The 60,948-nt window shown below is 38.5% G+C and overlaps 1 protein-coding gene and 1 long non-coding RNA gene across 2 annotated transcripts; one reads left to right on the forward strand and one right to left on the reverse strand.

Moving 5' to 3' along the window:
• Positions 1-27,296: 27,296 nt before the first annotated feature.
• On the reverse strand, positions 27,297-51,911 carry LOC111143381. The gene is made up of 3 exons (XR_002640324.1): positions 51,807-51,911; positions 45,848-45,938; positions 27,297-27,317 (listed from the first exon to the last, which is right to left on the reverse strand). It is a non-coding gene; the product is annotated as an uncharacterized LOC111143381 (long non-coding RNA).
• On the forward strand, positions 44,345-59,290 carry LOC111143373 (chromosome unknown C2orf69 homolog). Its single transcript, XM_022497076.1, has 2 exons — positions 44,345-44,725; positions 57,173-59,290. Exons 1-2 carry the CDS (start codon positions 44,384-44,386, stop codon positions 57,998-58,000), a joined length of 1,170 nt encoding a protein of 389 aa, XP_022352784.1. The 5' UTR covers positions 44,345-44,383; the 3' UTR covers positions 58,001-59,290.
• Positions 59,291-60,948: the final 1,658 nt, after the last annotated feature.

A 60,948-nucleotide genomic window follows, 5' to 3' on the forward strand; every position in this document is an offset into this window, starting at 1 on the left:
TAATGCTGGGCTCCATCCCAGGACCCTGGGATCACAACCTGAGCTGAAAGCAGACACTTAACGGACTGAACCACCCAGGCGCCCCAAAACACTCGAATTTTTTAAGTAATTACTCAAATAATAAAACATATGTTAAATTACTAATATATAATTTGACTGTCTAAAACTTATTGATAAAAGCAGAGAAGGTTAAGGAAAAAATATTTTAATAATCTATCCCAGGTGCAACCAAAAGTGGCAATTGACATAGGAATTAACCAATTAGAAGACTATATTCTGCAGAATAATTTGATCTTCCTAAGTATGTCCACCCTTAAACACCAAATAATATAATAGGAATATATCATACTTTGTTCATTATAGTGAAAGCACATATCTGCAACAATACAACTTTTGTGTATAAAGATATTTTTTACAGATATTGTGATTTTCATAAATAGTCCTATCAATCTAAAAATATACAGCATTTAGTATATCTAATGGATTGATTTTATAATTAACAAAAGGTAATTTTATAACTGAGGACACCCTGAAACATATTCCAGCAAATGCTTTAAAGGTGGGAGACCCAGACCCAAAGAGGTGAAGTGATTACCACACGTTTCATATCACTCTTTTATTTTAAGTTTTGATGTCTGGAGGGTGAAGTCCAAGGCCCTCTTGGACCCCATTCTACTGTTTTAAGAGTTTCGGCTTTCCTTTTCCAACCCCTAATCGCACCCACAGAGGCATACCTCTCACCAAGCACACTCTGGGCTACTGTATATCTCTGGCTTAGCCTGTGTTTTACTCAGAATTTCATTTTAACCACCGTGCATCCACGCAGTGAACAACCCCCATCCCCGGGGAAGGCTTCCTGAGCTCCGCCCTCTTCGCCAGCATTTATCCTTCTCTTCTGTGTTCTCAGAACATCCTACATTTAACGCTGAAACACTGATCACGTATTGTGAGAGTATTTCATAAGTGTCTCTCTCCCCTGTAAGACTGAACAGGTATAGGATAACTTTTGTCTTTTTAATCCCTACATCTTAGTCTGGTCTTGAATCGTAGTACACGTAGTAGATATTTTGTAAAAATTTGTTGAAGGGATGGATATGTACATGCGGAAGTCAATGAGCGTGTGAATGATTTAATTAATGAACAGACAAACCAACGAAGGAGTGAACGAATAGGTCAAGTTCCTCAACCCGGGCACTATTAATCTTGGGCAGGATAATTCTTTGTTGTGGATAAGTCTTTCCTGCGTATTGTAGGATACTCGGTGGTATCGCTGACCTCTACCCGCAGGTGCCAGTGGCAGCCTCCTCACCCAAGTTGTTATGAATAAATGATTAATGTCTCCAAGGCATCATTAAATATTCCCCAGGGTAAGATCGCCCCTAGTGGAGAACCGCTGAAATACACGCAAGGCTGGCCGCATGCAAGGACTCCTGTGGAGGGTGGAGATTAGAACTCTGGTCTCCACTTCAGTCCAGAACTTTTCCCGTTACGACTTAGCCCTGCTAAGACCCAAGTTCAGTTCTTAGACTTCTCATAAGACATTTTTATTCTTTTATTTTTTTAAAAAGATTGTATCTATTTATTCAACAGAGAGACAAAGCAAGAGAAGGAACACAAGCAGGGGGTGTGGGAGAGGGAGAAGCAGACTTCCCGCTGAGCAGGGAGCCCTATGTGGGGCTCGATCCCAGGACCCTGGGATCATGACCTGAGCCGAAGGCAGCTGCTTAATGACTGAGCCACCCAGGTGCCCCTCATAAGACATTTTTTTTTTAAAGATTTTATTTATTTATTTGACAGACAGAGATCACAGGCAGAGAGGCAGAAAGAGAGCGAGAGGGGGAAGCAGGCTTCCTGCCGAGGAGAGAACCCAGTGCGGGACTCGATCCCAGGACCCTGAGATCATGACCTGAGCCGAAGGCAGAGGTTTAACCACTGAGCCACCCAGGCACCCCTCATAAGACATTTTTAAAACCTGACACCAATAATAGAATTTCAGAAGTATAATTTTTGGGACAAAGTATTAAAAAAGCAACATTAGGAATAAAGATATGGCTTCCTTATATCAACTAATCTGGTTGATGTTATCTTTTTTTTAAACAGCATTTACCTGTAGTCGATATTAGTAAATGGTACTTACTTGGTTCTGCCTAAAAGTTGCCCCTACAAGGCATAAGGTTTTCAAAAGTTTTCTAAATGCCACATCATAGCACCATCTTGTGGATTTTAGAGGAATTCACGGATTTCAATTTAAAATGTCTAGTTACTTCTCCAGAAAAGGAGAGAAAAAGAATAGAAAAACTAAAAACAATTAGGACATTCTTTGCTTATTGAAATGTTCTACCAAACTCTGAGTTAGAGACTTCCTAAAGTTTGGTTTTGACTTTGGTATTCGGCCAAGATTTCTATTTGGCTTCAGCTACAGCCTCCCTTTAGCCTTTGGAAAATCAAATAGCCACATACCTATGTCATCATCACGTCTCCATCATGTACAGTCAGTAAAGCAAGGGGATAATGACAACAAGGAAGGCCATTCTAATGTATTGGTTAACATCTGAATATTCACTTTGAATGTACAGATATAACTTGGAATTAAAATTTCCTTATATGTCAGAAGTACTGGAAGAGAAAAGTGAAGTAGAATTAGGAAGACTATGAAAGTTAATAATGTTATGTAGAAAACAAAAGAGGGGTGCCTGAGTGGCTCAGTGGGTTAAGCCTCTGCCTTCGGCTCAGGTCATGATCTCAGGGTTGTGGGATGGAGCCCCACATCCGGCTCCCTGCTTAACGGGGGAGTCTGCTTCCCCCTCTCTTCCTGCCTGCTTCTCTGCCTACTTGTGATCTCTCGCTCTCTCTCTCAAATAAGTAAGTAAGTAAATAAATAAATAAATACATCTTTTTTAAAAAAGAAAATAAATAAGAATTTTTAAGTCATTAAATTGAGAAATAAGGAAATAGATTGACAGAAATATGAAATTTGTGCCTGTACCATATCAAATTTCAAAATTCCATTACTGGCACTTGTTTTAAATTGTAAAAGTGTGATTACATTTCACATTTCTTCTTGTATCCAAGTTCATTCTATGATGATATCTAGCTTCAGCCTCTGACAAGTGTTAATACTAAGCTGTTTGGTATTCAGCCTAAATATGTATTTATATAAATCTATTCTAAACCTAAAAGGAGAGTAGAATGAAAAGAAGGTAATGTAAAACATAATAGTTTTGAAGATTTTTCTCTTTTTCAAATATGTAAGTTCTCCTTTCTGACTTGAAAGAAAATATTTAGCAAAAACTACCAGGAGCACCCAATGCAAAGAACAGTGTGGGAAAGCCTACGTGGGATTACTGAGATGGAAAAAGAATTTCCACTAATTACATCTGCAATTATATTCTAATGTTACAGACAAAATGTTCAATTGATTATAATTGTTTTTCCCATCCCAATACACAATTGCCTTCTCTCTTCTCCCTGAGGAAAAAGTGAGCATAGCTATACTCTGAAAGGTTTTGTTACCTGATCTTCTGCTTTGCTCCTCTCTTTAAACAGAAATACCAAGAATTGCTAGCCAGGTTCAGCTGGGGGCAATTCCATATCCAAAGTCCATTCTTCTCTAAGTTACCTTTATCTTGAAAAATGGGAGAAGGCAAGAGTATTAAAAAGAGAACTTTTCCTGCAGAACTTTCATGTTAATTGTTTTGAACCCAAAGTAACTATTTTATGTTACAGGAGACTACTTTGCTTGCTTGTGTGCCTTAAAATGGAGCCCCAGCAGGTGGATAATGGCCACAAAATCTAACCACCACGATGACAATAATTGTTATGGCATTTAGGTCTTTAGGTCCCACATTACCTCCGTAAGAAGATAATCAATGTTATGAATAACACATTTTGGCTTTGAACTGATATAGAGATGTCCCTGATTAGTAACACTTCATAATGGACAGAACTCTGGACAGGAGATCAAGAAGCTGGTCATCGAGTGTGTAACATCGGACAAATGACTCAGGCTCTCTGCTCCTCAGTTTCCCTATCTGTACAATGAGGGAGTTGGACGAGGGATTCTATCCTGTCCTTTCAAGCCTAATACGTTAAGTTTCTATAATGTGCCCTACTGGGTAGAAGGATAGCCCCATCCGCCTGTTCCTTCTGAGCCTGGGTAACAAGGGATGAGTTGAATAGTATCGTCCTGCACAGTTTAGGAATCTAACAAGACCATCTCTAACTTCTCCTTCTCGTGATGAGAAGTAACTTTTTTTAACTTTTCCCCATACCATTTATTTTCCATATATACATCTCTGCAGACAAATTTCATTTTACTTATAAATATTTCCTTCACATTTCAGAGGCGAACTCCTGATTCTACCGCTCAAAAAAATCTAGTTGCCAGTTCTGTGAACTTTCTGTATTTTACAGACCGCGATCACATAACGTGTAGATAGTCTATTCCGGAAGAGGGACTACAGAGCCCTTACTCCCTGAGGTGTCAGTTGGCCACAATAAAAACAAGATTGGGTCTCACCACAGGGATACTGTTGTCTTGGATATGTACAATAGCCATTATAATTTTAATGATTAGGAAATCCATTTTTTTCTTTATTTTCTTATTCTTGTCTTGGTGTAGTTTACTCTGGTTTTGTTAATCTGGTAGGATTTGGGGGGGCGGTGAGGGGGTGAGGGTGGAAGGCAGCTATCACTTTAGGAAATGGCTTGACCTTTCTAAACCTATCATCTTATCCTGACCTGACACAAAAACCATTCCTGTGAAGATGCGATGCTTCTCTGGAAGTTTCCCAGCTCTTTTGCTGTTGTTGTATTTAATGATGTCATCCTAGAAACAAGTAAGAACCTCTGAGCTTTCTCTTTAAAATGGTAACTTCACAGTAAATTTCAATATAACAGATGAATGAACTACCTTAATCCAACATTTATGTATTCCCAGTGATTCAGGTATCTCCTGTTTTCATTGCTGCAATTATCATTTCAGTATTTTATACATTTAATTCAAAGGTAAAATAAACACATTCGAGAGGAATTCGGTGGGTTCCTCTGTGCTACCTTGGTCAAACATGGTTTTGGTAGTGAAAATCCGTGAGCAGTATTCACTGGAATCAAAAGTACTTGAGTCTGAGAATTAAATACACACACACACACACACACACACACACACACACACAAAAGTTACCCATTTGAGACCTGAGATTAGTCTAATAACCTGGAATCTGCTGCAATAGGAAATAAGAAGGGATAACATTTTTTTAATTAAAAAATTATTTTAAGATTTATTCATTTATTTGAGAGAGAGAGAGAGAGAACATGAGCAGGAGGAGCAGAGGGAGAGAGAATGTCAAGCAGGTTCTGTGCTGAGCGTAGAGCCCAGTGTGGGGCTCGATCTCATGACCGTGAGATCACGACCTGAGATCACAACCTGAGCTGAAACCAACAGTCAGATGCTTAACTGAGTGCACCACCCAGGGGCCCCAAAAGGATAACATTTTTTCCTAATGCTGACTTCTTACCTGCACTAATCTCTCTCCTACTGAAATAATACACTAACTTCGTAGAACCAGTATCCTGAGGTGTCTGATCTTGAACATTAGGCAATAGTTGCGGCAAAGGTAATGACCCAGTTAATCTCAAAGTTAGGCATGGTTTTAAATTTGAGCTATAGACACACCATAATGAACAGTGTTGCGGCAACCAACATAACTCTTATTATTATCTTTTTTTTATATTGAACATGGAATTATATTCTCAAGTATTCTGGCAAAAATAATCAGTCAAAATATTTTTGGTAAATGAACTTCTGACCATTTCTATCTCTTTATTAATACCATAACATGGACCCAGCTATTTTAGTATTTTATAGCATTTACTAATGACAGATTTATTTCTATTTAATATTTAAAGAGAAGATTTTCACAACTTTTTTCTCTTCAAGTTATCTTATACACATGTTATTTTTATCTTATTTACAAATTAAGCACATTTAAATTACTAATCTACTTTTAAATTTTAAATGAGAAATGCTTTTAAAAAAAGCAACAGGAATTAGACATCGAATGCCCAAAATATTGAAAACATAATCCCTTTAAAAATATCCACCATCTCTCTCCTCCCTCTCCTTCTAATTCAAACTAGTTAGTTTCCTTTGAAGATGTCTTTTGCCAATGTTTCTGCAAACTATTTTTGTTTGAAAATTTCAGGGTGGAATAGTTTTTTAGATGAAGGAAACTGTATTTGCAATTACAGCTTATAAAGTAAAGAAAACCATAAAGTTCCTTTGGCATCAGGTTGACTCAAGGTCAAAATTAGATTTCCTCTTCCTATAATATTTGAATTATAAACCTCTCTTCTTGTAAGTAGATTTGAGCGGTCAGCTGGAAACTGCACTATGCTGTGTGAATACTAGAGTTACGGTACAATTTGAAGTGAACAACTCACTTAACTTTGACCTTCCTCTGTTACAGGGGTGATTTTTCAGTCTTAGTACCAAACATATAGTGGGTGGACTTCTATTGTACAATGATGCCATTGTATATTTTCTTAATTCAGTAACAAGATAGGGTTAAAAATTTTCAGATTAACACTATTAAAGATTGGAATCATATATTTTCCCATCAGGCTATGTGGTGATAATGACGGTTAATAGTGCCAAGGAAGGTATTGGGGTCTACTCTGCAACAGAATTATTTATTAAGTGTTATGAGAAAATAAAAAAGTTACTGTGGAGAGAGAATTCCTGCCCTCAAGGACGCTGTGATACAGAGTGGGTTTTTTTAAAGCTTTCAAACCAAACATTTGCAAATCAATCTCAATGAAAAAGCTCTTTACCTAGGAAAGCATGGGGATTGGGCTAGAAAAACTACCTCATTTCTTCTCATCAACTCCTATCTGAGTACATCACATTACTTATGATGGTGCCTAAAGATACACTGAGAATTCAAACTCATTTTACCTTAATTACTTAATATATATTAGACTATTTATGAAGTCACAAATCACGGAGCGGAAAAAAACCTGAAAAAATCCTCTGAAGAGGCAGGGGAAAAAAAAACAAAAAAATGTGTCCCTTTTTAAAGAATTAGACTTTAAGAGAAACATAAAATCATTAAAAGGTTTGCTGTCGTCTGACTATTTGTATCCCCCCAAAACTCACGTGTTGAAAACCTAATGCCCGGGCGCCTGGGTGGCTCAGTGGGTTAAGCCTCTGCCTTCGGCTCAGGTCATGATCTCAGGGTCCTGGGATCGAGCCCCGAATTGGGCTCTCTGCTCAGCGGGGGGCCTGCTTCCCCCTCTCTTTCTGCCTGCTTCTCTGACCACTTGTAATCTCTCTCTCTCTCTCTGTCAAATAAATAAATAAATAAAAATCTTTAAAAAAAAAAAAGAAGAAGAAGAAGAAGAAAGAAGAAAGAAGAAAGAAAAAAAATCTAATGCCCAAGGTGATGATATTGGGAGGTGGAGACTTTAGGGTGATTAGGTCAAGAGGGTGGAACCCTCCTGAAAGGGATTAGTGCCCTACTAAAAGGAGACAGAGAAGTCTGCAGTCCATCACCTGGAAGGGAGCTTCCCAGAACCCAACCATGCTGCACTCTTGATTTCAGACTTCCAGCCTCCAAAACTGTGAAACAAATTTCTGTTGTTTATAAGCTCCCAGTCAATGGTATTTTTTTAAGATTTATTTATTTATTTATTTTAGAAGGTGGGAGCAGAGGGAGGGAGACTTTCTTTAAGCAGGCTGTGCTGAGCACAGAGCTGGACCCAGGGCTTGATCTCATGACCCCAGAGACCACAAGCTGAGCTGAGACCAAGAGTTGGCCACTTAACGGACAGCGCCACCCAGGAGCGCCTGGCATTCTTTCACGGCAGTCTGAGTGGACTAAGAGGAACTTATAAGGCCAGAATCTAAGATTAAGTTTATTTGATAAATAAATCTGGCTCACGCTCAAGCAATGAGAATAACATACAAGCACTATAAAGTAATGAGTTCCAGCGCCTGAAGAGAGGGCCACACTTAGGTCTTCTGCAAATGGGCAGCAACAGGTGGGTTTGCAAGGCTATCTTGGTACTTGGTTACCTTCCCACTAATCTCCTTGACTTCCTCAGCCCTCATCCAACTGAGTGTGAAGATGTCCTGAGGACAACGTAGGCTTTGGGTAAACATAAGTCTATGCTCCCTCGCTTCCCCCTCAAGATAATTAAAAACCTGGTATCAGAGATATGGTAATGATTTCAATCATAATTTATGGCATCTAGAACTAAAAGTAATTTTTTTGTCCTGAAGACAAATCTTTTAAAAAATTTTCTTAATCTGGGGCACCTGGGTGGCTCAGTGGGTTAAGCCTCTGCCTTTGGCTTAGATCATGATCTCAGGGTCCTGGGATGGAGCCCCACATCAGGCTCTGTGCTCAGCGGGGAGCCTGCTTCTCCCTCTCTCTTTGCCTGCCTCTCTGCCTACTTGTGATCTCTCGGTCAAACAAATAAATAAAATCTTTAAAAAAATTTTTTTTTCTTAATCTACATAGTATAAGCAGGCCTTTCTAAGATTAGACTACATATTGGGCAATATAAATGTTTATTATATCATGTTTAAGTGGAGGGTTGTGTGTTTGTTGACTTTTAACATTTCCAGCACAAAAGTAGAGAAGAGTTATTATAAGGGAGCCCATATACCTAGTTTCAACCACTATCATCAATGTAGTAAATTTGATTTTATCTATACCTCGTCTGTTTTTCTTTCCCATCCCCGCCTTAGCCCTAAAAGTGTGATTTTATTTGATTTTAATTTTTTAAAATGATTTCATGTATTTGAGAGAGAGAGAGCACCAAGCAGGGGGAGGGGCAGAGGGATGAGCAGCCTCCCTACTGAGTGTGGAGTCTGATGCGGGGCTCAATCCCAGGACCCTGAGACCATGACCTGATCCAAAGTCAGACTTTTAACGGACTGAGCCAACCAGATGCCTCATCAAAGTATGATTTTAAAGGAAAGCCCAGCTATCATATTTCATCCATAAAGTTAAGAAGGGATTTTGATGTCAATAGATCACTGGTCTCTCCATGACTTACAACTGCTTTGGAAAAGTTCAGTTTGCCCGAGTGACCATTTGCTCTCAAGGATCCTTGATCCTAGCCACAGTTCTGTTTTCTCAAACATCTTCAGTGTGTGTACTTCCTATACCACTCACCGTCAGTGGTATTACCTTCTGCTTACCCATGATTCTTAATGTTAATATGGCAACTTGACTTCAGAGGTATCTAAACAGATCACTACTCATCCATTTAACTAGTCACTCGTCTATTCATTATTTGTTGTTCTAGACACCAGAGGCACAGTGTTGAGCAAATTAGACAAAGAACTTGTTCTCCAAACTTATTTTCTAGAGTTTTAATAAAAAGGCAACCATTACGTGGAAGGGTACCTCTTTACATGAGACTTGATGTTCCTGATTCCACTTTCTTTTCCCTCTGGGATGCTCTTTACAGCCTTGCAACAAGCCCATACTTTTTATATAAGGGTTCACGAATTTTACATATATCTATTGCCACTACCTGCCCTACAGATTGCTCCAGGAAGGTCTGCAAAAAATGTGAATGACCACATCTTCATCTCAAAATAAAGTATTAATAGGGAAAAAAAGTAACCTGTGTCTAAAATGCATGGCTTTGAGAATGAAATTTCTAAATAATTACATGACAGCATTCAGAAAATATGTATGTCCCTACATAAAACTGTATAATTTAGGAACTATGATGTGTTATTTTAAAATGAATGACTATGCAAAGTCCGTTCCCTTATATATCAATCTCTAATTTAAAAAACTGATGTTTAAAGTTACGAAAGTTATCACTGTTTTTTGCAACATTGAATACTATCTCATTCAAATTCCTTGAGAAAACCATCTGGAGTACTTTGAGTTTTTGTTGTTCCAAAATTGAATTTCTCTCTGGACAGGTACTTGATAGAGAAAAACTCAATTGTTTAAACACACAATATATACCTGTCATTTAAAAAAAAAAAAAAAAGAAAAAGAAGCAAAATAATAAGGAATCATAAAGGTTTTCTCCCTTTTTAAATTTAAATTAATCTGATTTTAGGTGTTTCTTTTATTGCCTCAGTCAACAAAAATTAAATTGTAATATGCTATAGGGCATATTTTCCCATTGCTTCCTTGCAGATTGAGAATAGAAATGGTTTCTAATTTTAAGGATCGAAAAGATTTAATAACTGGATGAATTATGTTTTAAAATTCCCATTAATTTATTTTCAAATGAGGAAAACCCACAACTCTGAGAACTGATTATTATGAGGGAAGAAAAAGGCCTTAATTTGTAATTGTACCCAAATATGAAAGCCTACATTTTGTAAGCATAAAGATTACATTCTCTTCAAAAGATTTGCAAATTCTCATAGGCACATAACTTAGAGAATGAAAAGATTGTAATTTGAAAAATTACAGATTTCATTGTTTTTTTGATGTGTGAAACCTATAAAGGAATATCAAGAGATTGTATTGCAAGACTGAAAATCCCTTGTTTAGTTTTGTTGGGGACATTGCCCTCTGTGGGTTATAACCCTGACTTAAAAGAAAAATGCAGAGTAATGCAAAAGACACTCTAATCACTGCATCTAATTACAAAGAAGAATAACACAGTAAAAAAATGTAAGTATCCTTGGGCAGGCGTGTGGTCTAGTGGTCAGAGCATGAGATTTCAAGTCGGTAGTCTAAATTTCTATTTTAAACACCACTTCTAAATTTCTCCATGACTTTGGGCATGACATGAACTTTATTTTTAAATACGAATTTGAGATTCATGCTTGATAATTATAGAGTAGTCTTTTAATCCTCTATTAGAGGTATAAATCTAACATTATAAAAAATTAACAGAGGGACAGGTGCTTTCTTGACTTCTTGGTGACAAAAAAAACTTTCTTGAGAGAAAGTTCAGATAAGTATTAATGAATTCAGAAATGTTTTCTTTGCCATTTGCCAGTAGCGTGGCTATACCCATGTGTTATTTCAAAGTTGGTTCAGGGCATTACTTAACAATGAACTCACTGATATGGTGACTAATTCTAATAGCTTTCCTCTAAATTGCTCCTTTGCTTTTGAGGAAAGAGTAGTCCTCAACAGAGCCAAGGAGCCAATGCTGCTCTTTTTATACTAATGGTTATTGTCACTCTAAGGAACTTGTACTCCACCGCGATGTGCCTGCTTTGTATTTTGTTTATGTGTAGTGTTTTTTAAGTGTTCCTCCAAGTGTAATAAGTATAGACAAATTACCATATAAGTTTTCTTTAAACTACTGCTAGATTTCTAGGGATGAATGTAGGTAAGTGATTCGAATTCTAACATACCTCTATAAATCAATTAGCACAGTAACTTTCATGGGGAATAATTAACATTTGAATTCAAGGAATGTGACCTGACTTATAACACTGTTCCCTCCTTCCTTTCCTCCCTTCCTCTCTTTCTTTCTTTCTTTTTTCTTTCCTTTTTTCTTTCTTTCTTGCACTGAGTTTCAGTACTCTATGAATTTTTCTGAGTACGATAATATTCTTGTCTGCTTTTTAGTCCTTGATTTAGCTAAAAAGTATGCTTTATCATCAGGAGAATCTACCCAGTGTAATTTGCTAAAATAGCCAGTGTACAAATTGGAAACAATGAGCAAAATCAGGAATATCACAGGGTATTAGTACAGCATGCAGTAAGGTTATACAACATGTGGCCAAAATCTCAACCCCAACAAGAGCCTTCAGTGTCTGATCTATTGCACATTTTCCAGGCAAAAAGTGGTTTTTAAAAGACAGCAATTTATCAAGATAATGCCTTGTGAAAGGAAATGGAGACCATTATAAGGCAAAGTAAAACAGCTTAAGGACAAATCTTGTTTTATGTTTCCCTGATTAGAAATGCAGTGTCAGAATGCCTTGCTCAAGTACTTAAAGCACGATTATGTGGTCCAAACCTCAGGTGAGAAATCACTGGGTTAAAGGATCAAATCCTGACAGGGTCAGTTTGGTCTTCTGGCACTATATAGGAGGAAAATTGGAATTGAGCTTTCATTAAATGTTTTCCTGGGTGGGGGGGTCTTCAAATGGAATCCTTGTGTGAGGACTTGCGGTAGCTCTAATAGCTTCAGAGAATGTCTCTGGATTTTAACATTTATTTATGGTACGTAAAAAAAGGAAGAAATCCAACTTATAAAGATCATGAAATTAAAGTTATCTATTTTTAAAAACCTGAACATTTAGTAAAATGTTAGTAATTTCTATTTTAAATGCAGAAATTTAGTCCTGCTTTAAGTCTGCGAAAGTCCCAATTTCCTGCTTGGGCCTGTTCAATGCATCTTGCAATCAAAAACAATAACAGGAAAGAGAGTAATTTCTTAAAAGTGGCTGCTTTGGTTATAAAACACTACATTTCCCCTTTTTAAATCAAACTATTTGATTCTTCACCTTCCCTGTGGGTTTCCAAATCCAACCCTACTTGATTTACCCACCCCCTACATATACAATGGATATAGATTAAAAACAACAACACTTCCTACATGTGTAATGCTGTCCCCCTGAGAAGGGCAAGGTGGGAAAAAGAATCTGTAAACCGCAGGAATAAATTCTGGTATAACAGAATTAGGGACAACAGGTCAACTTCTAGAATAGGGAATGCAGGGTTTTCACTTCATTCTCCAGAAGATGTTGTTCTAAGTATCAATTATAATGATAAACTGTAATGCTTTGACTAGCTTAGCTGATACTTGAACTTTCTCCAAGAGTTCCTATTTCCTCTCATTAGTCCCAGTTTTATCCAGCATTACAACTTAATTCTTGCATTCCAATCCTAAGTCTGGTAGAGCACTTTATAGGGATACAGGACATTTGGCTTGGTGCAATAGAGCCAGAAACCTGGTTGGAAACTTCGGGAAAACAGAGAGTTCCTCTGTTGTCTCAATGTATGACTCATCCTATAAAATTCAAAGTTTGTTTTTGACATAGCAACGTTATCTCTAAGAGGTTACCATGGAATCAGAAATAATTATTTTAATGGTGGATTTATGTCATTTTCAGTGTGAGTTTATTTTAAATTTCAAGTGTGTTACAAACAATTCCTGTTTGATTGCTAACCACAAAAAGAATTTTAATAGTTGTAACTGAGAACCTATAAAAATGGCAACATATGCATTATTAAAATATTATATTCTCAGTGTTGATTTATGCTTTTGAAATAATACCAAGTATAGTTTTGTTAATCTTTCCAATCATTAATATTTTCATGATAGAATTTTATAAAATCTAGAAAGCAGCTCAGGGGGTTATGGATAGACATCCAGAGTCAGGCTTTCCAACCATCCTCAATATTCACTTTCCAGTTGGTGATTTAAGGTGGTGGCCCTGGCTCTGGCTGTTGCATTCATAGTTCAGATAGCAGGAAGAAAAAAGGGGTTATTTCCCCCCAGAACAGCTCATTGCAACTTGTATGACTAACATGTGACCATGATTCTTTGACATAGTATATTTGAAATGTTTGACTCTTTCATCATCACATTTGATTATACATTTTCTATGTTAAAAGATAATTTTCAGGAAAATGTAAAATCATGACTCTCACACCAAAGCAATCTTGAGAAAGAACAAAGCTGAAGGCCTCACACTTCCTGATTTCAAACTAAATTATAAAGCTGTGGCAATCAAAATAATATGGCATTTGCATAAAAACAGACACATAGATTAATGGAACATAATAGAGGGCCCAAACCTAAACCCATGCATACACTGTCAACTAATTTATGACAAAAGAATCAAGAATATATAAAGGAGAAATAAATGATCTCTTCAATAAATATTATTAGGAAAAGTGGACAGCCACGTGCAGAAGAATGAAACTGAACCACTCTCTTACACCATGTGCAAAAACCAACTCAAAATGGATTAAAGACTTGAACGTAAGACCTAAACCGTAAAACTCCTAGAAGACAACACAGGCAGTAAGCTCCTTGACAATCAGTCTTAATGATTTTTTTTGTATTTGACACCAAAAGCAAAGGCAACATAAGCAAAAATAAACATGTTGGACTACATCAAACTGAAAATCTTCTACACAGAAAAGGAACCCACCAACAAAATAAAGACAGGGGTACATGGATGAGTTCAGTTGTTAAGTCTCTGCCTTTGGCTCAGGTCATGATCCAAGGGTCCTGGGATCAAGCCTGAAACAGGGAGCCTTTTTCTCCTTCTCCTTCTCATTTGTGTTCTTTCTTGCTATCTCTGTCACTATCTTTCTCTCTCTCTCTCAAATAAATAAAAAGAATTAATAATTTATTAATTTTAAAAGTGAAAAGATAACCTATCAAATGGGAGAAAATATTTGCAAATTATGTATCTGATAAGGGTTCAAATTAAAAATATATAAAGAACTCCTACAATTCAATAGAAAAAAAAACCTGAACAATCTAATTAAAAACATGGGCAGAGGATCTGAATAGACATTTCCCAAAGAAGACACAGAGATGGCCAACCGATACACAAAAAGATACATCATCACAATGAGGTGTCACCTCATACCTGTTAGAATGGCTATTATCAAAAAGATAGGACAGGGTGCCTGGCTGGCTCAGTGCTACTCTTCATTCTGAGGTTGTGAGTTCAAGCCCTACATTGAGTGCAGAGATTACTTAAAAATAAATTCTATATATAAAAGAAGAAAGTAAATAACAAGTTTGGGAAAGGATGTGGAGGTAAGAAAACCTTTTTGCACTGTTGGTAGGAATATAAATTAATGGAGCCACCATGGAAAACCGTATAGACGTTCTTCAGAAAACTAAAATTAGAACTACCACATAATCCAGCAATTCCACTTCTGGGTAATTACCTAAAGGAAACAAAAACACTAACTTGAAAAGATATCTGCACCCCTATGATCACTGCAACATGTTTACAGTAGTTGAGATATGGAAGCAACGTAAGTGTCCATTGATTGGATGAATAAAGAAAATGTGATACATTTATACAATGGAATATTATTCAGCCATAAAAGAGAAAGAAATCCCCAGGACGCCTGGGTGGCTCAGTGGGTTAAGCATCTACCTTTGGCTCAGGTCATGATCTCAGGGTTCTGGGATCAAGTCTTGCATCAGGCTCCTTGCTCAGCGGGGAGCCTGCTTCTCCCTCTGCCTGCGTTCCCCCTGCTTGTGCTCTTTCTTTCTCTCTCTAAAAACAATCTTTAAAAAACAAAAATAAGAAGGAAATCTTTCCATTTGCAACAACATGGATGGACCTTGAAAGCATTATGCTAAGTGAAACAAATCAGACAGAAAACAACAACTATCTCAGTTATATGCAGACTCTAAAAAAGAGAAAAAAATTGAAGTCATAGATGCAGATTGGTGGTTGCCAAAGATGGGGGCATAGGAGTAGGGTGAAATGAAGAAAGGTGGTTAAAAGGTACTTCCAGTTATAAGATAAATAAGTCCTGGGATATAATGTCCAGCATTGTGACTATAGTTAATAATAGTGCCCGTATATTCGAAAGTTGCTAAGAGTATAGATTTCTCATTATAAGAAAAAATTTGTAACTATGAGTGGTGATGGATGTTAAATAAATTTATTGTGGTGATCATTTCATAATTTATACAAATATCTCATCATTATGTTGTATACGGGAAACTAATATAATGTTCATGTCAACCACATCAATAAAAAAGTAGACACATTTGAGTGAGTTTAATCAATTTATCTGTTTTATAGTTTGCAGTATACTATGAGATTAATATAATCCCATCTATATGGTAACATTATTATACCTGATAGCTATGCTACATTTTTTAAAAGATTTTATTTATTCATTTGAGAGAAAGTGAGCATGAACTGGGGGGGAGGGGCAAAGGGGAAGTATAAGCCGACTCCCTGATGAGCAGGGAGCCTGTGGGGCTGATCCCAGGACCCTGGGATCATGAGTGCTGGGATCATGACCTGAGCCAAAAGTTGACACTTAATGGACTGAATCAGCCAGGCACCCTGATTTATGCTACATTGAAAACATGTACTATGCCATGGTTCTTAAAATCCAGGGTGATGGAGCCAGACATGGACTCTAAGTTACCAGCTGAATGACCTTGGCACGAATCTCAGTTTCTCTACTATAAAATAGATATAAGAAACCTATCTCAATGGACTTTTATGGAATAATCAACTAATAACATGTCCACATAAAAATGGACAATAATACTGGATGTACAGTACATGCACAAAAAGGATTAGTTCCTTCACTACCTCAGGAAGCCAAGCTAGAGAAGATCAGTGGCATTTTCCCCTCTCTCAATTTTTCCTTCTTTCCTGCTGTCATTCCTTCCTTCCTTCTTTTCTTTCTTTCTTTCTCCCTTCCTTTATTCCTTCCTCCTTCCCTCCCTCCTTCCTTTCTTTCTTCCTTTTCCTTCCTCCCCCCTTCTTTCTTCCCTCTTTCCTTCCTTCCTTCCTTTGTCCTTAAGAATGACTTTGGGGTTATTAAAAATGGAGATTTCTGGACCTTATCCCTTGAAGCTGAATCATTGGGTTTAGAGCAGAAAAGGAAGGTGGAGACTTTTGATGTAGGCTGTCCCTAGGTCCATCTTGAGGGAAGAAGTGGTTGAGGTGATAGTGCATCGGGTGGTGGCAGGTGTGAGTGCAGGTGCTCTCTGATCGAGTTTGCCTTTCTTACAGACTTAACATATGGCTTAAGGCAAGATATTTCCCTTTCTACCCCTCCTTTGGCCATCTATAAATTAGAATAGAATTTAGAGATCAAGTCTATCATTTTGGTCCCAGGAGAACCTTCTGTAAGTTTCAAATAATAGAATAACTTCTAAGTTAATAACCTGTAAAGTTTATATTTGTGAAGTAGTAACTTTTGTTAGGTTTTCAAATACCTAACCTGGCCAAAGAAATGGCCAGGAGTTAAATTTTAAAAAGAGAGGGGCGCCTGGGTGGCTCAGTGGGTTAAAGCTTCTGCCTTTGGCTCAGGTCATGATCTCAGAGTCCTGGGATGGAGCCCCACATTGGGCTCTCTGCTCAGCAGGGAGCCTGCTTCCTCCTCTCTCTCTGCCTGCCTCTCTGCTTACTTGTGATCTCTGTCTGTCGAGCAAATAAATAAAATCTTAAAAAAAAAATTAAAAAAAATTTTTAAAAAGAGAAAATATATAAATAAACCAAGAGAAAATATGTTTGACAAAAGGCATAAAATTATGTTTGGAACAAGGCAGGACAAAAATTGATAAGGAACTGGAGACAGGCAAAATAAAGATGCAGCAAAAATAGGGGGCAGGGGGTGCCTGGGTGTCTCAGTGGGTTAAGCCTCTGCCTTCAGCCCAGGTCATGATCCCAGGGTCCTGGGATCAAGCCCTGCATCCGGCTCTCTGCTCAGTGGGGAGGTTGCTTTCCCCACCTCTCTGCCTGCTGCTCTGCCTACTTGTGATTTCTCTCTCTGTCAAATAAATAAATAAAATATTTAACAAAAAAATAGGGGGCAGATTAGCAACCAAATACTAAGTCTCCTGGGGAGTTGGGGAATTAATAGCTACACACTCAGAAAAGGAAGGAGTTCAGAGGAAAAGCAGCAAAAGGTACAGGCAGAAAAAGAATGAATACACAAGAGAGGAAAACTGAAGATCAAATCCAAGAAAAGGAAGGCAAGGGGGTTCCGAAATTTGTCTCTTGCCTAATGATTACCTTAAAATCCACAAAAGAAAAGGCTGCTGAGGGAAAAGAACTAAGCAGAATTTCTGAGGGGAAATGAAGGGAAAAGCACAGAACTTAGAAGAACCTAAAGGGCAATGTGTAGTTGGGAGATTTTTTAAGTCAGCAAATACCCACACAAGGATTTCATTGAGGGAATTTGATTATAAAGTCCCAAGAGATGATTTAAGGCCCTTTCATGGACTCAGATGCCAAGATGAAAGACTGACTTTCAGAAATAGACCAATTTTTTAAAAAATTTAAAAAAGATTTGTGAAGGGAGAGAAGCTTCTGGTTGTTAATACTATTAAAATTGCATGTGGTGTTTCTAAATGAACATAATACCTATATAACAAACTGGTAGGAAGGGATCACATAAATGGTAAAAATCCTGAAAACATTGAATGTGGAAAAAGAAATTCTCAAAGTGTAATAAAACATTTACAACCAGGTAACTTAATGTATTAGTCTGCGCTTGTCTTTTCTTCATTTCCTTATATTTTTCTCTCTTTCCGTTTCAAGCAGACAGCCATGCTTTGGATTCCCTTTGTCAGGGAAGCTTTGAAGCTATAGTTCCCTTTGTCAGGTGTAATTTCAAAGCAAAAGTTGCATATATTCAAACTCCTTCCATCTTTTGTAAAAGCTAAAATTCATCAAAAATATTATGGGTAAGGACCCCACTGGGGAGGGGAGAAAGGGCAACCAGGAAGAAAGGTATGAACTGTGCTAGCTGAGTTTTGAAATGTTCTACAGGGTTTCTATGGGTGAAAAGAACAGTAGTACTTAATGACTGTTGTACATTTAATAGCCGCCAATTTATTCAAGTTGTAGATGTAAAACTAATTTTTCTTAAGCTTTGAGACACAACATGGAAATCTAAAAAATTCACGTTACTGTGAATTTTTAAAAATTATGAAGTAGTTCATGCTTACAAAAGAATGCATGTATATACATGTGTACATACACACATATAAAAATGTTGCATATAAAATAATACATATGATCTAAAGAACAGTGAAATAGACATCCATATACCTACCACCCAGTTTAAGGAAAGGATCAGTACCTCTGAAGCCCTCCCAGCCTCTCTGATCATCCTTATCACCTTTTCTGGAAATAACTACCTGTTTTAATTTTGTTTATAATTCCTTTGTTTTCCATAATAGTTTTATCTACAAATGAGTGTGTATATCCCTAAATCATATTCAGTTTGAGATGTCTTTGAACTTATGTGATATATTTTATATTTGTCTGTAATTTGCTTTTTTGCTAATATAACATTTCTTTTTTTTTTTAAAGATTTTATTTATTTATTTGACAGACAGAAATCACAAGTAGGCAGAGAGGCAGATAGAGAAAGAGGCTCCCTACTGAGCAGAGGGCATGATGCGGGCCTCAATCCCAGGACCCTGAGATCATGACATGAGCCGAAGGCAGAGGCTTTAACCCACTGAGCCACCCAGGCACCCGCTAATATAACATTTCTGATAATCACCTAAGTTACTGCAACTCATTATAGTTCACTCATTTTTCACTGTCATATACTATTCCATAATTTGAATGAACAATAATTTATATGCCCATCCTTCTGTCAATGGACACTTTGGTTGTTTTCAGTTTTTGTTTTATATTATTATTACTATTATTAAGAGAGAGTACCTATGCAAGCAGGGGAAGAGGCAAAGGGAGAAGGAGAGAGAGAATCTCAAGCAGGCTCCACAGCAAGCCAGGAGCCCACGGGGGGGTGGGGTGCTCGATCCCACGATCCTGAAATCATGACCTGAGCTGAAATCAAGAGTGCGACACCTTGGGAATGCAGGCTGGTGCAGCCACTCTGGAAAACAGCATGGAGGTTCCTCAAAATGTTGAAAATAGAGCTACCCTATGACCCAGCAATTGCACTGCTGGGTATTTACCCTAAAGATACAAACGTAGTGATCCAAAGGGGCACGTGCACCCGAATGTTTATAGCAGCCATGTCTACAATAGCCAAACTATGGAAAGAACCTAGATGTCCATCAACAGATGAATGGATAAAGAAGATGTGGTATATATACACAATGGAATACTATGCAGCCATCAAAAGAAATGAAATCTTGCCTTTTGCGACGACATGGATGGAACTAGAGGGTATCATGCTTAGCGAAATAAGTCAATCGGAGAAAGACAACTATCATATGATCTCCCTAATATGAGGGAGAGGAGATGCAACATGGGGGGTTAAGGGGGTAGGAGAAGAGTAAATGAAACAAGATGGGATTGGGAGGGAGACAAACCATAAGTGACTCTTAATCTCACAAAACAAACTGAGGGTTAATGGGGGGGTGTGGGGGGGTGGGATTATGGACATTGGGGAGGGTATGTGCTATGGTGAGTGCTGTGAAGTGTGTAAACCTGGCGATTCACAGACCTGTACCTCTGGGGATAAAAAGATATTATATGTTTATGAAAAAAAAAAAAAAAAAAAAAAAAAAAAAAAAAAAAAAAAAGAGTGCGACACTTAACTGACTGAGCCATCCAGGCGCCTTGCAATGAACATTGTTAAATACATCTCTTAGTGTATGTATATAAGAATCTTTCTTGGATAAATAACTAGGAGTAGAATCACTAGATTGTAAGGTACACCAAATTGTGTTCCAAAGATTGCATCACATTACAATCCGTTAAACAAAGTGGTCTTCGTCCTCCCCAGACTTTTGGTAGAGTCAGACTTTTTAATCATTACCAGTGTACTGGGAAGTAAAAATCCTTTATAAATCACTTTCATTTATTCTTTGATGATTGTTCAATTAATTCATAAATTCAACAGATTAAAATTCCTTAAAAAATTAGCCCCCATTTACACATACAAAAATAAACCTTTTGAAACTATATTGACAAATTTAAGATATCTGATTATCTGAGCCACTCTACATGACTGAAAAGGCAAACTAACAGTTCAACAAGTGAGCTCTAAGACTCGTATCTATTGTAAGTCTAGTGAATCAAACTCATACATGTGTCAAACCAGGGCTCTCTTAAAACATTTAAGCACTATTTATAAATTCACCAGTTCTTTTACACATTTCAAATTAAAACCTTAAGTCTAACATCAAATTATCTTAACTTTTCTGATGGAATTTCAAGGTAATATATCAAATTCTCTTTATCTTTTCAAATACAATAACAAATACAACAGCAATAACTACAAAGTTCATTCCTTATTCATTATTACTAAGAGTTTGAATTATTTCATTATTACAGTGGACCTACCTAACTGTGGGGCATAATTTACAATCATAGGGAGGCGAGATCAGAGATTCCAAACTGCTGTATGGATCACTGGTTAGAGATTTGTGACCACGATCAAGATCAGATGTGACTTTAGGATCATTCTACCAAAGTTACGTTAATTCATGAAGTCCTCATTGGAACTTCTGTTTGCTCTGTTGATGTTCAAGTTATCTACTGCTGCTTAAAAATTCCTCCAAAACTGAGCGGCTTAAAACCACAATAATTCTATTGTATTGGATGATTTTTATAATCATAAGTTCGAGCAGGGACTGGCCAGGAGACTTGTCTGCTCCATATTGCTTTGACTAGACAGCCATTTGGATGTAGTCAGCTGATTGTTGAGTGGAGTTGGAGTGTCAAAGGGTAACTCACTTGTTTTGTCTTAATGTGGACATCTAGAAGGCTGGGCTTAGGTGAACCCATTCCCAGGGAGTTTCTCCTGCAGAGTAACCAAACTTCTCACATGGCTGCTCAGGAGGCCCAGACAGAAAGAAGTCTGTGAGCTTTTAACGACTTAGCCTCAGAAGTTCCAGAATGTCACTTCCACCATTTCCCATTGATTAAGGAAGTCACTAAGTGCACTGATTCCAGAAGTGAGCAATTCAACTCTACCTCTCAATGAGAGGAATGTCAAAGAATTTACAGCCAGCTTCAACCCACCACGGGTGTGTTCTGCTTCCTATGTGAACCAATGACCTTGTCTAATTCACACTATCCTCTAGAATTTAGATTCCCCGAAAATCATATGTGGCTAGGTATCTTTTTGAATTTTCAAATTTTTGCTGTAAACATTTTTAAAACTTCATCATCAGATCTGGGAAAATAGGAATCTGAACTTTTACCCAGGTTGCAGTTAATCTCTTAGTCAATGATGACTTAATTTAATTTCATACTCCATCCCTACCCCCAGTCTGGCTTGTACTGATTTATTTAAACTTTGATTTTTGTTTGCCTCTCTAGTCACAATTTAAAAATCATTGTATTACATCCTTTATTGGGAAAGGTCAGAGTTGACAGATCCCAGAGTGAGTGTCAAGTATATGCTAAGACATCAGCAGACATACAGGGAGATGGGACTGGAAACACAGGAGCTACATTCCAGCAAAAGAGCCCTATTCCCCACACAGGCCGCAGAGTTGCTGGATCTCAAGCATGGGTCATGGGCTGGGCAATAATTATTTCAGTAGTAAACACAATGAGCCCATAACTTAAATTGAGTTTTCTGGAGGAATCTCTGTGGTAGTGGCTTCTGTACAATTCTGGGGAGAGAAGGTTTGGGAGCCCAATAATGACTGAGAATGAATTACTCTCCAACTTTATTAATTTGAGGCTCAGGGTTAAATTGAAATTGGCTTAAAACAACAGTGTGGTATTTTCTGCAGACCTGAGATAGTGTATAAAGATTCGCGCTGGGTTCAGCTGGAGCGCTAATACTAATTCCCAATCCTTTTACTATTCCTTGGTGAAAATTCCCTTCTCATTCCACCTACCATCTCAAGTAGCTATCACAAACTTCCGCCATTCTCCTCGGGGTCCCAACTCTGACATTCTCAACCGATGGCCTTGTTTCCTTCTTCACAGATTTCCTGTTCATCTGTCTCTCAAACTGACCTATGCCATATGCATTCTTCCCTCCAGCGTCAGAGAAAGAAGTGTTCCTGTGTTAGCAGGAGTAAGCTACTCTTCTTTAAGGATGATTACCCTCTGCCTTCTTTATCACCTACACTATCTGTGCTGTCAATTTCTCTGATATTTTAGCTTCACCTATAAACTGGTGAAACATTTTCCAGTCTTAACAAAATTGTTTAGTTCTAAGTTCCCCTCTAGCTAGTCTACTTCACCTCTCTCATTTTCATTGTCAAGTTTCCAAAAATACTTATTCTAAACTATTCCACATCTTTAATGTATTCTCCAACCTAGTGTAACCTGGCTTTTGACTCCCCTACTTATGCTAAAATATCTCTCACAAACGTATCAAATCCCAACTTTGGATTCCTTTCGACAGTTTCCAGCACTGCTTTCTATGTTGTAAATTAAACCTTCCTTAAAGATCTCCCCTTCCTCACCTGTCTTAAGGAATTCCTATCACTCTGATTATTCATTGTCAGGTTCCATCTTTGAATGCTCTCCCTAGAAATAATTCTTATACGTCCTTCAAGGATCTGATCTTAGCCAACGCTGTTTCCACTTATCCAACACTGACTATTTCCTTGAGCCACCTTATATGTCTGATATGTTTAAATCCTAATTAGCATATGCCTTCTCCTTTGAGGCCCAGATCAATATATTCAAGTTAAACTCTGCAAAAGGCAGAGATAAGCATGATGGGAGGAGCACAACCTACCTCAAATCGTCAAGTCAGGGAACACTTTTTTAGAGAAGTGTAAGTTGAAACCTGAAAAAATTAAGAGCTAGTCAAAGCAAGAGCGGGGTGGGGGAAAGGGGTGGAATGAATTAGGCAGAGAAAGGCCAAAAGCAGGAAGGTACAAAGAGTTGGATTGTTCTAGGAAGTATGGCTGAAACACCAAGGGCGAAAGAGAAAACAGAAATGGGTTCCCTAATACTGAACCCACTTACCCAAACAGTGCAGAGTTAGCCCGCTCACCCAGCACAGTGCAGCAGTGGGCCAGACCAGGATTCTTCCCATCTTTGCACAGGGCAGAGCCTGCCTGTAGGGGGCCCAAGGGGACATGGGCTCTTTGTAGGCAGGTTTATCACACAGGAGGCGAGGGAAGAGTTGAGCTGAGCACGCCAATATGTTCTTCACAAATTTTCCAATCAGACAAGTTTTTCTACCTCTCCAGGCAAAATGAATAAAGAAGCAAAGATAGGTATTATCAAAGGAGTCCTCCTAATAACCATCCATAGAATTTAAGCCAGACAAAAAAGTAGAGGGGAAAAGGGGATTGAGTGATAATGAAAATGGGTGGGGTCAAGGTACTGGGAGTCTCCACTAAATTGACAAATTGTGACTGTGGGAGTTCTACAGAAAAAGGGCTGAAAAGGATAAAAGGATAATGGCCCAAAGCCAGATATCTGCAGCCCAGATTTCAGTAGTACCAAACTTTGGTTCTGGTAGATTCGAGAAATGGTGGGGGTGGTGCCCCTGTTATGGAATGGAGGAAGAGGTTTTGGAGGTGAGAAGACCCAGGAATGGGAAAAGCAGGTGGAGAATGAATTAGCCACATAAATGACACAGTTCTAAGGATGACATAGAAAAAGGTGAAGAGAAAGACTGAACCAAAAGCTAAAGTCTTCAGTGGTTGAGATGGGAAGGAGCGCATTAAATGTTGGTGATGCGGGGAACAAGTGCGGATGAGTTTTGAAGAAATTCTGAGAAGAAGGGCATGAAGTGTTTTGAAAGAAGGTAGGGAGGCAAAGCCATCGACTCCACCTCTTAACCCCAAGGTGCTTCGGGTACGAGAGAAAAAAACAAAACCAAAAAACCAGCTTCCACATGGGCAGGCTGCAAAAACTGCGAGGACCTCAGAGCGGAAGCAGCTTTGGGTTAAAGGAAGGAACCATTCGAATCTGGAAGCTGAGGCTGCAGGGCAGTTTGCTGATCGCCCGGTAAGATACGCTGGAGGGCGTTTGGAAGACCACAGGGCAATTTGGGAGTTAAGGAAGGGGTGAGCTTGGTGTCATTCATCTTGCTCCCTATGTTCTGTTCGCACAAAATACAACGTAAACAGTAGACCCAGAGTATGGCATCTTGAGGGCCCTGGGGACAGTAACTGGAGCAATATGAGGGGGGAGGGGCATTTGGGGGAAGCTTGGCCCAAACAGAGATAAACAGAGGTGAACAGAGATGGGAAACGTAATAGAACTATTTTTTTAGTCTATTTTTTTTTTTCCCAAGGATTCTAGTTATTTGGGAGAGAAAGACAGAGCATGAGCTGGAGGCAGGGGGAAGCAGAGGAAGAGGGAAAAGCAGACTTCTCTCTGAGCCGGGAGCCTGACTCACACTCGATCCCAAGACCCTGAGATCATGACCTGAGCTGAAGGCAGACCCTTAACCAACTGAGCCACCCAGGCACTCCTCTTTCTTGTGGTCTCTTAAAGTGGGGGTGGGATTTTGATTCTAACTTGAAGTTATCCATATCTTTCTGGTAATGCAGCTTTGGCAAGGGTTCATAATGGCTTTCCCAAGAGGAACTAAACCCTAATACTCTCACCTTCTATTTTTCAAGTTAATCCCCTTGTCACTGCATTAGCTGAGGAACCTTTCCTTTTCCCCGGGCTTCTGCAGAAACCAACATCATTGCTGGCCCTGGGCCAGCTTTTGAGTTTTGTTTTGCCAGCATGTCAAGGTACATGGCATCTTCTACCCAGGCCGTGCTTCCTCACCCGTGCATGCCTTTGTGTTTGCTCTCTTCCCCGGCATTGTCCTTACTCTTCTCCTTTGCCAGATAACAACAAATCATATTCCTATTTCGAGACTGAATTTGAGCACCAGTCTTTGATGTCTTTCCTGACCACCCCCACTATGATCTCACAAACACTACTGTTCCTCACTTGTGACTCTGATACCTTGAAGAACTAATTTATATTTGTCTCCCCAGTTATGCTGTAAATTCCTTGGGCCAAGAGTTATTTCCTACACATATTTTTATCCATAGTGCTTCATACACAGTAAGTTCTCACTAAGATTGTTGAATGGACAGTGTAATTCATTAAATAACCCATCTGTCTAGTGTGTTTTATACTACAGAGTATCTCTCAGTATTTTTCCTTTTCCTTTTTCATTAACATCAAAGGAAGTTGGTCCCCTGATTTCCTGTCCTGTTCAGTCACAAATCTCTTACCCCCAGCTCCTCCGAAAGACACCATTAACTCTTCCATTTCCTCCTTTACGTCCTCACGCTCTTTTCAACTGGCTTTTTCCCCTCTGTCCTCAAGTATATTCAGGTTTTAATTTTTCACCCATGATATCAACACCTCAACTCTGCTGCTCCTTGTAGATACTTCCTTGTTGCTGTCAGATTTTCCCACTAATGTGAGTGGCAAAAGCATCTCTTTATTTTTCTGCTTGTGCAGAAGCAGCTTTCAAGACTGCACAAAGTCAAGCACAAAAACAAACAAAAATTACAAATCTTAGGGAAGAAAGGAAGTAATTTCCTAATATCCCATAATTTGGCAAAGTTAATGTGTGAAAGAAAAGCCAAATTTTAGAAATAAGTGCTTGATTTGGCCCGTTTTACATTTTATTTTATTTTTTTAAGATTTTTATTTATTTATTTGACAGAGAGGGATCACAACTAGGCAGAGAGGCAGGCAGAGGGAGAGAGAGATAGGAGAGCAGGCTCCCTGCTGCACAGAAAGCCTGATGCGGGGCTCGATCCTAGGACCCTGAGATCATGACCTGAGCCGAAGGCAGAGGCTTAACCCACTGAGCCACCCAGGCGCCCCTGGAGTAATTAATATTAATCAGTCATTATGTTGCACAGATTAATACTTGCAAAATCCTAATAATTGTGATTTTTCTAAGCTCCCTTTGGATCATCTGTTATTTAGGTTGTACTTTTCTTCTCTAGATGAAAGCAGATACAATGCTACAGCTGCTTCTTCAGCTATTCTGTTTTTTGTTGGTTTTTTTTTTTTTTTTTTTTTTTTTTTGTGAAGGAACACCTGCTTAGAATGTACCTAAGGAGTTATTTCTTTGTTTTTTTTGATAATTAAAACACTGCTATGGAGATGGCTGACATCTGGATTCACTTTTAAAGACTTTGCTGTGTTTTCCTGGCTCCTGGGAGATTCATGAACTATAATGCATTCAATGGAAATGTGGTGATGTGCTTCAGTTTGCAACAGCAATTTTGCTCTTGCTTTGTTATTTCCCCACTGCAACGAGTGAGAGCTGCCACTCTGTTACTGCTGCTAAGAGATTAAGGGAACTGAGCTGAGCTCCAGAAATTTACTACGCCATATAATGCCTGATTTGCTCTGATTCTGGCTTTGACTTGAATTGATAAACTCACTTGGGACTGCTCTGCAGAATCAACACCTAGGGATTACATTTTTTAAAAATAAACTCGTTCTGAAATAGTTTCTTCTGGGGGGAGCATGAAAATCTAGCTCTCTTACCTATTTCCAACAGTTACAGAGGAACAAAAACTTGGCAGAAGTATTCTAATATTACGATTTCCCCCAAAGTTATATTCCTCAACCTCCACTCAATTATAGCTCATTAAATTTTTCTAAGATTTCCTTCCCAGAACTATGTTCTTTTGTTTAAGGTGGTTGTAAATTACACCATTACTTTTTCTACCTTGACGTTCTTCTTGGCCTGTCACTCACAGGTAGTCACACCCACGGAGACGCGTGGATCAGTCAGGGCTCCCAGCTGCAAAGGACATAAACCAATTCTGGCTGAGTAAGCAGAAGAGTTTAAAAGGAGATGGAAAAACTCAAGAGAATCGCTGGGAGGTTGGAGGGACAGGTATGGAACTCGGTTTCCGGGAGCGATGCTCACAAGCAACCCGTGGGAGGGGCCCCGTGAGGAGGTCACGCCCACTACTAACTATTGCTCCCACAAACACTAAAAGCAATTCCACTGCCCACCAAGGCCGCTTCCACGCCACGAATTTAACCTTGCAGGCACGTCCACCAGAAAATGTCAGATGCCCTTGCCAGCAAATTGGTTTCCAAGCAGAATTTTTCCTTCCTCAAGCTACTCATGTCCACTCAAAGTCTTATGCAGGTATGCTGAATGTTGAAGGCTGGGTCCTGTGTCGGCAACATAGCTGTTAAGAGCCTCTTTTTCAGAGCTTACCTTGGGGAAGCAGCACTTATATTAAGATTGGGGATTCCCTAAATGTAGCAAGTATTTTCAAAACAACCTGGACAGCCAGAAATTATGAAAATGTTTTCTACAGGAGAGAATTAATATTTTGAGAATATATGCTAAGAGCCAGGTGCTTTAAATAGATTACTTAATCTTCAACAAAACAGATATTTTAACCCTATTTTATTTTTTAATTTTTTAGAAAGATCTTTTTTATTTATTATTGCAGAGAGAGAGAGAGAGACAGAGAGAGCACAAGTGGGGGAACAGCAGGCAGAGGGAGAAGCAGGCTCCCTGCTGACCAAGCTGCCTGATGCAGGACTCGATTCCAGGACTCTGGATCATGACCTGAGCCAAAGACAGACACTTAACTGACTGAGTCACCCAGGTGCCCTATTTTATTATCATCATGTGACAGCAAGTCCAAAAAACATCAGCAATAAAATATTCCTTCTTGCTGAAGTGAACTGTTTCCTACTCCTTGGTACACCAGTATACATAAGAAGCCCCCAACTTCATTTCCAAGGTTTAAAAAAAAGAAGTTTGTTTAGAAATTCTCATTGAAGTGCCTTAAACAGTTTCATTTCCCTAGAATAGACCATAAAGAAAAAAAAATAGGCAATTTAACACATGATGTACATGAGTACCTATCTTTCAGTATTATTTCTAAGGAAACAATGAGTTCTACTTTTCATTTTAGAAGTACATCTCTCCTTTCTTACTGCCCCTCCCCCCAAAAGAAGTATATCTCTCTCGAGCTTCGCAGTGTGAGCAGAGGCTCTTTTACCCTCTAGTAGCACCAGAAGCTCTAATAATAAGGCAGAGCCTCCTTGGAGAGTCCCTTTCGTAGCTGTCTTGGCAAAGTGGTTCTTGGTGATAAGAAAGGAAGGAGATGCATCCTAGTAATTTATATAGTAGTGTGGGAGGAAGTACCTCTTTACATTGGCATGAGGAAGACACTGTTTAAATGAATCCCCGGCTACAGAGAATTTGAGATCTTAAAGAATTGCTTTACCCCATCATCAAGTCTTACAAATTCTGTCTCCTAAATATCGCTCCCATAAGTTCTCTCTCCATCTTGGCCTGTTCAGACGCTAATGCTATTTGATGGAAACTACTGCAGCATTCTGCTAGATGCTCTCCCTTCCTGTCCTCCGTCTCAGCAAATTCCAATCTATTATTCACATGACTGTCAGAGTGACCCATCTAAGCATGAGTAATAGCACAAGATTTCCTTGCTTAAAACCTTTCCATGACTTCCATGTCCTTCAGGAGATGCCATGCAAACTCCTTTGCAAGACTCAGAAATGTCTTTAAGATATAGCCCTTCCCGGCAATGTTTGGCTTCATCCTTTGTCGTTCTTTAACTCAAACACTGCCCGCACTCTAAATGTGAGGCTGTCTTAGGCCTCCTGCTCTGCCATATGTTGCTCATTCAGCAGCCTACGTCCTCCTATGCACTGACCTCCAGTAAGTCTTCTCTTTTACGGATTCAAACTACATTAAGGTCTCCATACTCTGTGCTCCATCCCGCAGTGCTAGAGGCTTGCTTTCATATTAGAAGGTAAATTACAGAAAAATAATTGCATTCTTCTCTGGCTTCTCTTACTAGACTCTACTTTTTTTTTTTTTTTTTAAAGCAGTGGCTATGTTTTTTATCTTTGCCACCCCTGCGTTTAGTGAAGTTTTTTGTATAGATATATACTCAATAAAATTAAAAAAAAAATGCATACCAGACTCGACACAGTATGCAAGCCGTCAAGGTGGTAGTAGTCTACTAGTTAGGACAGGTCAGATTCATGTAACTAAAACACAAGGCGGGAGATGTGCCACAACCAGAGTTCAAAGGAAATGCTTCGGTGACGTTAAGGAGAGAGCTCCCAGTTCTGGTTTCGGGGTGTGTGTGTGTACAAAACTAAGGAGAACCAGGGGAGAAGATGACATTTGAAATGGACTCTGATAGAGGGAATTTTAATACTTGGAGCTGCATCAAGTATAAGGACTATGTTAGGTCACATACTGATACAGTAAAGCAGGGGGTGTAACACCAGATCACAGAGTAGTCCCACCAAGCATGTAAGAGAATACAGGAAAAAAGCTGGAGAGGTAGTTTAGACTTTACATGCTTGCTAAGGAGTCAGTAATTAATTTAGAAGGCAACCGTAGTGTAATTAAAGGCAGTAATTAGCAGAAGAAAACTATTACAGCAACTGTAATATTCTGAGTGAGAAGTTACAAGGTCATCTTTGGCAGGTAGTATAGTATAGACAAGCAGACAGATCTGGGACACTTATTGGTGACATGATCTTGAACATGTTATTTAAATTAACAAACCCCAAATTTCCTAATTTATTTTAAAAGAATGTTGTAATTAAATTTATGTAAAGAGATTAGCACAGAGCTTGGCATGTACCAAGTGCTTGAATTAATCAGTGATAGTTCAGCTGCCACTGATAAAAATTCCAGTCAAATCAGCATAAGCAAGTAAGGGAAATTATTAAGAGGCTAGTGACAAAATCAGTGGAACAGAATAGAGAGCTCGGAAATAGAACCACATGTAGATAATCAAATGATCTTTGACAAAGGAGCAAAGGCAATACAATGGAGCTAAAAGACAGTCTTTTCAACAAATGGTGTTAGAAGAAGTGTACATCCATATGTGAAAGAAAGAGAAAGTGAAAGAGAGAGGGAGAGAAAGAGAGAGAGAGAGAAAAGAAAGAAAGAAATCTAGACATAAATTTTACACCCTACACAAAAATTAACTTAAAATGTAGCATAGACCTAAATGTAAAATGCAAAACTAAAAAAGGCCTAGAAGATAACATATGAGAAAATCTAGGTGGCCTTGGGCTTGGTGATGACTTTGTAGATACCATACCCAAAGCTCAGTCCATAAAAGAAAAAATTGATAAGGGGATGTCATAAATATTAAAAATTCCTATGAATTTTTGTGAAAAACACAAAAAATTTCTGTGAATTTTTGTGAAAAACACTGTTAAGAGAATGAAAAGACAATCCACAGGCTGGGAGAAAATCTTTGCAAAACACTTATCTGGTAAAGGACTGGTGTCTGAAATCTATATAGAACTCCTGAAACTCAGCAATATGAAAGCAAATAGTCTAATTGAAAAAGGGCAAAATATTTGAGCAGACACCTCACCAGAAAAGACATAGAGATGGCAAATAAACGTATGAAAAGATACTCAACATCACATGTCATCAGAAAATTACAGAATAAAACAATGAGATACCATTGCACATCTCCTAGAATGGCTGAAAGCCAAAATGCTGACAACACCAAGTGCTGGCAAGGATGTGAGGCAGCAGGAACTCTCATTCATTGCACGTGGGAATGCAAAATGGAGGAGCCACTTTGGAAGACAGTTTGGCAGTTTCTTATCAAACTGAATATTCTCTTACCATATGATCTGGCAATTACACATCTTGCTACTTACCTAAATGACCTGAAAACTTGTGTTCACACACAAAAACCAGAGCACGAGTGTTTATGGTAGCTTTATTTATGATCGCCAAAACTTGGAAGCAACCAAGATGCCCTTCAAATAGGTGAATGGATAAGCAAACTGTGGTACATGGGTACAATGGAACATGATCAAACCATGAAGAGAAAAGAGCTATTATACCATGAAAAGACATGAAGGAAACTCAAGGGCATACTGCTAAGAGAAAGAGGTGAATCTGAAAAGCCAATATAATACATGATTTCAAATATATGATGTTCTGAAAAGGACACAACTAGAGACAGTAAAAAGATCAGAGATTGCTAGGGGTTGGGGGGGTTTGGGGGAAGGATAAATAAACGGAGCACAGGAGATATTTAGGGCAGGGCAACCATTCAGCATGATACTGTAATGGTTAGTATATGGCATTATACTGCTGACAAAGTCCATAAAATAAAACATAAAAATTGAGTCCCAATGTAAATAAGCTATAAACTTTAGTTAAAAATAATGTAAGAATATTGGCTCATCAATGGCAACAAAAGTACCACACTAATGGAAGATATTAATAGCAAGGAAACTACAATGGGGAGATAGAGGGAATATGGGAATTCTTTGTACTTTCCATTCAATTATTTCTGTAAACCTGAAACTGCTCTAAAAATAAAGTTATAAATTTAAAAATTCACTAAGCAGTATATATAAAATTCATGCAGTTTAACAAAAAATGGAAAAGTTGAGGCACCTGGGTGGCTCAGTGGGTTGAAGCCTCTGTCTTCGGCTTGGGTCATGATCCCAGGGTCCTGGGATAGAGCCCCACATCGGGCTCTCTGCTCAGCAGGGAGCCTGCTTCCTCCTCTCTCTCTGCCTGCCTCTCTGCCTACTTGTGATCTCTGTCTGTCAAATGAATAAATAAAATCTTAAAAAAAAAAAAAAAGCTACTCAGGTAATTCCCAGAAACAAAGACAACCCAAAGCTTTAGGGACTAAACCTGGGAATTTGATTTCTCTTTTCTTCTGTTTTCACTCTCTGATAAGTAAACAGGTTTTCTTTACATGTCAGGAATAATGACGTTCCCCACTCCCTCCACCCAAAAAGACCTAGACTGGTATCTGAGGCTGGTGACAGTGTGGGGAATCTGGGATACTTAGTCAACAGAGAAATTTTACTGAACCCCTGAACAATAGTGACCCGTGTTACATGATAGCAAACAATGGGCATTACAGTTGCCTACAGTAAGGAGATAAAAAGGGAGCCTAATGAAATGTTAAAAAACTGAACTTAGAGAAGTCTGGGTGGCTCAGTCAGTTAAGTGTCTGCCTTCCATTCAGGTCATGATCCCAGGGTCCTGGGGTCGAGTCCCATATTGGACTCCCTGCTCAGCAGGGAGCCTGCTTCTCCCTTTCCCACTCCCCTTGCTTGTGCTCTCTCTCTGTCTGTCAAATAAATAAATAAAATCTTTTTCAAAAACCCCTGAACTTATTTTCAAATTGTAGATTCATGTGCCATTATTCCTGAGATATTTTCACTGGGTATAGGATTCTGGGTTGACAGTTCTTTTCTTTCAGCACTTGAAAAACATTGTTATTTCTTTCTGCCCTCCATGTTTCTGATGAGAAATTTGCTATCATTTCCATTGTTTTTCTCCCATGGGTGAGGTATACTGATGTAAAATTAACAGACCTTTTAGAATCTCTAGCAGTAAGAAAGTTTTATTCCAGCCCAAGTTAGGACGGCTGTGAGGGATACACAAACTTCACAAAGATGACAGTGCTCCTGCAAAGGGACATTTGGTGGAGAGTTATATACATCTTTTCACATTAAAATGTTACAAATTATCAGACAAAGGACACTTTAGAAAGTTGCAGACCTTATCTTAAGTTTCTAGTATATGCAGGGCTGTATGACTTTATGGGAATAAGGGAAGTTTCTTTCTTTTCCTTTGTGTTCAGAATGTTCTTTTTTGGTTATTTTAACAGAGCAGATGTACAACGTGTGCTTGGGGCAGAAACAGACCCAGGATTTGAAGTTTTGTCAAGTCACTTTCACCTTGGTTAATGTTAAAGAATAGCTTCCCTGGGATCCCAGGAGCAGAACCCACAAACATTGAAAGTTGAAAATTTCCTTTATCAGGTGTCAGTTCTTTCTACATGGTGTCAAGATTTTTCCTTCGTCTTCAGTTTCTACAAGTTTAACTATGATGTATATTGGCATAGATTCTTTTTGTTATATCCTGTTTGGTGTTCATTCAGATTCTTGAGTCTATAGGTTATGTTGTTAAATTTGGGAATTTTTAAGCCATTATTTCTTAAGTACTTTTTCCACACTAGTCTCTTTCTCCTCTCCTCCCAAACTCTAATAACATGAATGTTAGATATTTTGTGAAAGTCTACAATCCCCTATGGCTCTGTTTATTTTTAATTTTTTTTTTTCAGTCTATTTTCTTTTTGTTGTTCAGATTGGGTAATTTCTATTACTCTGTCTTCAGGTTCACTGACTCTTTCCTCTATTTCCTACACTGCTTTTGAGCCCATCCAGTATGGTTTTTATGTAGGTCCTCCTTTTCCTCCTCCTTCTCCCCCCACCCCCACCGCCTTCTTCTTTTTTTAATCTTCTATTGCATTGTTGAGACTTCATTTTTCTTGAGGCACTCTAATTTTAAATATTTTTTCAAGTGTGTAATTGCCTGGTGCAGCATTTTTATTAGTGCTGCTTTAAAATCTTCAGAAAATTCTAACACCTCTGACATTTCACTGCTGGCATCTATTATTTGTCTTTTTTCATTCAGTTTGAGATCTACCTCATTCTTGGTATGACAAGTGGTTTTCAAACAAAACCTGGAATTTTTCATATTATATGATTCTGTATCTTATTTAAACCTTTGGTTTTAAACGTTGTCTGATACCACTCCAGCAGGGGAGAAGGGGTGTTACCCTGTTACTGCCACGTAGTGGTAGAAATCCAGATTCCCTGCTTGGCCTGATCTGACAGTGGATGGGAAGGAAGAGCTCCTCATTACTAGGGTATAGACAGATGTTCCAGCTCTCCACATGGTCTGTAAATGACACTGTGGTAGGTTTGGCCTCATTATTCCTGGGTAGTGGTGAAGGTCCTGACTCCCTGTATGGTAACCACTGACAATATGAGGGAAGGAGAGGCCTTGTTACTGGTGATAAAGATAATAGTCCAGGCTCTTTACATGGGCTTCTCTGATACCACCCAAGCAGGGGTATCAAGGCATCTCATTTAACTTGAGGGTAGAAGTCTAGGTCCCTGCTCAGCCTTCGCTTCTTGGGTAGCCCACAGTTTTTTTTGAGATATTTTGCTGGAGTAGAGCAGTCATTTTCTCAAAGTTTTCGATCTTCCCAGGCTTTCCCTTCCTTCCTGTTTTGCCTGGTGACAGCAGCCTTTTCTTGAAACTTTTGTTGTTTGTGCCTATCAAGAGTTTCTGAGTTGTTGGATTCTTTAACTTTAATTCTGTAATACATGAGGCAAAAGAAAAATCCAGTGTATCTACCATCTTGTTATTTCTCGAGTCCCAAGGTCCCAGGTCTGTCTGCCTTTTTTTCTTTTTTTAACCTCTTAGAGTCATCTTGTGTTTTATAGATAATGACTTAGCCAAGTCTACTTCATCTTTTATTTTATTTCCTTTATGCTTAAGTTCAAAGATCTCTGAATCCTAATACACTTAGAGTAGAATCTGGGTATGGTTGTTTTAAAATATGTACACAAGACTTCATGATGTATTACAAAACTCTCATCAACACAGTATGGTACTGGCACAAAAATAGACATGCAGATCAGTGGAACAGAATAGAGGACCCCAAAATGGACACTCAACTCTGTGGTCAACTATTCTTTGACAGAGCGGGAAAGACTATCCAATGGAAAAAAGATAGTGTCTTTGACAAATGGTGCTGGGAAACTTGGGACAGCCACATGCAGAAAAATGAAACTGGACCACTTTCTTACACCATACACAAAAATAAACTCAAAATGGATGACAGACCTCAATGTGAGATAGGGATCCATCAGAATCCTAGAGGAGAACACAGGCAGCAAACTCTATGACCTTGGCTGCAGGTCTCTCTTGTGTTCCCTCTCTTACTGTCTCTCTGTCAAATAAATAAATAAAATCTTTAAAAACAAAACAAAACAAAACTACTCACTAAATCTAGCCCACAAAAAAGGGAAAAAGAATTAGTTTCTACTTCTTGAAGGGAGGAGTGTCAGAATTCTTGTGGACATATTTATTTATTTATTTTAATTCAATTTAGTTAATTTATACAATAGTATTAGTTTCGGGGATACAATCCAGTGATTCATATAACACCCACTGCTCATTACAACACATGCCCTTCTTAATGCCCATCACCCAGTTACCCTGTCTCCCCGCCAAACTCCCCTTTCTTCTTGTTAGACATGTCTCCAAAGGCAAGGGAATCAGAAGCAAAAGTGAACTATTGGGACTTGATCAAGTTAAAAAGCTTTTGCAGAGCAAAGGAAATAGTCAACAAAACTAAAAGGCAACCTACAGAATGGGAGAAGCTAGTTGCAAATGTCTTATCAAATAAAGGGCTAATATCCAAAATTCATATAAATAACTTATCAAACTCAATACCTGCTGTGCCTGGGTGGCTCAGTTGGTTAGGTGTCTGCCTTCAGCTCGGTCATGATCCCAGGGTCCTGGGATTGAGGCCCAGGGCTGGCTCCCTGCTCAGCAGGGAGTCTGCTTCTCCCTCTCCCCCTCCCTGCTGCTCATGCTTTCTCAAATAGAAAATTATAAATAAATAAATAAACCTCAAGGACCAAAAACAAAAACAAAAACAAACAAACAAAAAAACACTCAACATCTGTAACTGTCCCTCAGAACAATGTACTGATCAAACATGCTTGAACATGTACCAGCAACAGGCCTCTGGGGGAGAGGATGATATACATCCTTGAAGCCAAGCAGCGGGGAACACCCTGCCCACTCAGCTCAGGGTGGAAAACCGCCTGCTTCTTTTTTCTTTTATCTCCCCTTCTCCAAGAGATCACACGTAGTTAATTAGATGATTCCTTTAAATGTGTTTCCTCAACCACAAATCCTATACTGCTTGATCAGACACATCTTGTTTATCTATAATCTCCTTCAACTTCTTTGTTGATTGTTGTCTTGTATCTAATAAATAAGGGACTGAGTTGTTTGAGGTGGCAGGCAGTCTTCTCAATGGCCAACCCCTGCTCCCATTCTCTTGAAGCTGACTTGTTTGTGCCTCATTCTTCTCCTGTGCCCTGTTGGAAATCAGCAAGTGGCCGTTGGAAAGCAGCAAACACCCAAAAAGCAAAAAATCCAGTCAAGAAATCGGCAGAAGTCATGAACGGACATTTCTCCAAAGAACACAAATGGCCAACACTTGAAGAAATGCTCAACATCACTCGGCATCAGGGAAATACAAGTCAAAACCACAATAGGATACAACCTCACACCAGTCAGAATGGCTAATATTAATAAGTCAAGAAACAACAGATGTTGGCAAGGATGTGGAGAAAGGGGAACCCTCCTGCACTGTTGGTGGGAATGCAAGCTGGTGCAGCCACTCTGGAAAACAGTATGGAGGTTCCTCAAAAAGGTAAAAATAGAGCTACCCTATGACCCATCAGTTGCACTACTAAGTATTTATCCAAAGGACACAAACAGTGATTTGAAGGGGCACCTGCACTCCAATGTTTATAGCAGCAATGTCCCCACTAGTCAAACTATGGAAAGAGCAGAGACATCTATGGACAGATGAATGGATAAAGATGTGGTGTATGTACAATGGAAACTACATGGCCACCATAAAGAATGAAATCTTTCTGTTTGCAATGACATGGATGGGACTAGAGGGTATTATGCTAAGTGAAATAAGTCAGAGAAAGACAAATACCATATGCTTTCACTCAGATATGGGATTGAAGAAACAAAATAGAAGAACGTAGGGGAAGGGAAGGGAAAATAAAATGAAAACAGAGAGGGAGGCAAACCATAAGAGACCCTTAAATTCAAGAAACATGCTGAGGGTTGCTGTGGGGGGGAGGTTTGTGAGGGGATGGGGTAACTTGTTGATGGGCATTAAGAAGGGCATGTGATGTAATGAGCAGTGGGTGTTACATGCAACTGATGAATCACTGGATTGTACCCCTGAAACTAATAACACTGTATAAATTAACTAAATTGAATTTAAATAAATAAATAAATAAATAAATAAATAAATAAATAAATCCACAGGAATTTTGATGCTCCTCCTTTTAAGAAGTAGAGACATGGGGTGCCTGGGTGGCTCAATGGGTTAAGCATCTGCCTTTGGCTCAGGTCATGATCTCAGGGTTCTGGGATTGAGCCCGACATCGGGCTCTCTGCTCAGCAGGGAGCCTGCTTCCCCCTCTCTTTCTCTGCCTGCCTCTTGGCCTACTTGTGCTCTCTGTCAAAAAAATAAATAAAATCTTAAAAAAAAAAAAAAAAAAGAAGTAAAGACTAATGCTCTTTCCCCTAATTGTGGGCTAGATTTAGTGAGTAGTTGGTTTTTTTTAGATTTTATTTATTTTTTATTTATTTAAGATTTTATTTATTTATTTGACAGAGACAGAAACAGTGAGAGAGGGAACACAAGCAGGGGGAGTGGGAGAGAGAGTAGCAGGCTTCCTGCAGAGCAGGGATCTGAGCTGTAAGGCAGACAAAGCCTGAGTCACCCAGGTGCCCCTGGTGAATAGGTTTTAACTAGTCTCCCTCCTCCCCAACTCTATGCAACCACTAATCTACTTTTTTTTTAATCATTTTTTTTTAATTTATTTACAGCATAACAGTATTCATTGTTTTTGTACCACACCCAGTGCTCCATGCAATCCGTGCCCTCTCTAATACCCACCACCTGGTTCCCCCAACCTCCCACCCCCACACCTCTTCAAACCCTTCAGATTGTTTTTCAGAGTCCATAGTCTCTCATTGTTCACCTCCCCTTCCAATTTCCCCCAACTCCCTTCTCCTAACTCCCCATGTCCTCCATGCTATTTGTTATGCTCCACAAATAAGTGAAACCATATGATAATTGACTCTCTCTGCTTGACTTATTTCACTCAGCATAATCTCTTCCAGTCCTGTCCATGTTGCTACAAAAGTTGGGTATTCATCCTTTCTGATGGAGGCATAATACTCCGTAGTGTATAAGGACCACATCTTCCTTATCCATTCGTCCGTTGAAGGGCATCTTGGTTCTTTCCACAGCTTGGCAACTGTGGCCATTGCTGTTATAAACATTGGGGTACAGATGGCCCTTCTTTTCACTACATCTGTATCTTTGGGGTAAATACCCAGTAGTGCGATGGCAGGGTCATAGGGAAGTTCTATTTTTAATTTCTTGAGGAATCTCCACACTGTTCTCCAAAGAGGCTGCACCAACTTGCATTCCCACCAACAGTGTAAGAGGGTTCCCCTTTTTCCACATCCCCTCCAACACATGTTGTTTCCTTTCTTGCTAATTTTGGCCATTCTAACTGGTGTAAGGTGATATCTCAATCTGGTTTTAATTTGAATCTCCCTGATGGCTAGTGATGATGAACATTTTTTCATGTGTCTGATAGCCATTTGTATGTCTTCATTGGAAAAGTGTCTGTTCATATCTTCTGCCCATTTTTTGATATGATTGTCTCTTTTGTGTGTGTTGAGTTTGAGGAGTTCTTTATAGATCTTGGATATCAATCTTTTGTCTGTACTGTCATTTGCAAATATCTTCTCCCATTCCGTGGGTTGCCTCTTTGTTTTCTTGACTGTTTCCTTTGCTGTGCATAAGCTTTTGATTTTGATGAAGTCCCAAAAGTTTATTTTGGTTTCTGTTTCCTTTGTCTTGGGAGACATATCTTGAAAGAAGTTGCTGTGGCTGATATCAAAGAGATTACTGCCTATGTTCTCCTCTAGGATTCTGATGGATTCTTGTCTCATGTTGAGGTCTTTTATCCATTTTGAGTTTATCTTTGTGTACGGTGTAAGAGAATGGTCGAGTTTCATTCTTCTACATATAGCTGCCCAGTTTTCCCAGCACCATTTATTGAAGAGACTGTCTTTTTTCCACTGTATATTTTTTCCTGTTTTGCCGAAGATTAACTGACCATAGAGTTGAGGGTCCATATCTGGGCTCTCTACTCTGTTCCACTGGTCTATGTGTCTGTTTTTATGCCAGTACCATGCTGTCTTGGTGATCACAGCTTTGTAGTAAAGCTTGAAATCAGGTAACGTGATGCCCCTAGTTTTATTTTTGTTTTTCAACATTTCCTTAGCGATTCGGAGTCTCTTCTGGTTCCATACAAATTTTTAGATTATTTGCTCCAGCTCTTTGAAGAATACTGGTGGAAGTTTGATTGGAATGGCATTCACTAATCTACTTGTGTGCTATAGATGTGCTATTTCCAGACACCTCATATAAATGGATTTATACAGTATTTGGTCTTTTGTAACTAGTATTTGCCACTGAGCATAATGTTTTGAAGGTTCATTGATGTTGTAGCATGTATCGGCACTTCAATCCTTTTTATTACTGAATAATATTTCATTGCATGGCTATACCACATTGTATGGATATACGGATATAAAACGTTAATGGACATTTTGGTGTTTCCACTTTTTGGCTGTTTTGCTGCTACATAGTTCCGTTATGTAGTTATGCTACTACAAACATGTGTAAACAAGTTGCTATGTGGATATATTTTCATTTCTCTTGAGTATATACATAGGAGTGAAATTTCTGGGCCACACGGCAAATCTATGATTAAGATTTTGAAAACCTGTCAAACTTGACAATATTCCCTGATCCACAAACATGAGATGTCTTTCCATTTATTTAGGTCTTCTTTGATTTCTTTCAACAACGTTTTGTAGCTCTCAGTATATAAGTTCTTCATCTTTTTCATTAACTTGATTCCTAAGTATTTATTCTTTTTGATATTATTATAAATGGAATTTTCTTACTGTCACTTTTAGATCGGTCATTGCTAGTGTAGAAGTACAACTGATTGTTGTATATTGAGTAGGATACAAGTATCCTACAACCTTGTTGAACTTGTTTATAATTTCTAATAGTTTTTAGTGGATTCCTTAGGATTTTCTATATACAAGATCATGTCATCTGCATGGTTTTACTCCTTCCTTCCCAATCTGGAATTTTTTTTTCTTGTCTAACTGCCCTGGCTAGAACCACTATTGCAGTGTTGATTAGAAGTGGTAAGAACAGACATCTTTATCTTGTTCCTGTTCTTAGGGAGCAAACATTCAGTCTTTTACCACTACTAATGTTAGCTGTGGGCTCTTCATAGATGTCCTTTATTAGGTTGATTTGGATTATGGATTTTGCTGAAACATGTATTTAAATCATATGCTACCAGAGCAGTGTAGAATGTCACTTGGCTAGTGAGACTAGCCAAAAAATAAGCTTTCAAATCCACATGATTTTATCTTCTAATCTTGTTTTATTAGGCATTTTGGGGGCAAAATTATATGATAATTGCATACCTCATCTGAAGCCTGGTCCTTTCAGTTTCCAATTTTGGTACAGAGGTTTATGAAAACATACAAAATACCTGTCCAAAGCCAAGAAAAATTGAAAAGAATTCCAACATATTGGAATCTCTCAAAGAATATCAAACGGGATCCAATTCAAATTCCAAGAAAAAAAAGTTTAAAAAATCTTTCTTTCTTCATTCCTATCCCATTCAGTCTCCCACAGGAACCCACAATTAAGGTCTTCTTTTCCCCCCATTCTCTGCCTTTCTGTTTCCATTCATTATATCACAAATTGCCCATTTGTAAAACATAGGCCAGTCTCTGCCTGCATTTAATTTGATAAAACATCTTAAACACAAATTTAATTAGTTGTTAAGATTTATAAATTAGGAAATGACACATAAAAATCTACATATCTGGGGCGCCTGGGTGGCTCAGAGGGTTAAGCCTCTGCCTTTGGCTTGGGTCATGATCCCAGGGTCCTGGGATCAAGCCCCACATCGGGGCTCTCTGTTCAGCAGGGAGCCTGCTTCCTCCTCTCTCTCTGTCTGCCTGCCTCTCTGCCTACTTGTGATCTCTGTCAAATAAATAAATAAAATCTTTTAAAAAAATTTAAAAATTTACATATCTGATTTCCCTTTAAAATTTTGAGTTTGGGGGAAAAAAAAATTGAGTTTGGCAAAATGTGGCCTGCACTTTACCACTAAATGGCAGTGAATAGTGGGTACCTCCTTCAAATATGACAAGTCCTCGAATTTGCTGCAGTCTTTACCACTCCCTACTGTATTAGACACGGCCAATTTTACTTATGATACAGGCTTAGCTTCTATAGATACTGGGATTCATGACCTTTTAATGCCATCCTTTCCAATGTATATTAATCACACTCTCTCAGATTCCTTCCAGTTTTGCAACTTTTTCTACTTACTATACTGAGCAGTAAAACAAAATTTCTGAAAGGATCCTTTGACAATTGTCTAGAGTCCAGAGATAAGCTGTGGCCTTTTGGGCCCTATAAGCATATTAAAATTCCTGTGGAGATCTCTATCTGATGAAAAGGAGGGGGAAACTCAAACCAGGGGTTACACTAACTTTGTATATGGAAGACCTCTTTCAGGGAAGAAAAGCCCATCTCAGAGAGAGAATAAAAGGGAAAAGCCCTGGGCAGTCTGTGCCTATTGTTGTTATAAAAGTAGTGATTTACAATATTGGCCTTTCTGGAAAAAGGAAGAGGGAATGGAGAAAGGAAACAGATGTTACAGTAACATCAATGGGATCTATGAAAAGCAATTACAATGTCAATGACTTAACATAAATGATATACATACCTCAACTGATGAATTAAGAGCTGTTATTTTCTCTGGAAGTGGCTACTTGACTGTAGGGAAAAAAAACAAAAACTTGCACTTACTTCAGTCTGTTTCTTTACTCTGACCTTTAAATCTTTATTTGTATTTCTTAAAAACCTCAATTATCTTAGAATGACTGGGACAACTTTGCAGTATTTAACATGTACTACAATTAATCTTCTTTCTAAAGCAGGAGAACTCCCATCCTCTTCAATAGTGACAGATTCCATTAACAGGTCAACCTAAAAATAAGACTACAAAAATCAAAAGCTGCATTTGAAATACATGTATATATGGTTGGGTTTTTGGATTACATTTCAGTAATCCTCTACCTAACAAGAGAATGTAACAATATGTATATGATTCACAAAACAGAGTGAAGGCTAATTTCCTAAATATGGTTATATAATTGGCCTCAGTTTCTTTTTAGCCAATAATTGTTAAAAAGCAGATCTACTTAATAATAATAATTAATTTCTGATTGGTTCCACTGTTATGGTGTCAGATGGAACCCAACAATTTGGACCACAGAAGGTTAGTATATTAGACCTCTATGAATTCATTAAAAATAAATAAGAAAATTATATTTTATCATTTGTTCATTTGTGTTCTTATTTCCAGACTATTTGTTTTTTTCTTTAAGATGATCTATTTTTTAGAGAGAGAGAGAGAGAGAGAGAGAGAAGCACAAGTGGCACTGGAAGAGGGAAAAGGACAAGCAGACTCCTGGATGAACACAGGACTCGACATGGGGCTAGATTCTAGGACCCCAGATCATGACCTGAGCCAAAGTCAGATGCTCAACCAACTGAGCCACCTAGTGCCCAAGCTTATTTGTGAATATTTGATATGTGGGGCGAAGTAAACAATGTGTGTACTTAAACACATACATACGTAGACTCACAACAGTTAATAAGATGAAGTGCTCAGTTTGTCAACACAAAATGAGTCATCTTTTAGAATTTCTCAAAGAAAGAAAGAGTTTTATTCCTTCTCAATTTAGGACAGCTGCCCAGATGCACAATCTTCATAAAGAAGACAGTGCTCCAGGGAAGGAACATTTAGTGAAGGATTATATACATTGTTTGCATAAAAAATTACAAATGATTAGATAAAAGATATTCCAGAAAGAAACAGACTTTATCTTAAGTTTAGTAGATGGAGGGCTACATGACCTTAATCTTACAGGAACCAGGGAAGGTGTTTTTGTTTTTGTTTGTTTGTTTGTTTGTTTAACTCTTTTCTTTGTGTCTGAAAAGCTCCTTTTTAGGTTATTTATAAACAAAGCAGATGGACAATATGTGCTCAGGGCAGAAGTAGACCCCATGCTTCGAGATTTTTGCAGACTCTGGTAGATGTTAATGTATGCTTTCCCTGAGAACCCATGAGTGGGCCCAGAAATACTAAAAGTTTAAAATGTCCCTTTATTTATAATTCTCACTAACATTGTCTCCTATAAAGCACCTTATAGTGCCTTGCCTCACCAACAGTTTGAGATTTAGAATACTGAACCATTTCCCACCCCCCAGCCCTGTTTTTAGCATACATTTGGCTAAAACTTACTGCTACACAACTGGCCACCACACCGGTTTTTGAAAACTCTAAAACAGCCTATCTCATTGGTTGCAAACACCAGGGACAACAAATGTGTAACAGGTAGTGACTTGCCCCATTTTTCCTGTCCCAGGCCATGTGCCCTGTTCCCCACTAGCAATCAAACATGCATTGGATTTTGTTTCTAACAACAAATCCCCATGAACCTAGAAATCCTCTACATCTACAAAGAAAACTCGAGCTTGTGAGAAAAGGGAGAATCCCTTCATTTAGGGCTCAAAGAACTATAAAAAGTCTCACCGGAAAGGTGAGCCTACAGAAACGGGAGCATCGTGCACTCAAAACTCTACCCAATCATTGGACAACGGCCTTCGGGCCGCTCCTGCTGCTGTGCTTACGCTACCACTGCCGCCCTTCGTCCGGAGTCCTTAGTTCATTCCCTCTATCTCTGCTCTCCTCCAGCTCTGCGCCCGACTTCCGGTCGAACTTCCCGCGCAGGGAACCCGCCAATCACAAACGTTTTTCCTCGGGCCACGCCCCCTGCCTCCGGCTTCTGGAGCCGAGTCCAATTTCTCGTACACCCCTCCCTCCCTCACGCACGCTGCGCGCGGACGCCGGCCTCTGACGCCGTCGTCGCCCCGGCGCCGCGTCCCGCCCTGGCCGCTCCCGCGGACGGTTAGGCGGCCTGCCCAAGTCCCTCCTTCGGGACCTCCCCCCGCCCCTGAACCGCTCTCGCGGCAGCGACCCATGTGGGAGTTCAGGCTCCTGCGGTCGCCGGCGCCGCTGTTGCTCCTCCTGCCGCAGCTCAGCCTCGGAATCGCCGCGTCCCGCTCGCAGGCCGAAACCATGAACCTGGGCGGCGGTGGCGGCGCGCGGTGCTCCTCCTCGGCGGAGGTGCGCCGGCCGCAGTGCCTGCAGCTGTCCACGGTGCCGGGAGCTGACCCGCAGCGCAGCAACGAGTTGCTCCTGCTGGCGGCGGAGACGGCGGGGGAGGGACCGGAACGGCGCGCCCTGTCTGGGGAGCGGGCGAAGGAGGAGCCGCAGCCAGCGCCCCAGCATCACGTTCTCTATTTCCCCGGGGATGTGCAGGTAACCTGGGGCCTGCCTGGACACCTGTTCCCTCCCCGTGTGCATATGCGAATTCCCTCAGTTTCTCCCTTGCACTAGTGCGGGGTTCCTCGCCTCCCCTGAACACACCCACACATGCGCTCACAGCGTGGCTCTTGAGTTACTCCGCGAAATCCAAAACCGCCCCTGCCACGCCCCTGACCCTCTGCTTTTGCAGCCCCGGAGGGAAGGTGTCCTTGGAGGGTTACGACTGACCTCGGAAGAGCCAGCTGTTCGTTCGGGCTTGGGCGGGGGTGGGGGGTGATTTTGAGACCGAACGAATGAGGCAGGCACATCATGTGTGTTCATTCTCCAACTTGGTTTCTCCGAGGTGCGCGCGCGTACATGTGTGTTAGGAGACGGGATGGCTCTCAGATTAGCACGCAGTGTTCCGAAAACGCTGGCAGTAACTAAAAAGCAAACAAGTAAAAAAAAAAAAAAAAAAAAAAATTATAAGAATGACACCTTTAGTAACCCTAGAAAAGGCAAAGGGGTGGGTGGAAGAAAAGGGTCATTAATTGCTAAGCATGTCAGTGTTTTGTGCTCACCTGAATTCTGTACTTTTGTATGTGATTTTATCTTTATTATTAATTTTATATCTTCAAATATTCGTGGATGTATTGTCCTGCAAAGCTGGGTCTTAATTTAGATCTTAATCCAGAACTCTGTTGCCTTATATGTTAGCCATTAGTTATATGTGGCTATTTAAATTAAATTTAAAAATCCAGTTCGTCAGTTGTACTAGCAGCATTTCAAGTGCTTAGGAGCACCTGAGGTCTGTGTGTGCCCTAATGGACGGCGCAGATACAGAGCATTTTCACAGAACATTTGGATCATCACGGAAAGTTTTGTTGAGTAGTGCTGGTGTGGACAGGGAAAGCTCAAATGTGGCTAGATGTGTTTCTTATACCGTGAAACAGTATTAGTTTATTGTTTTTGAAATTGTTGCTTAAAAATGATACAGTTACAAACTTTGTGCCCTGTGTCCAATGATGATTAAGAGATATGTAGTTTTTTTCTCTTGTTCTTAAAATAATTAACTGGGCTGATGGCTGATAACAACTATGAAAAAACTAGTATTTGGATTTGAGAGAAGGTACTTACTCAGTTAATGCTCTGTTGCTCAGTGTGGGAAAACAAGATGACATTACTCATGGCCACTTGCAGAGATCTGAGGAATAGCTCGGGTGTGCATCTGTAATGATGATGATGGTGATGATAGTAATGGTAACTAACCTTTATTGAGCACCTACTAAATGTTTATAAAGTGTGACAACCAGAATACAATGCAGGTCTAAAAAGTCTAAATATACTTAGAGTCATATCTCCTTTTGTTTTGACATCATCCATTTCCTTATGTAGCCTGAGATTCCATTAGCTTTTTGGACAGTGATACAGTGTTTTATGCAGAGTATGAAGTGCTTTAAAAACCCAGGTCCTTTAAAGATAATGCATCAGAAGGCTTTGGCCAGATTGCCTAGGGTTGAACCCCGATTCTGCACTTTTTAGCTATGAATTCTCCGGCCAATTGCGGCTACCTCAACTAGGAATAATAATTTATAGAATATCAGTGAGGACTAAATATGTGAACACCTGATGAGTGACAGTTCCTTCTCATCTTTCTGATCACCTTTTTTATTGGGCTACCCTAGTGCTCAGTTTGTGGACTTTTCTCTTCTGCCTTTACTCCCTTAGTGATCTCTTTGAGTCTTGTAATTTTACATTCTACCTGTACTCTGATGACCTTCAGCATTTGTGTATCTAGCCTATGTAGGTTCCTGGAACCTTAGGCTTAACCTATTGCATGCACAATATTTCCTTTTGGATAGTTAATAGATATCTCAAACTAAAATCTCTGGATTTTTGCTTTTAAATCTGTTCTTCCTTCAGTCTTCCTCATCTCAGTTAATGGAAATTCTTTTTTAGTTGCTGAAGTTAGAAATCTTGAAGTTATCTGTTAGTAACCTCTCTTTCACACCTCATACCTCCATCAAAAAATAAAGTTGCTTCCCCTTCTAAATCTTTCTGGAAGTGATCAGATGAGTCAGTTTAAAAGTTAAGTCCAGTCATGCCACACCACTGCTCAAAACTCTGCAGTAGCTTCCCAAATCACTCAGAGTAAAAACCAGAGAATCTTGATGTTTTGAAGGGCTCTTCACTGTCTTCATCTTTTCCCACTCTGTTGCTTTTCTGTCTCCTTTTTCTGTTTTACTCTGCCCTAGCAGCGGTATTCATATTTTTCATGGTAGATACACTTTACCTCAGAAGCTTTGCACATACTGCCCCGAAAATCTTCCTGCAGATATCTATAGGATTCATTACCTCACTTGTTTTGAGTCAGTTCAAAAGTTGCATTCACAGTGAGGCCTTTTCTGACCACCGTATTTAGTAATCAGATGTATCCACAGGATCCCTGTCAGCTTTTCTCTTTTATTTTTACCCATTTCATTTACTGTATTAGTCATTTTAGTTTTTGTCTGTCTTCCAGCACTACAGTATAAGCTTCATGTCTGTTTTTTTCACTAATACATCTGTGTAAATAGATACCTGCCAGTGAATGGCATGTACTGGGTGTTCAATATGTAACTTGTTGAATGAATGAATGAATATATGTAAGTTGCTTTGAGCAGTGCTCAAAGTGCTTGATAAATTTTGGCTATTATATGAAATGCTTTGGGCTCAGATTTCCTCATCTATATCTTTGTATTTGATATTTATGATCTTCGTGTTCATCCTTGTGAAATTTACTGTTAAATACAGCTCGTCTTATTAGTGTATCGAATCTTTTATAGAACCATTATTCTGGTTATATCATATATAAAGTAAATAAGCATACTTTGTGTATCTTTATTCTTAATTTGGAGAAATACTGAACAGAAGTGGGCCAACAGAACTTTGTAGGGTACCATTAGAAGATTTACCTCACGTTAACACCAATTTATTATTTGGTATCAGTTAGATCTAGTTGTCTGTAATTTTAAATTTTAATTACCATTGCTTTCTCTTTTTTTTTTTTTTTTAAGATTTTATTTATTTATTTGGCAGACAGAGATGACAAGTAGGCAGAGAGGCAGGCGGCGGGGGGACAGGCTCCCCACTGAGCAGAGAGACCGACGCAGGGCTCGATCCCAGGACCCTGGGATCATGACCTGAGCCGAAGGCAGAGGCTTTAACCCACTGAGCCACCCAGGCGCCCCTTACCATTGCTTTCTTGATGTTCCTTTTGCAATCATTGTTTTCTTGTTGTGTGTCCTTTTTTATTCTGTACTTGTTATTTTTTCATTTGAGTTAACAGGTGAGCTGAGAACATAGTAATTCATATTTCTTAAAGTACTTTGATTTTTTTAATCCATCAGTAATGATTTTGGAGGAGGGGAGTCAGGATTTTTTTAAATAGGTGCTTTCCAATTTTCTTGAGTTATCTTTCTTTTAAATAAAAGCCTCAGGATATAAAGTTATACTTATCTCTCTTTTTTAAAGTATAAGCTTACACTTTGATGAATTTTGACAGATGTTATAATTATGTAACCAATGCCACAGTGATCTTATACAACATCTCCATCACCCTAAAAAGGACCCTTGTGCCCCACTTTTGTCTTTTTTCTCAGCCCCAGGCAACCAGTGACCTTTTTTTCACTATAGTTTTACCTTTTCTAGATTTTCATGAATTTGGAATCCTAGTATGTGGTCTTGTGTCTGGCTTCTTTCACTAGTGTATAATGCTTTGAAATTCATTCTTACTGTTGCCTGTATCAATAGTATGTTCCTTTTTATTGCTAAGTAGTTTTCTATGTATGGAAATACAGTTTGTTTACTCGTTTAGCAGTTGGTGAACATTTGGGTCATTTCCAGTTTTACCTTTAAAAAATTTTTGTTTTCCTAAAGGCTAGGGTATATAGATGATTGTGCCCTAAGTGTATGCCTGGTGAGTAAAGACTACTTCTCCTGTGTCATGCCTTTACTACTCACACTACTGCCACACTCATAACACTCCTGAAACCTAATATGTGGGTTTTTCCCCATACCAGGTAATGCTCCGTGACACCAGCTGGGTATCCCAGTACTTAATTCTGACAGTATCTACCTGCGGTTATTGTCACATTTCACAAGTTAAGAGCTCAGTCCCACAAGACTGCCCCCCACTTCAGATGCCATTTGCAAGTCCCAGGTTGTCATCTGTGCTGCTGCTGACTGGCTGTAAATTGGGATTGCCATGATGCCCTCCTTGGGTTCAGTTAATCTGCAAGAGTGACTCATAGAACTTAGGGAAACAGTGTGTTTACTATTTACCCACTTTCTATGAAAGGATGTGATAAAGAATACAGATGAATATCTAGATGGAAGAGTTGCATACGGTATGTGGGAAGGGGTGTGGACCTTCCAAAGCTCACTCTCCGCACACCACTCTCCTAGCACCTCCGTGTGTTCACCAACCTAGAAGTTAGTAGAACCCATACTTTGCGGATTTTTTATGGAGGCTTCATTGCATAGTTACAGTCAATCATTAACTTCCATTTCCAGCCCCTCTTTGGAGAATGGAGAGTGGGACAGAAAGTTTCAAACTTCTAATCATGTCTTGGTCTTTCTGGTTGACCAGTTCCTATCCAGGAGCCCACCAAGAGTTACCTCATTAGAACAGAGATGTTCCTGTCACCCAGGAAATTCCAAGGGTTTTAGGAGCTCTGTGCCAGGAACAGGAGCAGATGAAAATATATGTATTCTATTATTTCACACTTGATCTTGTGCTCTGGGGCTTCCTGTGCTCTTGTCAGACAGCCTTCTTAGGCTGCATCCTGTTATAGTCCTTTTAGCTTGCTTACTTGGGATGTCTACTGTATGCTCAGCAGAGGTGCCCCCTCCCTCCTTTTTTCGGTGGAAGTACAGCTCATATCCAATATAGTTATCCTTGCTCTGCTATAAGACTATTCCACCTAGCTTGAAACCTAATCACAAATGTTTCCAAACTGTTGGAGACACATGCACGTCCAGTTTTCCTAAGAATCTTTTGTACCCTTACTTTAGAAGCAGTATGGGGTGGGCCTGTAACTTTTTGCAGGTCAGCAAGCATCTGCCTGTGAAATAAGCACCCCTTAATCTCTCCAAGAGATTCTTTTGCCACTTGCCTCACTGGTGTTGAGAAGCATCATACCCCCCGCCGCCCCAAGCATTCCGCACTACAAGGCAAATAAGTACATTACATTCCCAATTGGGATGAAAATTCTCAAATGGAAATACTCTCTTTCTATCGTCTTACCCTCTTCTGTAGAGTGGCCCTGGGTAATAGCCAGAGTTCCAGAAACAGTTTTGGCCAGCTGTTAGTGAGTCCTGGGGGATGTCCTGTGTTTCTTTTTAGAATATGGGAGTATTTATCCACTGTTTTGAGATCTGGGTTTTGATACAACAGTGACAGTACTATTTTTATATTTTAGTGCACACAGTTCCTTAGTATAAATATTTTTCCCCTCTGATCATGTAACCTGGGGCTAATCAAAGAAAATATCAAGTTTTTAGATTACCTCCTATGTGGTAGAGGCTAAACTGAGAATTGTAGACTCTTGAGTTCATTTTGGCTCATTAACTAAATAACTATAATAGAAGTAACTATTTAGTTTCTAGCACCTCAGTCTCCTTAGCTATAAGAAGGATTTAGATGAGCCCTTTGAGATCTAAGTTCCTGTTTTGATTTTATATCACAAATATGAATGTGCAAAGGGCAGTAGCAGAATCCATAAAAAGTTAAATGATAGCCTTCTGGGAGTAAGTATTTTTTTAACATATATGACAAACTGTTAATATTAATGAGATTATGAACTATTAAGAAGGACTTGAACATCCAACTGGGAAAATTTTAAAGGATATGAACAGAGGATTAATAAAAGAAAAAAAAAGAAAATTGCCAATAAACAACCAGCTTAGGAATCAAAACATGCAAATTAAATCAGAAGTAAAGTATTTTATCACAGTAGTGAAGATTTTTAAAAAATTAATGCTAATAGCCAGTGTGGGTAATGTGGGTAAATTCTTGTATACTTCCAGTGAGATTGGAAATTGATATTAATCTTTTTGATGGGAAGTCTAAAAATTATACATATCTATATTGATTGATTTGGAACCAAGCCTGTAATATATTATTAAGTGAAAACTATGTATAAGCTTGTTGAGGGAGAAGTAAGAATGGTGTCTTAAATACATATTTACAAATGTGTATGTATACTGAAGAAAACTGGAATGCTAGACTCAAATTTTAATAATGATTATTTCTAATTGATGGTTTTATGGATGGCTTTTCTGTCTTCCTTATACCTTTGTATATAAACTAGTTTTGTAGTTAGTATTACTTTCATTAGTTTTAAGATTTTTAATAGAAAAATATGTGTATTATTAAAAATTAAGTTTATTTAAGGTTATACATTGAAAAGTATAACCTTTTCATTGCAGTCTCTCCGGTCTCCCATTTCTCTTTCCCAAGGCTACCACTGTTGCTGATTTATGTGTTCTTCCACAGACATTCTGTGCTGATGCAAACTTTTTTTTTTAAGATTTATTTCTTTATTTGAGAGAGTGAGAGTGCACGCGCAAGCATGCCCACTCAAGGGACATGGTACAGAAAAGGTGGAGCCTGACTTGGAGCTGATCTCAGGACCTGAAATCATGACCTTAGTGGAATCAAGACACGGACCCTCAACCGACTGATCCACCGCAGTGCCCTACAAACTTTTTTTTTTTTTTTTTAAACACATAGCTTACAGGGTTTTTTTTTTAAGCCCTTATTTTACAATGCATATGAGTACTCGTAGACCTGCTTCATTCTTCTGAAACAGAAATAACCTTATACATGCTTATTTATTTATGCATATGTGCAAGTATATCACTGAGATAAATTCCTAGAAGTGGAATCACTAGGTCAAAAGAGAAGTACATGTAAAATTGTTCAACATAGATAATATATGGCTGTTAGAAAGAAAGGAAAATCACAACTCTGTTTCTCTTTCTCTCATACCCTATATCCAGTCAATCAGCAAATGCTGCTGACTCTACTTTCAAAATATAGTCAGAGTCTGACCACTTCTTACCACTTTAATTTCTACTACCACTCTTGTTCAAGCCGACTTTTCTCGTCAGGATTATACTTCAGGAACCTTCTACTGGTCTTCCTGTTTCAGCTCCTGACCCTTCAACATAGGAGCAAGAGTAATCTTTCAAAACAAATTAAATCAGCCCTGTGCTCTGAGCAAAGGCCAAAGTCCTCACACCTCCCCCTCTCCCCAACAAACTCTCTGGCCTTGGTGATTACTTTTTTTTTTTTTTTTTTTTTTTTTTTTAGATTTTCTTTATTTGACACACAGAGAGAGAAAGAGTGCACAGGCACAAGCAGTGGGGGCAGGCAGAGGGAGAGGGAAAAACAAGCTCCCCGCTGAGCAGAGAGCCTGATGGCCAGGCTCTATGACCTGAGCTGCAGGGATGCCTAACAGACTGAGCCACCCGGGTGCCCCCACTTTCTTTTTGTTCATAGCTCAGGAGCTACTCCAGTCTCACTGCTGTATCTTGGCTGTCCCAGACATGCTTCTGCTTCAGGGCCTTGTGGTTCCTTATGCCTGAAATAGCATGACTGACTTGCTTGGTTCCTTAAGGTACTTCTCAGCTATGGTATTATTGGAGACCACCCTGGGTTTCATATATTCTTCTATCCTCTCCAAAACCTTGTATCTCTTTTGCCCTGCTTTTCAATTAGCAATAATCGCGCCTCGGATAAACCTCATTGGCTACGATACTGCCACTGCGCAAAGCTTCTTTTGCCCTGCTTTTAAAAAAATTATACTCCATTGCATTTATTTATTTACTTTTATTTTATTTTTTTTTGGTGTTCCAAGATTCATTGTTCATGCACCACATCTGTTGCTCCATGCAGTACGGGCCCTCCTTAATATCCACCACCAGGCTTACCCTTCCCCCACCACAAAACCCTCAGTTTCTCAGAGTCCACAGTCTCTCATGGTTTGTCTCCCCCTCCAATTTCCCCCAACTCACTTCTCTCCATCTCCCCCATGTCCTTCAGGTTATTCCTTATGCTCCACAAGTAAGTGAAACCATATGATAATTGACTTTCTAATTGACTTATTTCACTCAGCATAATCTCCTCCAGTCCCATCCAGGTTGATACAAAAGTTGGGTATTCATCCTTTCTGATGGAGGCATAATACTCCATTGTATATATGGACCATATCTTCTTTATCCATTCGTCTATTGAAGGGCATCTTGGCTCTTTCCACAGTTTGGTGACTGTGGCCATTGCTGCTATGAAAATTGGGGTACAGATGGCCCTTCTTTTCACTACATCTGTATCTTTGGGGTAAATACCCAGTAGTGCAATTGCAGGGTCATAGGGTAGCTCTATTTTTAATTTCTTGAGGAATCTCCACACTGTTTTCCAAAGTGGCTACACCAACTTGCATTCCCACCAACAGTGTAAGAAGGTTCCCCTTTCTCTACATCCTCTCCAACATTTACTGTTTACTGTCTTGTTGATTTTGGCCATTCTAACTGGTGTAAGGTGGTATCTCAATGTGTTTTTTTTTTTTTTTTAAGATTTAATTTATTTATTTGACAGAGAGAGAGATCACAAGTAGGCAGAGAGGCAGGTTGAGGGGTGGGGGGTTAAGCAGGCTCCCGGCTGAGCAGAGAGCCCGATGCGGGCCTCGATCCCAGGACCCTGAGACCATGACCTGAGCTGAAGGCAGAGGCTTAACCCACTGAGCCACCCAGGTGCCCTCAATGTGGTTTTGATTTGAATCTCCCTGATTGCTAATGATGATGAACATTTTTTCATGTGTCTGTTAGCCATTTGTATGTCTTTTTTGGAGAAGTGTCTGTTCATGTCTTCTGCCCATTTTTTGACATGATTATATCTTGTGTGTGTTGAGTTTGAGGAGTTCTTTATAGATCTTGGATATCAGCCCTTTGTCTGTAGTGTCATTTGCCAATATCTGCTCCCATTCCGTGGATTGCTTCTTTGTTGACTGTTTCCTTTGCTGTGCAGAAGCTTTTGGTCTTGATGAAGTCCCAAAAGTTCATTTTCTCTTTTGTTTCCTTTGCCTTTGGAGACATGTCTTGAAAGAAGTTGCCGTGGCCAATGTGGAAGAGGTTATTGCCTATGTTCTCCTCTAAGACTTTGATAGATTCCTGCCTCACGTTGAGGTCTTTTATCCATTTCAAGTTTATCTTTGTGTATGGTGTAAGAGAATGGGTCGAGTTTCATTCTCCTAGTTGTCCAATTTTCCCAGCACCATTATTGAAGAGACTCTCTTTTTCCCACTATATATTTTTTCCTGCTTTGTTGAAGATTAGTTGACCATAGAGTTGAGGGTCCATATCTGGGCTCTCTACTCTGTTCTACAGGTCTGTGTGTCTGTTTTTGAGCAGGTACCATGCTGTCTTGGTGATCACAGCTTTGTAGTAAAGCTTGAAATCAGGCAATGTGATGCCCCCAGTTTTGTTTTTCTTTTTCAACATTTCCTTAGCAATTTGGGGTCTCTTCTGGTTCTATACAAATTTTAGGATTGTTTGTTCCAGCTCTTAGAAAAATGCTGGTGGAATTTTGACTGGGGTGGCATTGAAAGTATAGATTGCTCTAGGCAATATAGACATTTTAACAAACTCTCTCTTAGCAGATGACATGATACTTTATATGGAAAACCCAAAAGACTCCACCCCCAAACTACTGGAACTCATATAACAATTCAGTAATGTGGTAGAATATAAAATCAGTGTACAGAAATCAGTTGCTTTCTTATACACTAACTGTAAAAATATAGAAAGGGAAATTAGAGAATCGATTACATTTACTATAGCACCAAGAACCATAGATACCTGGGAATAAACCTAACCAAAGAGGTAAAAGATCTGTACTCAAGGAACTACAGAACATTCATGAAAGAAATTGAAGAAGACACAAAAAGATGGAAAAGCATTCCATGCTCATGGATTGGAAGAATAAGCATTGTTAAAATGTCTCCATTGCATTAATTACCGTCTTAATATTTCGTGCTGTTAGCCACTTGTGGCTATCGATCACTTGAAATGCTAGTCTAATCAAGGAATTCAATTTTTAATTATATTTAACTTTAAATTTAAGTCTAAAAACTGATAGTTCAGTTCCTAAAAAACTTTTAAGTATATTTGAACAACTTGGATATGTGAATCTACTTTTTCAACTGTAAATTTTATGAAATCTAAATTCAGATCCAGTAGTTCCAATGAAAATTTACCATTCAAATTGAGATGTGCTTTAAGTATAAACACACACAGGATTTCAAAGACTTAGAAAAAGGAATACGATAATCTCTCATTGGTTTTTTTATATTGGTTACATGTTTAAATTATAATACTTTGATATATTGGGCTCAATAACATATTATTCAGAGTAGTTTCACCTGTTAACTTCTTACTTTGTAAAATGTAGCTACTTGAAAATTTTATGTGGAGCATGCTATATTTCTGTTGGACAGAGTTGCTCTGTTTACTTTATATCTCTGTACTAGAATGTAAGCTAGAATGTTTACTTTGTATCTCTGTACTAGAACATAAGCTCTGTGGGGGTAGGAGTGTAGTCTGTTCTGATCCATACCCAATCAGTAGGTATCCAGTAAATCTCATGGAATAAATTTGAATGATTTTCCCCCTTTTAAAAATAGCTGCTGTGAATATAAATAGAAAGGAAAAAAATTTATATGAATATCCTAGAACCTATATAAAAAGTTATTAATATATATAGAATGCTCTTAAATAAATAAGATCCGAATAAAAAAGGTCCAAAGTTATGAACAGATACAAATAGAAATCCAGGTGGCTAATAAATATATAAACAAATTACAACGTCATTCAAATCTTCGGTGAGTCCAAATTAGAATAAGCTATCCTTTGCATAAGAAATTGAATGAAGATCTAAGAATTATACATACCTCTCTGGAAGATAGCGTTGTAGTCTATATAACTAATCTTAAATTACGAGTATTCTTTGACCCAGTTTTTCCATTTCCAGGAATTTATTTTTATTTATTTATTTTAAAAAGATGTTATTTATTTACAGAGAGAGAGCTGGGGAAGGGCCAGAGGGAGAGAATCTCAGGCAGGCTGCCCACCCACCACAGAGCCCATGCAGGGCTTGATCTCATGACTCTGAGATGATACTGGCACCAAAATCAAGAGTCCAACACTTAACTGACTTAACTGACTGAGCCACCCAGGCGCCCCATATCCAGTAATTTATTTTTATTGATGTAATCATAGATGCATAAAAAGATTTTTCTAGAATGTTCATTGCAGTTTTGCACACTTTTGACCCTTGAACAATTTAGGGTCTAGGGGCACTGACTCCCACACGGATGAAAATCTACATGTAACTTTTGATTCCCCCAAATCTTAACTACCTGATAGCCCGTTGTCTACTGGAAGCCGTTCTTATAATGTAAACAGTCAATTAACATATATTTTGTATGTTCTATGTATCATATACTTTATTCTTAAAGTAACATTTTTCTTAAAATATTATTATGCAGGCACCTGGCTGGCTTAGTTTGGTGGAGCATGGGACTCTTGATCTCAGGGTTGTGGGTTCAAGCCCCACACTGGGTGCAAAGATTGTTTAAAAATAAAATCTTAAAAAAAATGTTATTAAGAAAATCATAAGAGAAAATACATTTACAGTATTATGATTACTTATAGGAAAAAACTCACTTGTAAGTGATTTGCACAGTTCAAAGCCATGTTCTTCAAGGATCAACTATAAATATCAAAATTAAAATCAAACTTAACATTTAGGTTGTTAGAGTAATCCAAAAGGGAGGGTTCAGGATAGCAGCTTTAATGGGAAAGTATTTTAAAGTTCTGGATTGGTCGAAAGTCTGTTTAATAAACCAGGGTCCTGGGATCAAGCTCCACGTCAGGCTTCCTGCTCATTGGGGAGCCTGCTTCTCTCTCCCCCTGCTCTTACATTCTCTCTCTCTCCTTCTCAAATAAAAAAAAAAAACAAAAAACAAAAAACAAAAAAAAAACTTAAAAAAATAATAAACCAATTTTTATTTTCAGTTAATGTGTTAAGAATAGGAGATTGTATGTATACTAAATAAAATTTATTTTAAAATAGAATCCTTTTAAAGTAAGTTTTATTTTTAAATTTCCACTGTTTAGCTATATCTTATAACCTGTCTTTTGACAGGTTATAAGGATTTTAGGTTTAAACTAAAGAAATTATTTGTTTAGAGTCTTATTATCAGAAAGTAATGATGGATTTATAGTTTCCATTTCTAGTACATTAACCATTGGTCATATAACATCCCAATTTCCTCCACAATAAAAATAGGAAACTGTTCTGTGGAAATAATTTTATATAAATGTGTATTTAATGCTTGTTTCATCTTTCTTACCTTTCAGAATAACCATGAAATTATGACTCGTCATCCTGAGAATTATCAGTGGGAAAACTGGAGTCTAGAAAATGTTGCCACCATTTTAGCCCACCGGTTCCCCAATAGTTATATTTGGGTGATAAAGTGTTCCCGAATGCATTTGCACAAATTCAGCTGCTATGACAATTTTGTGAAAAGTAATATGTTTGGTGCTCCAGAACACAATACTGACTTTGGAGCTTTTAAGCACCTTTATATGTTATTAGTTAATGCTTTTAACTTAAGTCAGAACAGTTTGTTATCAAAGAAGAATGTGAAAGATTTGAATAAGGACTCCAGAGCATCTAATTGCAGATCCAGTTCTTCTCACACTACTAATGGTTGCCAGGGAGAAAAAGAGAGGACCTGTGAAAAATCTGATGAGTCCACCGTGAGTTTTTACCCACCATCACTAAATGGTGCTTCTTTTACTTTGATTGGATTCAGTAAAGGTTGTGTTGTTTTGAATCAATTGCTTTTTGAATTAAAAGAAGCCAAGAAAGACAAGAACATAGATGCTTTTATCAAAAGCATAAGAACAATGTACTGGCTGGATGGCGGTCATTCTGGAGGAAGCAATACTTGGGTTACTTATCCAGAAGTCTTGAAAGAATTTGCACAAACAGGGATTATTGTTCATACCCATGTAACACCTTACCAGGTATGTGATCCAATGAGATCTTGGATTGGAAAGGAGCACAAAAAATTTGTTCAGATTCTTGGAGATTTTGGTATGCAGGTGACTAGCCAAATTCATTTTGCAAAGGAAGCTCCTTCCATAGAGAATCACTTCAGGGTTCATGAAGTATTTTGAGACTACAAGAATATTAATGTACGTGTTCAGTGAAAGAGCAAAAGCACTTTGAGTGTTATAAATTCAGATAATGAGATATAATTCATAGATGCACTGTCAGTTTTTTTGGGGGGGTGGGGGGAGGAAGCACACATTCCTAAAATGAGTGTAATGTGCAATAGTATTCCTTGCTTGTGAATGTGAACAGTTTTTACTTCAGAATGGGTTAGAAGTAATTCATTTGCAAAGTAAAAGATGTTTGTGATGATCCTAAAAGGAGGATCATCCTTAAGAATGAAAGTTACGATATAGTCCTTAGAAAAGGTAATGAAAGTTGTTATTGTTGGAAGTAGTTTATTTTCTGAGTACTGTTTGGAACTAATTTTGGTGACACTAACAGTAATTAGTTATTTGGCACTCAAAACTCCATTTCTCGTCAAATAAAGCAAAGGCACACTGATGTTTTCCATAATTTTAGAATTAACTATACCCTGCCTCTTATATTTTATAAACTCCTAGTCATTCTTTAATGTGCCACCAAGAGTTTTTTTCTTAGGAGTCAAAATATATTTGTTTCCAAATTTCCAAGAACATGCAGTAGTGTATAGTAGGTTTTTAAAATCATTACACTTAAGGACTATGGCTTAATTTTTGACAACTTTTAGATATTTTGGATTGACTCTTGGCCAAAAACCAGTTCTTTTGAAAAATTGTTTTAAATTGAATGTAATTAGGTATATTGGGTAAAAATACGCTACAGATTTTTATCAAATTGGTCTTTTGAAAGAGATCAGCTTAGGTGAAATAAATGTGTAACACTTTATTTGTTACTGCTCTATTGAAAAGGAGACAGATTCTATAGATCTAAGTCAGTGTTTCTCCAGAAGCATGATTTTATCTGCCAAAAGAAAGCAGCTCTCTTTGGCCAAAATGCAAAATTATATTGCTATAAGAAAAGTTACAGGCAAAGTTTGAAGACACAAATGATTTAATTTTGGCTCAAAAACTGAATTTGCTTAACACTGCTACATAATTTGGGTGAGGTTTCCTTCTGCTTGTTTTTCTTGACCTAGATAAATACATTTTGAGAAACCAAGATCTAATGAATGTCAACCAACATTAATAGCTGTGTGATTACAATAAAAGGTAAACACTTTATTAATAATAATTAGCTTTTGCAGGTCATGAAATAATTAAGCAGGGAAGTAACATTGCTGCTTTCAGACTGAAAAAAATAAAAAAGACACTGAAGCTTAATATCTTAATAACCCAGAGGACCTAAATTTATAAAATATAGAATTAAAATGTTAATCTCTTGGTTTCTTCCCAGAATTATATTTTAATGACTCTATAATACATTCCAAATATTCAGACTTACAAGAATTCTTACTCACCAAATGCTTAAAAATAACAACCCTTAATTCTATAAAGTACAGAATAGTATCTCTCAATTTTTTTAAGGACAAGTTAGTTTATATTGCTTCAGTTTCTTTAAATACCTGTTTCTTTTGAGACCAAAAATTCCCAACAAGGAGACAAATCCTGATGCTAGCATTTTATTACCTAAACCTAAAGTACCATGCCTGGATGGCTTCTTTCACTGTTTAATAATCCTTGGTTAAATTCATGTGAATCTAATGTTAAATAGCTAAGGTAGTGAATGCACTAATGGGGGGAGGGCAGGAAAGGCACTTATTTTTATAGGATTAACTAAAATGGAAGAAGTAGGACTTTTTGCAGAAGAGTTCACTGAAAAAATCTGAGGTATTTAAGAATCTGCGTTCTTTAGCTATCTTGTCATGTGACTGCTTACTTAGATTTGTCTGTCCAATGGATATGAAGAATAACTCACTGGACACCTGGAACTGCCACTGCGGCAAAGTGAGAGTGTTGAAAGTAGAAGTCTTTTCTTGAATGAAAATATATTCCAGTTGATCCATCTTCAAATAGTTTAAGACTTCAAATTTGTCTTCTCTACATTTGTTTAAAACTATTGTAAATGTTAGTGTATCCTTCTGGACCGTGCCTTTGTGTTTGTGTCAAGAGAGTCAACTGAGAAGTCCTACAGATAATGTGAAAGTTGTTACCGCCACAGCATGAATGTACAATTGTATTAAATTTAATCCGGAGAAGTCTGTTTGGATGTGCTTTATGTTACCAGATTTGTTAAAACTTCAGATTGTTACTTGGAAGGAAGCTATTTCTTTCCACTTTGCCAGTTTAGGTTTGTGTATGTTTTCATTAACCCTCCATGTTTTTTCATATGAGGAACTTTGAACCTTTCCTTGTAAAAATACATTTCTTCTCACCTTTAAATTGTCCCACAAAAATTCACTTTATTTCCATTTCTTCTTTTAAATTTCTTGGGAGAAAAAAAAATTGCTCAAAAATAAGTTTTTTCCTTTTATGTGCTAATCCTTTCAGGTATCTGTATTCCTTTTGCTGTCATTAAGAGACTTAGTTAGAATATGGTGTGGTCTGTTTTTCATTTCATTCATCTAATATCTAAGCACCTACCAAAGGTAAGAAAGATCTAGACACAGACAAAACAGTCCCAAGCATTTGAGTATAGAAATGTATAATAGACTAAGGCTTAAAAGTGAAAATATGAAACAAAAGATAGTATTCTTAAAAGAACTATTCTGTTAGACTTCATTAAAGGCTTTTAAGAGAAACATGTTTTAGAGGATAAGATATATATAGGTAAATAGACCTTATCTGTAAATTCAGGTTGGTCTTTACAAAGGCAGAGACCCAGCAGCTCTTAGTGGTAGAGATGTGCGGTCACTTAAGGATGGTCATTTTAGTATCCCATTTAATGGAATTTAAAAAAAAAGAATACAACTTAGGTGTATTTAAAACACCCAAATAGTCATGGACTACATGCTTGAAATAAGACTTTAAGGTGATATGAGGGATATGTGGGTGACTGCCAATCTATGTTAGTTCCTCCTCACTGCATTTTAGCA

This window comes from Enhydra lutris, unplaced genomic scaffold (assembly GCF_002288905.1).
Source record: "Enhydra lutris kenyoni isolate GAN:26980312 unplaced genomic scaffold, ASM228890v2 scaffoldscaffold1, whole genome shotgun sequence".
Taxonomy (NCBI): domain Eukaryota; kingdom Metazoa; phylum Chordata; class Mammalia; order Carnivora; family Mustelidae; genus Enhydra; species Enhydra lutris.

Excerpts from the sequence above, each read along its gene's own strand:
- LOC111143373 (XM_022497076.1), top strand. The coding sequence starts at position 44,384 with ATGTGGGAGTTCAGGCTCCTGCGGTCGCCGGCGCCGCTGTTGCTCCTC. Across the intron at positions 44,726-57,172 it reads ATTTCCCCGGGGATGTGCAG|AATAACCATGAAATTATGAC; the intron begins GTAACCTGGGGC and ends CTTACCTTTCAG.